Genomic DNA, 72,089 nt, shown 5'->3' with positions numbered 1-72,089 from the left:
AGAGTTCTCGTAGTTTTATTCATTAGTAAAACTAGCGTTTTATAACTTATCAACCCCCCCAACAAAAGATGCACTCCTTACTTTCAGTTCCTCACCTCCCAAATCTTGACGGGGAGTTTTTGGTTGTATTGTATATGTTCATATCCCTAAAGCTCTACGAAATAAACTTGATCCATGTGATAAACAATGCGTCTTTGTTGGCTATTCTGAGTTTTAGAAAGGATATAGGTGCTGTGACCCTCAAACCTGAAAATTACATGTGACTTTAGATGCCTCTTTTCGGGAATTAGATCCTTATTACTCCAGGGGAGTCTTTGAACCTTCTCCTAAAGGGGAGAGCTCTAGTGATGAGAATGTGCTACAAGAAGGTGGCGGAGGAGATGAGTTTATAGAGTTAGAAGAAGTGAATGAACTGGTTGGGGCGATAAATCAACAAAATGAGAGTGAGTTGTTACCCATGTCTGCACCATTAACTGAAGAATCGACCCAGAATGTTCTTCCTCAAGTTATCTCGACCCAGAATGTTATTCCTCAGGTAATCTCGACCCAGAATGTTATTCCTCAGGTAATTTTGAATCCCATGTTTGTTGTGTCTGATGAGTTGAATGAAACACATAATCCCATGTCTGATGTTCCCTAAATATTCACAAAGATCAAATAAGGGAGTCCCAAAGAAACAATATGAACCTGATCCTAAAGCAAAGATCAAATACCCAATTAGCAATCATGTGTCTTTCCATTGGTTTTCAGAATCGTATGCACTTGCTAATAATCAATTATCCACTGTATCTATTCCTAGTAGTGTGCAGGATGCATTGACAGATCATAAGTGGACAAAGGCGATGAACAAAAAAATGGAGGCACTACGAAGTAATGGTACTTGGGAACTTGTTCCATTACCTGTTGGAAATAAGACAATTGGGTGTAGATGGGTGTTCACTATGAAGCTCAAAGCAGATGGAAGTATTGATAGATATAGAGCACGATTAGTTGCAAAGGGATATACACAAAGGTATGGGGTAAATTATCAAGAGACTTTTGCATCTGTAGCAAAGATCAATACAGTTTGGATTCTCATATCAATAGCAACAAATCGAGATTGGCCGCTAAAACAAATCGAGTTTGGATGCTAAAAATGCTTTCCTCAATGGAGATTTGGAGGAAGAGGTCTACATGGAGTTGCCCCCCGGCATTGGATGTAGTTCTTCATGTAAACGAGAAGTTTGTAAACTGAAAAAGTCACTGTACGAGTTGAAACAGTCACCTAGAGCTGGGTTTGCGAGGTTCTCTTTTACAATGAAGGCATTCAGTTATAAGCAAAGTAATTCATATCATACCTTGTTTATAAAATGCAAAGAAGGAAATGTAACAGCTCTAATCGTGTATGTTGATGATATGGTCCTGACAGGAGATGACCCATGTTAAATGAAAGCATTACAGGAGTATTTGGCTACTAAATTTGAAATGAAGGATCTGGGGCAGCTTAACTATTTCTTGGGGATCGAGGTTGCAAGATCAAAACACGGGGTTTCTCTTTCACGACCGAAATATGTGATAGATCTTTTAACCAAAACTGGAATGCTTGCTTGCAAACCAGTAGAAACGCCCATAGAAATGAATCATCAGCTTGGACTTTTTCCAGGTCAAGCTTCAACAAACAAGGGTCGTTATCAGCGGTTAGTTGGGAGATTAATATATCTGTCACACACGAGGCTGGATATAGCTTATGCAATGAGTGTCGTCAGTCAGTTTATGCATGCACAAAGTGAACTGCATATGAATGTGGTATATCGTATCTTGAGATACTTGAAGAATGCTCTGGGCAAAGGGTTGTTGTTCTCAAAAAATGGTACCTCGAACATTGAAAGATACACGGACTCTGATTGGGTAGGTGATCCAACAACCAGAAAGTCCACATCTGGTTATTTTACTTTTGTAGAAGGCAATATTGTCACTTGGAGAAGCAAAAAGCAGAAGGTCATGGTGAGATCAAGTGCATAAGCTGAATTCAGAGGTATGGCTCAGGGTGTATGCGAATTGTTATGGATTAGGAGTGTCCTAAGAGATTTAGGTATTGCATATGAAAAGCCTATGAATCTTCATTGTGATAATAAGGTAGCTATTGAGATTACCCAGAATCCTGTACAACATGACCGCACCAAACATGTTGAAGTTGATCGTCATTTCATCAAGGAAAACCTCGATCAAAAGGTTATACAATTTCCATTTGTCAAGTCCGAGAACCAGTTAGCTGATGTGCTTACTAAAGCAATTTCAGGAAAGGTGTTCCATGGTATAATCGACAAGTTGGGCATGATAAACATCTATGCCTCAACTTGAGGGGGAGTGTCAGTATGAGCTGTATATGGGATGTAAATAGTAGATTGATCTTATTAGTAATCCTAGAATATAGGATGATTTAGTTTCCCATTTCATAAGAATAGATTTAGTTTCAGTCTTTATAAGATTGTTTCCTCCTGTATAGGATGTAATCCCTCTATATATTTCCTCCATCTTGGAGAAGAATACATCATCATATATGTAACCATCGAAATCATATTCTAACATTTTTACTACTCTCAACCCGTTCTTTCCAGCTGCAGAATGCTGTTTCCAGTATCCACTTCATGTTAGGGACATGCTCTGTGCCCACCTACCTACTTTACAGTCATTCCCGTGCCATCAAGTGTAATACAAGATAGCCATAGCATACAAGAATCTACTATCAATAGCAAAAACTTCATTCATAAGTTCAAAACTTGAGCAAGTTATCTGGGTTGAAATTAGACTTCTCAAGTCAATTGTTCTAACCTCAACTTCGAAACTTACTGCTATATACAATCAATGATGCTGATGCACGCCATTCAAGAAAAGATGCAAAAACTATTGTATGTATTTTAGTCTGAGTTTGAAGAACAAATCTTTACTCTATTGCTATAATGAGACTTCTAAACCATTTGCTTATCATAGAAAAAGGAAAACAAGACTTTTAGTACTAAATAGAAAAATATTTTTTGTCTTTTCGAAATTTGTTTACAGAAAGAAAGAAATATAGAAATATACTTAATATAAAAATTGCTATACAATAAATGCCTAGTTTTTGTAGAATGTTGCTATACTCAAATAGAAATATGATTTGTCCTCAAAGTATGAAGAAAAATAAAGAGATTACCATAGGAACATGAGCAAAAATGGCAGTTGATAAGCACCCAAAACTGTAATATTAAAACCCCGAGAGACATAACATTTTGGTCAATTATGTGTTTAATAATCATGAAATAATTATATTTTCTACTTTTGCAGGTTTCCGCAGTTAACGTGAATATGATGATAAAACATGCATCAAAGTACGAGAATACTGGAATATTTGAAGTCTTCCCACTCAGCCCCAGTGAAGCCCAACAAAGCCTGACTAGAGCCGAAGTTTCCAAAGGAACAAAACTAGTGCAGAACGGGTCCACATGTAAAGAAGCAGCAAACTTCCTAAGCTCACATGTTTCAAACCTGGACGCCGACTTCGGCTAGTGAACTGCCAGAGCAACCAGGGCGAAGAACTCTACGCAAAGACAGAAAATCGTAAAAACGCCAAAATCGGCGCTGCCACTGGACACACTATGTGGACCCATTCTACAGGCCCAAAAGGCATGACGAGTCAGCATAGGCAGGTGGCAAGTGATGGTCACAATTTTGTGCCACCTTACAAAAGGAAAAGACAAGTACCAATTCAAAGTTTGAATTGAATTGGGCAAAAGGACAAAACATTAATTGAAAGTTTTGTTTGGTAAACAAAACTTTGGAAGGAATACAAACAAGAAAAAGACAAAAACCAAATTAAATCATGTCAAGACAAAACTTTGTATTTCAAAGTTTTGAAGGTATCAATTTGGTAAAAGGCCAAAACTTAAAATGAAGGGGGCTTCACGAGGGAGACCAGCCTATATATATGTGAGGGGGGTCTTCAATATTTCTTCTTCAGCATTTTATGCTTAAGCTTCTACTCTCCCATTTTTAGTTAGTTTTAATTTATCGTCTGTAGCTTCATTCCAGTAGGTAGTTTACATTCCGTCATTTTCCCTTCCAGCAGCTTAAATACTGTAATTCTTCTTTCTTAATAAAAGTCATTTCTTTTCAAGTTTAATTTCTGTTATGCATTTACTTATTTATTGTATACAGCAAGTTTAATTATTCATCCAATGACTAGGAGCTAAACTTCCTCCCCCCCCCCCCTCAGGGGGAGGGTTATGCTGCTCGTGTGAGGATCCGGATTGACACTTTAATGTTCTAGAATCACTACTTAGGAATTAGGTGTAGATTATACATCCGGTCCCAAAATGATTGAGACTGTACAAATTTGGAGTGCTGATGCTCTAGAACAGTCTCGTGAGAGACCCAAAATGTCTCGCGTGCGACTCTTTGGTGTCAGACAGCTCTCTGATTTGTCTAGCTGATGTAGAATCGAACCAGGAGCAGAAATGATATTCCAGAGATGAAATATTAGTCAACTCCTTATGCTAGTGAGATGCGCTCAGAGATGCATGCATTTTGCTAGGGATCGATACTCGACGTCATCGCGGGTTTGTCTATGAACTCGAGACGGATTAGAGCTGTAGTGATGTGGTAGTATAAACTATTGAAAATGATTCTTGCATGAGTATGGTTAACCCTTTCCCTGTTTCTCTATCTTTGTTTATTTACGTTGAAAACACCGTTATTAATTTACATTACTTGCATTACTGTTAATTTACTTAAACCAATTAAATAACCTAAAATCCTACTCACCAAAAGTTGTACATCCAGTTGTAAACCTTGCCGAGCCCTAAGGTTTGGATGATCCCTTACTCGACCTATCCTACCAAACCCACGTGAGTAAGGTAACTTGACTAAATGGACGACATTTACGGACTTTAAACTTTAGACTTTTGTCTTCGGACTTCGAACTGTGGACTAAGGACTATAAGAAAACCAAATACGGAAATTAACGTTTTATCAAATGGCGCCGCTACACGCCGAAGGACTCCGGACATGAAACGTAATAACTGGAATACATCAAACATAAATCCCTCTCTTATCCCCTCATCTTTTTAATTTTCATTTCTTTTGCAATACTAACGTGTTATGTACCTGTTTGCCATAACTTTTTCTACTAACAGATATCTGTGAACCAGATCTTGTTTATTTTTATTAGCACAGTCTAAGTATTCCATAGGAACTTGAAGTACTGAACTGATAAAAGAGTATCGGACGAGACTATATTAGTAGCGCGCGAGACTAACCTGGAGTATTAACACTTCGGTTTTCAGGTACAGGCCACTTTCTTTCTCAGTACTATTTTGGACTCTCTAGTCCTGTTTATCGACCATCCTTCACGAGCTCGGGAGTTAATTCGATCGTTATACGAGGAATCGCAGGGTGCCAGGTTTCGAATTCTTAAACTCCTCAAACTTTGTCGAGGATATTATTTGATTGATTACTATAACCTGTTTTACCTCGCATAGTTATGTGTTGGCATGAGAACTCTTTGCATGTAAATGTGGTTCGTCATTACATATTCACGTTAATGCGATTAATATGATTCGAATATATTTGGATGTCTGCGTAATTTCAAACCACCTGCTTAGAATATTTTTGTATGTGTATGTTACATCAATTCACGTACACGGTATTCATTTGCATGAGTTCGTTCTCGACATTCCCCTAGTTCACATATAGTTGCACGTATCGGTAGCTATAGATTTGCATGCGTAGGACATAATTCTATTCACGTATAAGTAATATAGATTTGCATGTGTAGACTTCCTGTGAAAAACTAGCATGTGTTAATTGTATGTTTAGTCTTCTATTTTCGCATCTCTTGTCTTTAATTGCATGTTTCTTAATCACGTCTCCATAATACATTAATTACGAAAACTTAAAAAAAAAAAAAAAAAAATCCTAATAATTAAAATTTCATCATAATCATCTTAATAATACCCCGCATAATACACCATCATAAATCATCATCCTATTCCATCAGTGTCTAGGAAACTTGAAAGATTGAGGTTGCCTAATTAAGGAACGTTCTAGCACGAACAACCTCCCTCAATTCTCTCAGGTGACCTGGCTGCTGGAATATTCACACGTTATCCTAGCTTACCTGCTCGAGTTAGCAACAGCTCAGGAAGATGTTCTTTACCTCCCTCCTTCCTTAATTCTAAATTCCCTTGTCATAATTCGTTCCTTATGAGCCTAGAATTAAAAATTGTGATTGTATGAGACTACGGTCTGGTACTAATAAGGAATTAGAACTTACATATCGTCGTCGAAAATACAATAAACAACTGCTTAAGTTATCTCCTAGACATAATTCTTCCTCCATAAACCAACCTCGTCAAGTATCTCCGTTGCCATTATCTCCCCTAGTTATGGCCCAGGAAAATCCCACAGTCGAGAAACCCCTTTCGGACTTCTATACTGCCTTACAAGAAGGACCTGCTTCCTGCATTAAATTCGATGAGATTGCAGGAGATTTTCGCATTCCGCCTAACATTTTCGGTTTGTTACCTGTTTATCATGGTCTAGACCATGAAAAACCGTACAATCACCTTCGTCGGATGCAGCAAGTAGCCACCACTTTCCGCCATCCGGCCATTACCAATGAACAAGTCTTGCTTAGGTTGTTTCCCTTCACCTTAGCTGATAAAGCTTCAGTTTGGCTCACGGTGACCGCGAAATCCATTGACACATGGGCCAAACTCGTACAAGCATTCATGATAAAGTTCTATACTCAGAAGAAAACTACATAAATGCTTCAGAAGATTCAATTATTTCACCAGCACCCCCAGGAATCCTTTTCAGAAGCATGGAGCAGATTTACTGATCTGCTTCTCGAATGTCCCATCATCAACTCTACACTGCTGTCTTAGTCCATTCATTCTTTAATGGTCTCTTTGACCATCAAAAGGAAACATTAGATATCATGAACGGTGGTTGTTTCATGGATAAAGGCGCTACTGAAGCATACACTTTTCTTGAGAAACAGGCTTCACGAAGCACCCATTGGGGAAACACTGATTCTTCCAGATATTCTAAAGACACTCCTACCAAAGTTACGTCTATGTTCGAAGTCAAACCCAATCCGAAATTAAAAACTCTGATCGAGTCCCTATCTAAAAAGGCCGATGCTCTTTCGGTTCAAGTAAAATCAAAAACCTAAACAAGTCATGGCTGCCAATGCTTCCCCATGTCCTCTTTGCTTAAGTCTTGAGCATGCCGATTCTTATTATCCTTTGGCATACGAGTGTCCTCCCCAACCATCTGAAGAGGCTTGAGCTTTCAACATCCCTAATGCTCCTTGGCGACAACATCCAAATTTGGCTTGGGGCCCCCCTGCCCAACAATAAGCTCCTCCGGGTGTCAACAACGCTCCTGTACGACCACCCAAGAACTATAATTCCTACCGTCAAGGAAATCCTCCACAATTCGAGCAAGGGCAAAGTCAGTTTCCCAACAATGCCAATATAGGGTACCAAAACATCCGCAACCTTGTTCCCGCTAATCAAGGTTACGGCTACCAAAATCAACTCGTAAACAATAACCGTGATCTTGTTCTTGCTGCTCTACTGGTACAATCCACTGCCGATAAAATAGCTGAAACTTTTCTTACTTATATGAATCAACATAATCAAATCCTAGCATCTATCCAACAGTCTCTTCAGCTGTTAGCACAGGATAAAAGTCAAAAGGGCGTGTTTCCTGGCCTAGCAGTTCCAACCCCTAAACCCGTAAACACTGCCTTTGAACTCAACAATGCACCAGGATCTAGTAATCCAAGCTAGGGTGAGGTAAATGCCATCACTACTCTTTGTTCTGGCCGAACCATCGATAATCACATACGTATGCCAGACGTCGAATCGACGAAAGCCGCAACTGACGTCCTTCCAACTCATACTTTGCAACCTATAGCGGACGAAGTTGTTCCCTTCCAAATCTACATCCACGTCCCTAGGGAAAGACGTCTCTGATCCATATGCAAAATTCCGTACAAAAGCTCCGTTCCCTGCCCGTTTGGCAAAGAACAAACCTAACGAACATTTCGATGAGATCCGTGAAACCTTCAAAAATTTGACCAGTAACCTACCTTTTCTAGATGCACTTAAGCATTTGCCCAAGCATGCCAAGCTTTTGAAGGACATGTGTACCAACAAACGACGTACGAATGTTCCTCAACAAGCATTCCTCACTGAGCAGTTTCCCTCGATTACTATTACCAATGGTGTGGTTAAAAACAAAGACTCAGGTCGACCAATTGTACCATACGTTGGGCGACAAGTATACCACTACCGCACTTTTATACCTAGGCGCCAGTGTTAACCTACTTCCCTAGTACTTATTTAAACAGTTAGGTCTTCATAAATTAAAACCTACCAATATGACTCTGCAACTCGCGGATCGCTCCATCAAGTACCCAAAGGGCATAGTAGAAAACGTCATAGTCAAGGTCCAAGATTTTTACTACCCAATTGATTTTGTCATTCTAGATACCAAAGTAGCCTGTGAATCCATTCCTATCATTTTGGGACGTCCATTTCTTACAACTGCTAACGCTCTCATCAATTGTCGAGATGGTTCAATGACATTATCTTTCGGGAACCTTTCTGTCGAGGTCAACGTCTTCAAGTTAATGAAACAATTTCCCGATTCTATAATGGAGGGTGAGATTAGCTTGGTTGATAGTCTGGCACACGATTATTTCACAAACTCTTTTCCCGAAGATGAGGTACAACAATTCCTTTCTTTTGATAATCCTGAGTTTGATGATGACTTATACATTAAGGATGTCCAAGCATTATTAGAGTTAGTACCACTATTTGACCCTACTGCTGCAATACCAACCGATCCAACTGAACCTGACTCCCTCTTTTCCATTGAAGAGACGGTCGCTCATGAATCCTTGATCCCCAATCCTCCAATTGCAGATTTAAAACCTCTACCCTCTGATTTGAAGTACATGCATCTCGATCTCGATGGTAGTCACCCTATAATAATTTCTTCTCATTTGACTACCAACGAAGAAGCACGTTTGATTCGTGTCATTCGTGAACACCGCTCCGCTATCGGATGGTCCTTAGATGATATCAAAGGAATAGACCCTAGTGTATGCACACATCGCATACATTTGGATGACAACTCAAAGATATCGCGAGAACCGCAACGTCGCCTTAACCCTGCCATGAAAGAGGTGGTGAGGGAGGAAGTTTTACATTTACTTGATGCGGGTATCATTTACCCTATCTCTGATAGTGACTGGGTTAGTCCTATCCACGTTGTTCCCAAAAAGTCTGGCATTCAAGTTGTACAAAATGAAAATGGTGAATGCATCTCCACTCGCATTCCATTGAAATGGAGAATTTGCATTGACTACCGCAAACTTAATGCCAGAACACGTAAAGATCACTTCCCTCTTCCATTCATAGACCAGATGCTAGAACGTTTAGCCGGTCATGCTTACTACTGTTTTCTTGATGGCTATTCCGACCACTTCCAAATTGTGATCGATCAAGAAAAGACAACTTTCACATGTCCCTTTAGAACCTTTGCATACAAACGAATGCCTTTTGGTCTTTGCAATGCCCCAGACACTTTCCAATGATGCATGCTTCACATTTTCAGTGATATGGTGGAACGTTATATGGAAGTCTTCATGGTCGACTTTTCCATTTATGGAAATTCCTTTGACGATTGCCTATCCAACCTTTCTAAAGTGTTAACACATTGTGGAGAAAAATATCTTGTACTTAATTGGGAGAAGTGTCATTTCATGGTTACCAAAGGAATTGTTCTAGGTCATATTGTTTCGAAAGATGGGATAGAGGTTGATAAAGCTAAAATTGTTAAAATTGCTTCGCTACCTTTCCCCCGAACAGTTCGTAATATCCGTGCCTTTTTAGGCCACGCGGGGTTTTACAAGAGATTCATTCAGGATTTTTCTAAAGTTGCTCGACCCTTAACCAATCTCCTGCTTAAGGATGCGGTATTTGACTTCAATTTCAATTGCAAACAAGCTTTTGATACTCTAAAAACCGCCGTGACTACCGCTCCTATCATTCAACCCCTTGATTGGTCTCAACCATTTGAACAGATGTGTGACGCTAGCGACTTTGCTATTGGCACTGTACTAGGCCAACGATGTGATGACAAACCCATGTCATTTACTACGCTAGTAAAACGCTTAATAACGCTCAACGTAATTACATGACAACTGAGAAAGAGTTCTTAGCTGTTGTTTATGCTTTGGATAAGTTTTCCCTTTACCTGGTTGGATCATCCACCACCGTCTATACTGACCATGCCACACTTTGGTACCTACTCAAGAAAAAGGATGCGAAACAGTGATTGTTCTGCTGGATCCTTCTCTTGCAAGAATGCACCCTGGAAATCAAAGACAAGAAAGGAACAGATAATGTCGTGGCCGACCATTTATCAAGGCTGGTTGGTGACATTGATAGTGATTCTAAATACATCTATGATTCCTTCCCAGACGAATATTTGTACTCCATTTTCACCTCTCCATGGTACGTGAATATCGTTAACTACCTAGTTACTGAGGAAGTTCCTTCCTCTTGGTCACGTCTTGATCGAAAAAAGTTCTTATCCACTATAAAATTTTATTTTTGGGATGACCCCTACCTCTTTAAGTATTGTTCCGACCAACTCATTCATTGCTGCATTCCCGACTGGGAGCACACCGATGTATTATCTTTTTGCCATGAACAATCTTGCGGCGGTCATTTCAGTGGGAAGAAAACTGCGGCCAAGGTGTTACAATGTGGTTTTTACTGGCCTACCCTTGTGATATATTAAAACGATAGTCTTACCTACGAATAAAGCGATGAAACTCTATAGGCAAGTAAAACTAGAATTAATATTGTTGGGTTATCAAAGTTTCTACTCTCGAAGTCTATTGAACAGAGTTGGAATAGAAGATTCGTTCCACTCCTAGTTCTTAAGTATGCGATGTTTTCTAAGCTAATCAGTCTTGTCTAAGTCAAATGAGAGATTTACGAAGGGAATTTACTACGATGCAAATTCAAAGAACAAGATGTTGTAATTTAAACTACGAATGCTACGGAAATACTATTGTTGAATCTAGAATAAGAATTAGAGGGGAATTGAATCTACCTCGAATCCAACTTAATAAACTAGCATAGATTGTTGTAATCCAATTCTTACGTTCTTATGGTAAGAATTGCTCGTTCTAGTCCCTAATTATACATGGCATTTCTACCAATTTATAACTAGCATGTGAGGTCGTCCACCCATTCTCATGGCGAATTACGACCTTCTAGAGTGGAATAGATTCTAACAACGTTCTACACTATACAATTAAGTTTTCATCAAGGCTTCTCAACCCCCTCTAATGGAGGTTTAGCCTTGATTCATCATGTTATCATTTCCCATTGAATTAACACTAGACATAATATAAAGATTTGAACTTTACTAATCTTAATTAAATAATACTTCAACTCTGCTTAATAACTAAGAATTGAATAACAACAAGAATTGAAATTAGATCTACAAATTTAAATGACAAAATCAAAATGAACAAGAATAAACTATTTTATTTATCTAATCAATGAAGAATAATGATTCAAAGAATTAATCTAAAACAAGGAATGAAACTAAACTTAATTAAATAAATGAAGACTAGATCTATAATTATCTATAGTTTTAGGTCTAACTAGCTACCATTAACTAACTACCAAGCTTTTGTTTTTATATGCTTCAGATCCAAAAATCGTGCATGGGCTTGGAGCCATGTTTTGGGCCAGAAAATCGTTCCCAAAACCCAATTCTTTCAGTCTAAAAGGGGCTCTTCAGCTGGAGTTGGCTTTAACAGACTTTTCGTAAACTTTTGCTCCTCTGATTGGGTCAAGGCTTAGATGATTGGAAATCTCTTTCCGAGCCGGTCATTTTGACATAAGATAGGGCCAATTCCGAGGTATGAGTCCAAAGATACGGTCTTCAGAAGTTCTACTGACTTTGTGCACTGTTTCTGCCCACGTGGACTTGACTTTTCAGCTTTTAACCGGGCTTACAAAGGCTTTTTCTCGTTGACTCTCGGCCTTTACTCACACAACTTCTTAGCAACCAACCCTTGCTCATTTATCTCGCCAAAGTGACACATTTCTGCACATAATTGACTTTAATGCCTCAAATACATAAAAACACGTAATCAGTATTAACTCTTATCTATTACTCGCATAATTGGTCTAAAAGTATGATTGTTAAGGGGTTAAAACTACAGTTTTGGGCTCTTATCAACCACCCCCAAACAGCATTTTGCTTATCCTCAAGCAAATATGAGAAATTAGAAAAAGTGACCAAAAATGGAGTTCTAACTACTCTCGTTTCGTTGAGTGCAATTGCATTTACCATATGCAATAAGGCCTTAAACCACTAGGAATTCCCTAGTGGACGAGTTATAGCCTCATGAGAGTTTTCCAGTGAAGGTACTCACAAACTTCATCTATACTACAACGACTAAAAAATAAAACTATTGTTTCCATAATTATGCTCCCAATTATCTATACATCTCACTAGCAATGAATACAGAATAATCAAGTCGAAACTTAAGTTAATATATACATAATAATCAATCATCTACAATACACCTATATACAATGAGTAATACTATGAAATCCATTAGCAGGTCCGTTTCTGAAAACTCGAAATAGCGTCCTTAAGTAGGTCCTCACATAAATGTCAAGACAAAAACCACTTTGATTTTTCCGCTCAAGTTTCGCTACTCCAGTGTGTAGTAGGCACACTTTACCGTACAATCTCAATGACACACAAGGAAGTCAGAGTCGATCAAACATAACTGCCACTTACTATCACACTAACCTATTCCTAATTGAGCTAGAGGTCTTTATTAGGTGTTGCGGGGATTAGGAGATGGTTTAAGAAGGAAGGAAATGGATATTGCAAAAAGGACAAGTCTGAGATAATAGAGTCTTCATATTATGTAACTTAGAGAAAACCTTGTTATTTACTTTTGCTTCTACACTTTGTTTCCATCTTTAGCCATATTTTTCTTTTTCTTTGGCTTTTGACTCCTTTTTATTCTATTTTTGGATTTTTTATTTTATTTCTATTTTTATTTTTCTTTTCTTTGGATGGAAACTTCTTTTCTTTTTCTGAAGCAACTAACAAATTCTTGTTTTCAAAAGTCTTTCTCTTTTCTATTCTTCATCTCTATTCTCAGACTTATTCAAAGAATGGGTAGGCTGATTTTTTTATTTTATTTTGTTTGTTTTGTAATAGGTTAAAGGAATTGTGGTTTATGAAAGGCTAAAGAAAGGCTCAGAGGGGAGACTAGCGGAAAGTAATTTCATAAGGTTTGAATTTCTGGCTATATCGATCCCAAGATGGCGTAAATTCTCGCTTAGGATATGGTTTAGTGATCAAGCAAGTGGACGTGTGATTTCTCTATCCGGATTTTACTTCTCCCTTGTGTCATTTCTCAAATGTTTCACTCATATAAGGCTTTAGGCTATATTCTCCGCGAGGATTTGTAGAATAAGTACTCTAGCCTAGATTTCAGAAACTTACTGCCAAACAATCATAGATACTTATGTAATATATTTATAGATAGATGCAAAGATTATTACCTACATATTAACCTAAGTTTCTAAGAATTATTCTAATGCAAAAGCTACGTGAGACTTCTAGATTATTAAGAGCATAGAGAAAGAAAACAATACCAATATTCCTAAGTGTATAGCATAAACTTATTTATTTATATTTTTGAATTTTTGAAATTTTAACTAGAAAACAAGTGCATATTATACATATATATATCCTAACTGATGCCTTAATTACAGGTGTTTCTATGCCCCCCCCCCCCCCCAAACAAGAAGCATGCTTTGTCCTCAAAGCATTGAAAAATAAAAAGGGTAGAAAAATACCATGGAAACGCGTGAAATTCTGGAACATCTGCAAAACAAGGTTGTAACATACTAATATAGAAAAGAAAACTGACGCAACTCTATAAGAGTTCCAACCATTATGGGGTTAACAAAATTAAATTGCTTGGGACATAAGCAGACACTATTGAAACTAAAAACTTACCTTATCTCCCACTTTTACTCATCATCCTCCTTATCATCCGCTGTAAAGAGATGAGGTTCCTTCGTGTCTTGCCATGCCATGATAACTTGCCAGGCTTGACGCCATTTATCATCTACGGGTGCTAACCTGTTAAGTGTTACTATGTCTGATGGGATGTAAGGGGCAACCAAATGAGGCTGCACCTGCCATCTAGGCCAAGTCATAACTCGCAATGAGCGAACCACCCAATTGGTGGGTCTCATGACTTCAACCCTTTTCCAATCCGTGAACTGGGTACATAATACAGGTAAACAACTACGCATGATGCGGCTAACCAACACAGGCATAAGAAGATACTTACGCCTCATGCTTTGGGCTCTCTTAAGACTAGCCACTAAAACTCGGGGAATGTCATATCGGCGACGTCCCTCAGCTAAAGCGAGGAAAATGTCACCAGCGGTACTATTTGCAGAAGTAAACTGCCATTCCCCCAAAATATTCATCAGGATGAATAACATGGTGGTGCCTACGTTCAGGGACAGGCTACCAAGGGCTATGCTATATCGCCCTTGGTCCATTACACGAAACACCCCTCCCCCATAATACTCATGGAAATATGCATATTCATAGAGGTATGCATTATCGGTCATATATCCCCATGTGTGAATAGGATCAGGTTTTGGTAATCCCGAAACTAAAGCTACCACATACTTATTGAACTCTAGTGTCGTGTCATCGACTACGACGGAGAATTCTTGTTCTCCATCCTGATTACAATAGAAACTAACATGGTCGTAGAAATAAGCAGTAAGCTGTGGTGAATATGAATCGTCATCACTTACCAGTAGATGCTGCCATCCTAACTGCACTATCCTCTCGCGGAACGATGCTCCATAGGTCTCGATTCCCATCAAGTCTTCGAAAGATTGTTCAGGTATGACTATAGGAGATGACATCTCAAAACTGCTCTATGGAACAGCTGTAACGATCCTAGAACAACCCTCAGAAAACTGGAAATTTCGTGTCTATGAAGGTCAGGGCGCAGGTGCGCTCGGGTGTTTTTGGAGTTACAGTGTTTTGGGCGCAAATCGCGCTCAACTTGGGCATAGGTGCTTCGAGTAGAATTTCGGCGATGATTAGAGGCGGTGGCACTCCACTGGGGGCAGTCTTTCGGGATCTTTATGTCCCGAAGTCGAAGGAAAATTAAGAGAAAATTGGGAGTGAAAAATGAGGGATGAATGTGAGAGATGTGTGTGTGTGTGTAGAGTATGAATGAAGTTTATATAGGGTTGGGTTTTTAAAGCAATTCGGAAATTTCCGAAATGGAAAAACTATATTCTTTTTAACAACCCTAATCTTTTATATTGAAATTAGAATAGTTTCCAAAACTCTCTTAATTTCATGGAAACAAACTATATTCTTGATTATTCACGAATTATTCGCGAATTATAAGGTTTTAATGACAAAACCTAATAATATCTTTTAATGATTGGATTTTCACTTAGAATAAAATGACATTTGTATTATTTTTTCATGAATAAAATTGTAAAATAAAAATAAAAACGTTATATACTTATATATCAAAATTTTAAATGTAAAATATATAGCCAAATTTTAAAGAAATATATTAAGATATACCCGTTTAAAACACGATATCGTATTTTTACGTTAAGCGTTTTATTGGACCCGAATATTTAAAAGTATTATTGTTGAAAATTTCAATCTTAGGCTAGATTTCATGCTACCACTACATATAATCATAGATATGCCGATATCGGCCAAATTCTCAACCCTCACTCCAAAACAATTTTATAATAGATGATCATATAACGAATTATGCTCGCGTAAATACTACCACCCCCAAACAATTCGGGAAGGTGGGATTAATGATAAAAACAACGCACAATTCGAAAATAACCAAATTATATTAAAATTTAATCCAAACAACATAAAACAATCAAATTCAAATTTAACTACTGAACTAAAATCCTAACTAATAAAACAACAATAAAAAAAAACAACCAAATAACAGCGAAAAACAAAATGATGCGGAACACCTAGCCATGTGATGAAGATAGACCCGGAGATGGAGATTGGTCCTGGGATGAAGAAGGGTTTGAGCCATCCATTCTTTGGCGACGATGATCATGCCTCTCAGACTCATCTGAAACAGAACCCTCCAAGGGTGGCATACATCGTAGCATCTCTACTCGAAACAAGCGCTGTGCTTCCATCTCAACCTTTAGTACTGTATACTGGGCCTGGCGACGCTGGTGGATAGTCTCTATGTTACACAAGATATCTTCCTGACCGTTCTCGAGTATTTCATAACTCTTCTGAAGGTTCGTTTGTTTATTTTGATCTATAATCTGCCTATCTCGTATATCTTCACAAATACCATAAACGCAACGCAAGCCAGTTTGCAGCATTTGCATGCTTTCTAAATTAGAACTACACCTATCCAAAGCATTTTCATCCAAACACATCCTATCCTCCATTTCATCATCCGACTCAACCACATTATCTTTCGGCAACTGCCAAGTCTTTTGGATGCAATCCGTATAAATAGTTGCATTAGAATGCAATTTGATCATAATAGGAGCAGATTTTGTGACAGCTCTAAAAGACAGCATGATCTTAGTGATCAATATGGGAAGGGGCGCAATGCTCTTTCCCACTCCTCTAATCACATTTAAAATTAACTCGAGGATGCATAAATTATACCTATTCGTCTGCAAAATCCAGAGAACTTACAGACATTGCAGACCGATGTCGCTGACTTTTTCTTTCCCGAAGACGTTCCTACCAATCCACTGAGCTACAGTCAGTTGGTTGGTTCTCAGAGTCGATTGTCGAAAGTAATGAGAACTCGGATTGTACTCACCCTCCATGACAGTGTCTTTCATCAAAGCAGGAACTCCAGTATACTGGGATTCCTGAATGGTGGTTTCTAGGTGGCGTTCAGGCGTAATGCCTAACATCTCAGTCAGCAACTCTCTCGTTACTTCCCTTCTCGTTCCTGCCACCTTAACAAAAATTCTATCCCCCTCCAATTCTCTTTTCTTATAAAATTGTTCTACCAAATCATAGTGATAGAAATCATCGGTCGAGTACCACAGTCTATTCCAATCCTTCCTAATCATCTCCGCCTCGTAGAATGGCGTGAAGCGGTCGGGCCTAAACGCTTGTTCTAGAAAAATTCTCCGTCTTAGCGCCATTGAAGTTTGAAACAAACTATGGGTTTGTATGAGGTGGAGGAGACGAGTTTGATGCAAACTCACTAAAAACAATGGTGGTGGTGACGGTGGTTGCGGTGGCAGGTCGTAATCTTGAATTGTTGGATGTTTTCGGTGATGGAGAAGGTTTGAAATGGTGTGGGAGATGGGTTGGAGAAGATTTGGGTTGTTGTTTAACAATGGGCGTGGGTGTAGATAGGTTTTTCTTTTTCTTTTTTTTTTTTTTTTTTTTGGTTGCAAGGGTTTTTTTTTAAACTTTGTTAATGGTGGTATGAAAAAGGAAAACCACGCCTGTTTTGTTTTGGAAAGAAGGGGACGCATGTGCCGCGCACGTGCGTGCGATATTGGCCCAAGCCCAAGTCGAAATCCGAAATTTTTCAATTTTTCGCAATTTCAAATTAAATTTGCCGCTTCGTTACCGGTCTGATTTTGGCGAATGAGTCATGGAAATGATCAAGAGAGAATTTCCAATCCAATGATCCATAAAACACTCAATTCCAACCGTGGGTTACATATAAGAAGGTGGAAAAACGCCTCGAAGTGCGTGTGTGACGTAAGTTATGCGAATGAAAGAAATCTAAATTTATAGATAATGTCAACCCAAATCGAGAATACAATTAAACGGCCTAAGCAACACAAATGGAACATTGAACAATCAAGGACGGAAAAATGAACACCCCACCCCCAAACAAATTTTAGACAACAAAGTTTAGAAAATTTGTTTTTAAAAGTGGGTCTTTTAAAGTCATATTCCCGAGACTTCCTAGATTTTAATATGTTTATATTTAATATATATATATATATATATATATATATATATATATATATAAATCATATATATATATATATATATATATATATATATTTGACTTTTATAAATATGGATTAATATAAGGAAAAACAATAAGCAATAAAGACATAATTCACACCATAGAGAAACATGACTCAAAAACCGAGAAAACATGCAAGAGTGGAAAATGTGAATTATGTTAAACATGGACTTAGGATCCGGTACTTACAGCCACACACTCCATAGGGAGGGCCCGGTTACCTGAATGGTGCACTTACCAATATATGGAAGTGAAAGGAAGTACACCAAACAACAAAGGTCAGTCCTCATAGACAGGGTCCTGTAGAAGGACTTCCTCCACATACGGGGAAGATAGTTCGTGGAAATGTTTTAATCGTTGACCATTGACTTGAAAGGTACTGTTGTCTTTGGGATTTACCAAGGTGATTGCCCCGTAAGGGGTGACTTCAGTAACTAGAAAAGGACCAGACCAACGAGTTTTTAATTTCCCTAGAAAACTATATAGAAGGGAGTTGTAAAGCAAGATCTTTTGACCTACCACAAACTCTTTGCGCAAGATTTGCTTATCATGAACACGTTTCATGTTAGCTTTATAATCCTTCGCGAGATCGTAAGAATATCTACGGATTTCTTCGAGCTCATTCAATTGCAACTTGCGTTTGACACCCGCCTCATCAATATTGAAGTTAAGGTTTTTTATAGCCCACAGAGCACGGTGCTCTAATTCAACGGGCAAATGACAAGGTTTCCCAAATACAAGTCTAAAGGGAGACATACCTATAGGAGTTTTGAAAGTAGTCCTATACGCCCATAACGCATCAGATAGACGCTTCGACCAGTCTTTCCTATCAGGATTTATAGTTCTTTCTAAAATCTTTTTGATTTCTCTATTAGAAACTTCTACTTGTCCGCTAGTTTGTGGATGATAAGGAGTTGCTACCTTATGTGTAACTCCATACTTTTTTACTAGAGATGCAACAACTCTGTTGCAAAAATGTGTTCCCCCATCACTAATGATGGCTTTAGGAATGCCAAAATGACAGAAAATATACTCCTTAACAAAAAACACAACTGTCATATGGTCATTGCTACGGCAAGCCATGGCCTCTATCCGTTTAGACATGTAGTCGACGGTAACTAGAATATAAATGAAACCGTGGGAAACAGGAAAGGGACCCATGAAATCAATGCCCCAAACATCAAAAATTTCTACCACCATGATTGGATTTAATGGCATCATATTACACTTCGTGATTCGCCCAAGTTGTTGGCAACAAATACACGTCTTGCAATGCACTTAGGCATCCTTAAAAAGGGTAGGCCAATAAAATCCACATTGAAGAACTTTAGCAGCTGTTTTCATACCACTAAAATGGCCACCACATTCTTTGTCATGGAAGAATGATAGAACCTCATTATATTCCCATTGGGGAATACAACGAAGAATAATCTGTACCGCACAATACTTAAAAAGGTAGGGCTCATCCCAGTAGTATAACTTAACTCTGGCCAAGAACTTCTTACGTTCATTTCTTGGCCAATCATAAGGAATAACATCAGACGCTAAATAATTCACAATGTCAGCATACCATGGTGCGAAAAAAATAGCATACAGATGCTCATCAGGAAAAGAGTCAGGTATGGACTCATAATCACTATCATCGTCGTTTGTAAGTCTAGATAAGTGGTCTGCAACTACGTTTTTGACCCCTCTTTTGTCCTTTTATTTCTAATGTGAACTCTTGCAGGAGGAGGATCCATTGGATTAATCTCTGCTTAGCATCCTTCTTTGCGAGAAGGTACCTAAGGGCTGCATGGTCCGTGTCAACTAGAGTCTTAGAACCAACCAAATAAGGACGAAACTTATCTAAAGCATAAACGACAGCTAAGAATTCTTTTTCAGTAGTTGTATAATTCCTTTGAGCATTGTTTAATGTTTTACTAGCATAATAAATAACCGTGGACTTATTATCTAGTTTCTGTCCCAAGACAGCACCAACTGCATAATCACTAGCATCACACATGAGTTCGAAAGGTTTAGACCAATCGGGAGGCTGTATAATGGGTGCAGAGGTTAAAGCGGCTTTTAAAGTTTCAAAAGCCTGCTTACAGTTAAAATTAAAATCAAAGATGGCATCCTTTAAAAGCAGATTAGTTAAAGGCCTAGCTATTTCCGAAAAATCTTTGATAAAGCGCCTATAAAAACCTGCATGGCCTATAAAGGCTCTAATATCATGGACAGTCTGTGGTATAGGTAGAGTTGCTATCTTATTTAGTTTGGCCTTATCTACTTCGATGCCATCGCTAGATACAATGTGACCTAGTACTATGCCCTTTTTCACCATGAAATGACACTTTTCCCAATTTAAAACCAGGCTCTTTTCTTCACACCGTGTCAAAACCTTAGACAGGTTAGACAGGCAATCCATGAAAGAGTCTCCATAGATAGAAAAGTCATCCATGAATACTTCCATGAAGTGTTCTGCCATGTCACTGAATATATGAAGCATACACCGCTAGAAGGTACCAGGAGCATTACAAAGGCCAAAAGGCATTCGTTTATAGGCGTATGTTCCAAAAGGACATGTGAAGGTAGTCTTTTCTTGGTCATCAATATCAATAATAATTTAAAAATAGCCAAAGTAGCCATCCAAAAAACAGTAAAAAACATGACCAGCTAGACGTTCTAGCATCTGGTCTATAAAGGGTAAAGGAAAATGATCCTTCCTTGTCATGGCATTTAACCATCTGTAATCAATACAGATCCTCCATTTCAAGGGACCTTGTGTGAAAACATAGTCACCCTTAGCATTACGTACCATGGTAATCCCTGATTTCTTAGGAACTACATGAATGGGACTTACCCATTAGTTGTCGGAGATTGGGTATATGATACCCTCATCGAATAATCGTAAGACTTCTTCCCTAACCACCTCTTTCATGGCAGGGTTCAAGCGATGCTGAGGTTTGTGAGAAGTCTTTGCGTTATCCTCTAAAATGGATACGATGAGTGCACACATTAGGGTCAATTCCCTTAATGTTGGCTAGGGACCAACCAATCGCAAAACGATGTTCCCTAATTACCCTAATCAATCGTGCCTCTTCATCCGCAGATAACAGAGAAGATATAATTACCGGATGACTACCATCCAGATCAAGTTGAATATACTTTAACTCAGGAAGAAGAGGTTTAAGCACCGGGGTGGACGGAATATCAATAAATGCTTCTAGAGGGTCCTCATGTTGAGTAATGAATACTTGCTTAGGCAGCAGGTCTTCAAACTCTGTATATAGAGCAATCGAAGGGTTTACAATTGGTGTAGACTCAAAGATGGTGTTGACTTCCTCTAAGTAGGAGTCATCGACAAAATCTGAACTTCCAAAACAAAGGAATTTATACATATGGTTTTCGAGAAACGTGTTGTTAAAATAATCTTGAGCTAAGCTCTCGATCATGCTAACCTCCCCATCTACAGACGAATCTGGTAACTATTTCATCATTTTAAAAACATTTACCTCGACAGAAAGATGGCCAAAAGATAAGGACATCGAACCATCGCGGCAATTTATAAGTGCATTGGCAGTTGCCAAGAAGGGTCGCCCTAAGATGATCGGAACAGAGTCGTTAGCGACTTCTATATCGAGGATAACAAAATCAGTAGGATAGTAGAAATCCTGAACCTTAACAAGCACGTTTTCCACTACACCCTTAGGATACTTAGTAGATCGGTCTGCTAACTGCAACGTCATTTTAGTACGTTGTATCTCCTGTAGACCTATTTGTTTATACAAATAAAATGGGAGTAAGTTAACACTCGCCCCCAGGTCTAATAAAGCGGTCGTCGTGTGGGAATCTCCTAAGGTGCATTGTACAGTAGGACGACCAGGGTCCTTGTACTTAACAATTCCATTATTTTCAGATAGAGTTGAGAACTGTTTAGTTAAAAAGGCGTCTCTAGGTATATTGGTCTTACGCCTAGTAATACACAACTCTTTAAGAAACTTAGCATGGTGAGGTAGCTTTTTAATAGCTTCAAGAAAAGGAAGGTTTATCGTCAGATTTTTGAAAACATTCCTAATATCCTCAAAGTTTGTATCCATGGTTAACATGGCTAATTTATGGGGAAACGATGGTTTCTCTCTATATTTAGCGTATGGAGCAACTGGATGTCTAACCTTGGCTTTCTGTTTCTTAGGTTGTTGTTTAACTGGTACCTCTACAGTGGTAGGCTCTTCAGTTTTTATTTCGGTATCTAGTTCGATATCCGGTGTAGGGAGTACTGGTGGGGTAACTATAGACATAGTTACTTTGTTATCAACCACTCTGCCAGAACGGAGAGTGGTGATGGCATTTAGCGTACATACGGTTGTATTTTCCGTACTAGTATTACCATTTACCTCAAAGGCTGTGTTTGTTGTTTTAGGATTAGGTATCGCTTGACCTGGAAACACACCTTTTGGTTGTACTTTCTCTTGGGCTAACTGTTGTATGCCTAGATTAATGGATTGTCAAATCTGTTGGTTAGCTTGAATCAAGGATTGGAAAAGCTGTTGGGTAACCTGTATGAAGGCGTCGATAGGATCCGGTTGTGTAGGTGTAGTGGTCGTAGGTGGTGCGACTGGAACTATCTCGAGTAGATTATTTATGGGCGGGTTGTGATAGTTATTATTGTTAACCGAAACGATACCTCTATTAGCATTATAATTATTATAATTACCCTGACCTTGTGCTTGACCTTGTTGTGGTTGCGCTTGGTTGTTATAATTATTATAATTCCCCTGACCTTGTCCTTGTCGTGGTGGAGCATGGTTATAATTGTTTGCTTGCCTAACATTTTGATTATTAAACCCTGAAGGTGTAACTTGTTGATTGTTTCTCCAACTGAAATTGGGATTTTGTCTCCATGGGGCGTTAGGAATAGGATAGCTGTTAATAGAGCAAACATTATCTTGTTCTGATAGTTGTTGTTCATAGGCGAGAGGTCAATAGGAGTCGGGGTGCTCGGGACTCAAACAGAAATTACATATCATAGAATTTACATTCATGACGGGGATAGGCTTTTGTTGTACAGAAATAGCCTCTACCTTTTTAGTGAGAGATTCGATTAAACCTTTAAGTTCAGGATCAGATTTCATCTCAAACATACCGACAGCCTTAACTGTTGAAGACGAACTAGTGGAGCGGGGGATATCGTCACTACCCCCCAGTTGTTATTACGCTTAGTTTGATCTTCTAAAAATTTATAAGCCTCCGAGGCTCCTTTACTCAGGAAACTACCCCTATTCATTATGTCAAGGACTTCTTTATGGTGATGTAGAAGTCCCTTGAAAAAGGCACGAACTAACGTGTCTTTCGCAAGATTATGGTGTGGACACTCTATAAGGAGATCGGTGAAACGATTCCAAGCCTTTGAAAATGATTCATGAGGATTCTATCTACAGAAATGAATCTTGGAAAGCATTTCATCTATCTTCAGGGGTGGGTAAAAACGTTCCATAAATAGTTGAACAAGTTTAGCCCACGAGTCTACAGAATTAGGCTTTGGGCGCTTAACTAAGAAGGCGCCCTTATCGGGCTAAGGTGAAGGGAAATACCCTCAGTTTAATTTGTTCAGCACCAACCGTAGGATGGTGGAATGTGTTGAGGACTTGTTCAATCCTACGCATGTGCTGATAAGGTTTTTCATGGTCTAAACCATGAAAAACATGTAACAAATTAAATATATTTGGGGGGATTTGGAAATCCCCCACTGGGTCTACTAGAACGATGCAAGATTTAGGGATATCGCTCAAAGCTTTGTAGAAGTAAGAGAGAGGAGTCTCTCTTTCTTCAGCCATTATTTCAGGTGGAGTATGCGGTAAAAGTGGTAGAGGTGTAGTGGGTGGTATACTAGAAAGGCGTATTTGTTGACGTTGTCGGTTAACTACGTTAGGTGTTTTTCTTCGACCTGATCTTAATCTCATGCAAGGCTAAGACCAAACTTAACAAAACACAACAACACTCCAAACAATCCTGATATACTAGTATAAACCTCTGTGTGGAGATGCGAGGAATGGAAGAAAAGAGTACCTGAATGCCTCCTTGCTTCGCTTAAAAATAGCGTCTTGTTCACGCGTGTTCAATGTATATAACAAGTTAGAACACTGAAAAACTTGAAAAAAAATGGAAGTTTGAAACAAACCTGTGGAAATCGGGCAAAATCAGCAGAGGGCGCAGGCGCGCTCAGTTTGGGCGCAGGTGCACTTAGAGTAAACTCGAGTTACAGTGTTTTGAGCGCAGGTGGCGCTCGGTTTGGGGGCAGGTGCGCTCAGAGTAAACTCGAGTTACAGTGTTTTGAGCGCAGGTGGCGCTCATTTCGGGCGCAGGTGCGCTCTGTGTAATTTTTGAGAGGAAAATTTAATTGCTGAAATGGACAACCACAGTTAGAATCAAACAAGGGTAGGTCGGTTTAATGGGACTTTAAGAAGAGTAATTATACTATGAAAACAATGCGAAAGGGAACTAAGATGGCAGCGGTGCCATTTGATATATTAAAACGATAGTCTTACCTACGAATAAAGCGATGAAACTCTATAGGCAAGTAAAACTAGAATTAATACTGTTAGGTTATCAAAGTTTCTACTCTCGAATTCTATTGAACAGAGTTGGAATAGAAGATTCGTTCCACTCCTAGTTCTTAAGCATGCGATGTTTTCTAAGCTAATCAGTCTTGTCTAAGTCAAATGAGAGATTTACGAAGGGAATTTACTACGATGCAAATTCAAAGAACAAGATGTTGTAATTTAAACTACGAATGCTACGGAAATACTATTGTTGAATCTAGAATAAGAATTAGAGGGGAATTGAATCCACCTCGAATCCAACTTAATAAACTAACATAGATTGTTGTAATCCAATTCTTACGTTCTTATGGTAAGAATTGCTCGTTCTAGTCCCTAATTATACATGGCATTTCTACCAATTTATAACTAGCATGTGAGGTCGTCCACCCATTCTCATGGCGAATCACGACCTTCTAGAGTGGAATAGATTCTAACAACGTTCTACACTATACAACTAAGTTTTCATCAAGGCTTCTCAACCCCCTCTAATGGAGGTTTAGCCTTGATTCATCATGTTATCAATTCCCATTGAATTAATACTAGACATAATATAAAGATTTGAACTTTACTAATCTTAATTAAACAATACTTCAACTCTGCTTAATAACTAAGAATTGAATAACAACAAGAATTGAAATTAGATCTACAAATTTAAATGACAAAATCAAAATGATCAAGAATAAACTATTTTATTTATCTAATCAATGAAGAACAATGATTCAAAGAATTAATCTAAAACAAGGAATGAAACTAAACTTAATTAAATTAATGAAAACTAGATCTACAATTATCTATAGTTTTAGGTCTAACTAGCCACCATTAACTAACTACCAAGCTTTTGTTTTTATATGCTTCAGATCCAAAAATCGTGCATGGGTTTGGAGCCATGTTTTGTGTCAGAAAATTGGGCCCAAAACCCAATTCTTTCAGTCCGGAAGGGGCTCTCCAGCTAGAGTTAGCTTTGACAGACTTTTCGTCCACTTTTGTTCTTCTGATTGGGTCAAGCCTTGAACCATTAGAAAGCTCTTTCCGAGCCGGCCATTTTGACATAAGATAGGCCCAATTCTGAGGTATGAGTCCAAAGATACAATTTTCGGAAGTTTTGCTGACTTTGTGCACTATTTCTGCCCGCGTGGACTTGGCTTTTCAGCTTTTAACCGGGCTTACAAAGGCTTTTTCTCCTTGACTCTCGGCCTTTACTGAAAGAACTTCTTAGCAACCAACCCTTGCTCATTTATCTCGCCAAAGTGACACATTTCTGCACATAATTGACTTTAATGCCTGAAATACATAAAAACACGTAATTAGTATTAACTCTTATCTATTACTCGCATAATTGGTCTAAAAGTATGATTGTTAAGGGGTTAAAACTACAGTTTTGGGCTCTTATCACCTTGTTCGCGATACACATGAACAATGCATAGCTTGCATTTGTTGTCAGCACCTAGGTCGAATTACCAAACGCAATATGATGCCCCTAATTAATCCTATCTGAATTGTTGAAATTTTTGATGTTTGGGGCATTGATTTTATGGGACCCTTCCCTATTTCTCAAGGTTTCCTCTACATTCTAGTCGCTAGAGACTATGTGTCTAAATGGATTGAGGCACTCGCGTGTCGCTCAAATGACCATAAGACTGTCGTGAAATTTGTAAAAGAAAACATTTTCTCTCGTTTTGGTGTCCCCAAAGCTATCATCAATGATGGGGGTACACATTTTTGTAATAAATTTTTTGGGTTTTTAATGAAGAAATATGGAGTTACTCACAAAGTTGCTACTCCATATCACCCACAGACGAGTGGCCAAGTGGAAGTCTCCAACAGAGAGATAAAGTCCATTCTGGAGAAAACTGTCAATCCATCAAGAAAAGACTGGTCTCTCCGCTTATCGGATGCCTTGTGGGCATACTGAACGGCATTTAAGACACCTATAAAGATGTCTCCTTACTGCATTATTTTTGGAAAACCTTGTCATCTACTAGTTGAACTTGAGCATCGTGCCCTATGGGGTAAGTAAAACTAGAACTATTTGTTTATGTTTTCAAAGATTTAGTCTACTCTCGAGTCTATTGAACAGAGTTGGAATAGAAGATTCGTTCCACTCCTAGTTCTTTTGCATTCACGTTTTCAAGCTACTCAGTCTTACTAATGTCAATGAGAGATTTACGAATTATACTACGATGCAATTCAAATACTAAAATATTAACTAAAATGATTCAAACTACGGAAAAACTAAATTGATTCTATGATAAGGAATTAGGGGGAATTGATTCCACCTTAACTTGACTTAATTTACTAACGACGAATCATCGTAATCCGAATTGAACTGCTTTCGCAGAACGATTGGTTCTTCCTAATCCCTAGTTGTTCATGGTAGTTTCTACCAACTAACATCTAGCATGTGAACGATCAAACCCATTCTCATGGTGAACTAATCGTTTCTAGAGTAGAATGGAAATTACGACTATTTTACGCTAATCGAAATCAAGCTTTCATCAAGGCTTCTTAACCCCCTCTAATAGAGGTTTAACCTAGATTCATCAAACTATCATTTCTCATTGAATCTAAACAAGTTATGGAATAATGATTCTAACTTTGCTGAATTTAAACTCAAATGAAAATCTACTCATACAATAATTGATTTAAAACTAATAATGACAAATAATTGAATCTAAGAATTTAAGCTAATAAATAAATGAAAATGAAACTAGATTATGGAGAACTAATTAACTTTATTTATCTAATGAATAGCAATAACAATAATTTAATACTGAATTTAAAGCAAAAATAAAAGCTAATTAATTAATTTAAAACTAGATCTAGAACTAAGGTTGAATGGCTACTTTCTATCCGAAGCTCAATTATCTATTAGGTCTAACTATCTCCTCCCCTTTTTACAAAGAGCTAAGCTTTTGTTTTTATATCTTCAGATCCAAAAATTGTGCATGGGCTTGGAGCCATGTTTTGGGCCAGAAAATCGGGCCCAAAACCCAATTTCTTCAGTCCACATAGAGCTCTTCAGTTGGATTTGGCTTCAACAGACTTTTCATCCACTTCTGCTCTTCTGATTGGGCCAAGGCTTAGACCATTGGAAAGCTCTTTCCGAGTCGGCCATTTTGACATAAGGTAGGCCCAATTCCAAGGTCTGAGTCCAAAGATACGGTCTTCGGAAGTTCTACTAACTTTGTGCACTGTTTCTGCCCGTGTTTACTTTTCAGCTTTTGACCGGGCTTAACAAAGGCTTTGTCTTCTTGAATCTTGGCCTTTAATCATAGAACTCCTTAGCAACCAACCTTTGCTCCTTTATCTCGCCAAAGTGGCACATTTCTGCACATAATTGACTTCAAAGCCTGAAATACATAAAAGCACGTAATCAGCATTAACTCTTATTTATTACTCACATAATTGGTCTAAAGGTACGATTGTTAAGGGGTTAAAACTACAATTTTGGGCTCTTATAACCATCAAAAGCCTCAATTGCAATATCAACACGGCAGGCGAGAAGCAAAAACTACAATTAAATGAGCTTGAGGAGATTCAGAGTGATGCTTATGATCTCTCGAAATCCTACAAAGCTAATATGAAAAGATTGCACGACAAGCACATTTTGTGTAAAGATTTCAAAATTGGCCAAAAAGTTTTACTTTACAACTCCAAATTACACATTTTTCCTGGTAAATTGAAAACACGATGGTCTGGTCCTTTCATTGTGTCAGCCGTGACCCATTATGGAGCAATCTCCTTGCTTAATCCACAAGATAACAGTGAATTTCAAGTAAATGGCCAACGCCTCAAACCTTACCACGAGTTACGCTCCCCAACTGTTGAACAGACTCTTCTTCAGGATCCGGTCAACATAGACTAAATGTTTGGTTAGGCGTACTCAATCTTAGTCTGTAGAGGGTATGCCATTAAGGTAGCCGGTCCATCTTCTTTTTTATAATCTCAAAAGTTCTTTGAAGTGGGTAGTTGCAAGGGCCGGAACCGTAGTCGACAAAAACTCTATTTCAAAACTGAGTATAAATGTCTTCTGCAACACGAGCAAACGTCTTGAGAATCTGACGTTAAAAGACTCTATTCGTCTTGAGGATCTGACGTTAAAAGACTCACCTTGTAGATATGTATATATTGTTTTTTTTTTTTAAAAAAAAATGGGCACTCCTTGTAGTCACATGCCCTATTCTTCTCATCCACACTACATCCACTTTTGTGCTATAAATTAGAAGATACACGTGGTATAACTACCCTGTGACACCTCGATCCGTATCTTTCACATCTTCGGATTGGTGCCTATTTATAGTAAGGATAGACACCTCTAAAATCCAATATTCTCTCTTTCACTAAATTATCTTCACCACTCCTTTTCTTCCATGCTCTGGCCCAGCAACATACCACCTTCGACATCACAGACCTAGTAATTGAGAACCTTAAGAGGGCTCGGTATTTTAGGCAGCACTATATCACCTTGCCAATTACAACATGCAGGATAATGAGGATGTACTTCCCACAGTTTGTAGCCACTTTTCATGACTGGGTAAAGGTAGACTCTATGTGTCCAACAAACAAGATAATCCGTTCTTTGCAATTTCGGACATGGCTGATAGGGTCATATACTAAAAGCATTACTTTTGTATTAACTCTAATTCTTTATATTTTGAATGAGAATCATATGGGTAAATATTATGCATATTATATATGTTATTAGTTATATGCATGTGTCTAATACTTTATGTTGTAGATGATATGGTGTGAACACATAGAAGATCATATCATCAGTACCTTATAAAGTATAAGTAATCGTTCACAACCTAGATGGATTTGGACAAACCATTGGTACGGTTGTTGTATAATATGGTATTAGTCTATCTTGACTATAAGATTACACTAGTACACTTTGTGTGTTCTGAACAGGACCAAGTGAGGTTGTTTCTCCTTATACTGACTATATAAGAGAACAAACACCTCTGTTATTATGGATGCTTGTCCTCTTAATCCAGATATAATAATGGGCACTTACGTGCAATGTACATTGCTTTAAATCATCAATGAGTGAGATTCATTTGTGAATCAACAAACTCAATGGATTGGGTAATGACATTGTATGTAAGGTGTGCTGTTGATTATAGAAGGAATCCGCGGACCCGCAGGAAGTCGGGTTGATGATGTCCCCTTGAGGAGCTCAAAAGATTGTCATGTAAACCCTACAGGTGGATTTATTCCGACATGACAATGAGGTTGAGTGGTACTACTCAAGGACATAAGAAGTTGATTAATGTAGTTGTCAGTAACTTGACTTAATCAACGGACATTCGATATCTTAAACACGGGGAGATCAACGAGCATATAATATGGAGCCCATAAACGCTGACACGTAATTTGGGATTAGGGCGGTAGTGCAACAATGGCCTTTAGTGGAATAAGCCATTTGTTGACGGACTTGGGCCGTGTGTTTTGGGCGAACATGGGAAGCCCAAGCCCGTCGGGAGGCCCAACCCTAATTATTCCTCATGGTCCCTGTTGTAGCCTATAAAAAGAAACCTCTTTCTCTGGCCGTTTTTCTCAAGGGTTTTACTCAAGCAAAAACAGATCCAATTTTGGTTCTAAGGTTGTGAGAGAGAGAGATGCCAAGATAGAGAAAGAAAAGGTTGGAAGATCGTTGCCCACACAACGTCCACTCTGTGCATAGGAATACAACAGAAGATCAAGAGGTGGCTGTTGATTCGGATTCGTTGCTGATTCGGATTCTCAGAGATATCAAGAAGCCGATCTAAAGGTATGAATTTCTAACCAAACCGTGAAGACCCTCTATTCCGCTGCGCGTGGTTTTCGCGGTTCGTAGAAATTGTCATTCTGAAATAACGGTTCCTACAATGGTGACGCCCTGCAAGGTATCTAAAGAAAGTTCGTTGCTTCCTTGATGACGATAAAATGATAGCTGATCTGGACACTTCAAGGAAGAGGAAGTGGAGCGAAATCTGTAAGGCTATGATAGATTGGCGTGACGCAAAGGAATGGCATTTCTACAAGAACGAAGCAAGGATGGACCTACCCCCAGTTCGTAATTGGGGCAATGTGAGTTGATGTACATATTTGTTTTACGTTTTGATATGAATAATAAATAACCTAACAGTGTGCTTTCACTTTTATGATGTATAATATGTAGTGTGTTACCATAATTTTCTGTGGAAGATGTCAGCTATATTTTTGCTCAAAGCCTCTCAGGTATATTCTTTCTTCCTCTTGACACTTTGAGGACACAGCGTCCGACTGTTTGGGGGTGGTGAGAACCTTTCGCAAAAATTAAGCATTTATAGTTGTATATAGTTTATTTATGTCTAAATAAGTGTATTTAGTGACAAATTTTCGTTTCCTTTTCTGTGATGAAAAATATTTAGAAATCTCACCCTAGCAATTGAATTAGGGCGTATTCTTAGAAACTTAAGTTAATACGTATGCAATAGTTTTTACATCTTTTCATTAGCATTCATGCACTGACTATCATTAAATGTACACAGCAGTAAGTTTTTGAGACCCACGGTTAGACAACTTAATTTCCATATCCTGTAAGAATCTAACCAAAAAGCCTCAAAATGTGTGATATGTGAGTAATGACATAGAGGAGTAGTTTTTCCAAATAGAGAAGTTCACACGTCTACTTACTTGATCACTACCCGAATCCTAGGTGAGAATTTAGGCTTTCTTGGGATAGATATAGCAAAAAATTCACACCAGTAAATTTTTTTTACCGCTAGTTGCCCTACTGAACCTTTCATTAATCCTTTCTATTTCACAAAAAATTCATTAACCATCTATTAACCACAAATAAATAAGCCCACCTAGATGATGAGTATGAGAAATAGGATGAAGTGCAGAAAAATAAAGAGAAAAACTTGTCACAAATCAAAATCAATTACCTGCTTCAGAAGAAAAGAAAAAGAAAAATAGAAATATGTTTCCAAAAATCAAAAGAAATATCAAAGTTAGAATTTCCCCCAAAATAAAATCAAAAGGGAATACAAAAGCTTAAAAAAGCCAAGTATGGAAACCCATGTTAGAAGCAGGAAGGAAAAAATGGATTTCTCTAGTATAAATATCTCGAAAACCTTATTCTCTCATACTTATCATTTTTAAATTTTCCATACCATTTTCTTCTACACTACCACCTAAGCCTCATAAAACCTAATAAAGACCTCTAGCTCAATTAGGAGTAGAATGGTGTGATAATAAGTAGTAGATGTGAATTCTCGACCTCGGCTCCTCTGACTGTCATTGAGTATATGAGGAAACATGTGCCCACTGCACACTGGAGTTAGCAAAACTTGAGTGGAAAAATAAGAGAGAAATTGTGTTTCGACACATACCTGTGAGAACCTACTTAAGGATGCTATCCAAAGGATCCAGAAACGGCCCTGCTTGTACATTTCATTGTAAAGATCATTGCATGCATGCTCATAAGTAGATGTTTTGATTATTGTATGTATATTAACTTGAATTTTGAAAGAATTTATCCTTGTTTCTCCCTCTAGTGAGATGTATAGATATATGAGATTAATTAAGGAAACGGGACTTTGTTACTGAGTCGTTGTAGTATAAATGAAGTTTGTGAGTATCTTCTCTGAAAAACTCTCACGAGGCTATAACTCGTCCACTAGGGAATTCCTAGTGGTTCAAGGTCTTGTTGCATACGATCAATGCAACCACACTCTGCGAAATGAGACTTAGCTTAGGACAACACATTTTTGGCCACTTATCATTTTAATGTCTCTTATTTGCTTGAGGACAAGCAAAGTGCTATTTGGGGGTGGTGTGATAAGCACCCAAAACTGTACTATTAAAACCCCGAGAGACATAGAATTTTGGTCAATTATATGTTAAATAATCATGAAATAATTATATTTTCGTACTTTTGTAGCTTTTCGCAGTTAACGTGAATATGATGATAAAACATGCATTGAAGTACGGGAATACTGGAATATTTGAAGTATTCCCACTCAGCCCCAGTGAAGCCCAACAAAGCCTGACTAGAGCCGAAGTTTCCAAAGGAACAAAACCAGTGCAGAACGGGTCCACATGTAAAGAAGCAGCAAACTTCCGAAACTCACATCTTTCAAACCTGGACACCTACTTCGGCTAGTGAACTGCCAGAGCAACCAGGGCGACGAACTCTATGCAAAGACAGAAAGTTGTAAAAATGCCAAAATCGGCGCCGCCATTGGACATACCACGTGGACCCATTCTGCGGGCCCAAAAGGCATGACGAGTCAGCATAGGCAGGTGGCAAGTGATGGTCACAATTTTGTGCCACCTTGCAAAAGGAAAATACACATACCAATTCAAAGTTTGAATTGAATTGGGCAAAAGGACAAAACATTAATTGAAAGTTTTGTTTGGTAAACAAAACTTTGGAAGGAATACAAACAAGAAAAAGACAAAAACCAAATTAAATCATATCAAGACAAAACTTTGTATTTCAAGGTTTTGAACGTATCAATTTGGCAAAAGGCCAAAACTTAAAATGAAGGGGGCTTCACGAGGGAGACCAACCTATATATATTCGAGGGGGGTCTTCAATATTTCTTCTTCAGCATTTTATGCTTAAGCTTTTACTCTCCCATTTTTAGTCAGTTTTAATTTATCCTCTGTAGCTTCATTCTAGTAGGTAGTTTACATTCCGTCATTTTCCCCTCCAGCAGCTTAAATACTGTAAGTCTTTTTTCTTAATAAAAGTCATTTCTTTTCAAGTTTAATTTATGTTCTACATTTACTTATTTATTGTATACAGCAAGTTTAATTATTCATCCAATGACCAGGAGCTAAACTTCCCCCACCCCTCAGGGGGAGGGTTATGCTGCTCGTGTGAGGATCCAGATTGACACTTTAATGTTCCAGAATCACTACTTAGGAATTAGGTGTAGATTATACATCCGGTCTCAAAATGATTGAGACTGTACAAATTTGGAGTGCTGATGCTCCAGAACAGTCTCGCGCGCGACTCTCTCGTGTTAGATAGCTCTCTGATTTGTCCAGCTGATGTAGAATCGAACCAGGAGCTGAAATGATATTCCAGAGATGAAATATTAGTTCAACTCCTTATGCTAGTGAGATGTGCTTAGAGATGCATGCATTTCGCTAGGGATCGATACTTAACGTCGTCTCGGGTTTGTCTATGAACTCGAGACGGATTAGAGCTATAGTGATGTGGTAGTATAAACTGTTGAAAATAATTCTTGCATGAGTACGGTTAACCCTTTCCTGTTTCTCTATCTTTGTTTATTTACGTCAAAAGCACCGTTATTAATTTACATTACTTGCATTACCGTTAATTTACCTAAACCAACTAAATAACCTAAAATCCTACTCACCAAAAGTTGTAAATCCAATTGTAAACCTTGCCGAGCCCTAAGGTTTGGACGATCCCTTACTCGACCTATCCTACCAAACCCACGTGAGTAAGGTAACTTGACTAAACGGACGACATTTACGGACTTTTTGAACTTTGGACTTTGGTCTTCGGACTTTGAACTGTGGACTAAAGACTATAAGAAAACCAAATACGGAAATTAATGTTTTATCAGTAGTAACCTATACTCTGTTCTTCATGATGAGAATATACCACCCCTAAACAAGTTTGGAGAGTGGTTTGATAGATATAGAACAAGAATCTCAGGGTTTATCTAAAAAGTATATTACGTAATTATTCTAACATGAAATTTTTGGGTTTTTGGATTTATTTTAGGAAACATGCATAGTGTAGAAAATAAGAAAATTTGGGCATGATGTATTTGTATGTCCTTTTGCTCATATACCCCAAATCATTATACATTCCACAAAACACAGGCATACAAAACAGACAATACTAATAAAAACTAGAAGTGCATAAAGTAAAGACATGTACTAATACAAAAACAAATTATATCTATCTATGTAGACACTAGGGAGCTGCCTAGTCAGAATCCACCCGAGGTAACTAACTATGTCGAGACAAACTAGAACTACTCCTATCTCTTCCTTTTCATCGAGCTCTCTTAGGCATAGGAGCCTGTGGAACTATCTCATCTCTTGGTTCTTGAAGCATCTGGAGATTGCTGGCCTAAAAGTCGCGCTGCTCTTACTGAATTGTACTCAACTGCTGATGTAGTTGACGCTGACCCTCATGCATGAATCTCAAAGCATCTATGGGTCACATAAACTGAGACAGAGCTCCTAGAGCAAAGTAGTCTATTAGAGGTGGAGGTGGAGCGACGTTGTCGTCGAGACCATGCTAGATCTCTTCTACAGCCTCTGGGGACAAGTCATTTTGAATGCAATGAAGGTAGCCAGGAGTGAATGTGGTAGACTTCACTGCCACAAAGTCACTTGGAACAGCTGCTCCTCAACTAAGCCTGAGCTTAGTTACAAGGGTAGGAAGGGGAGCAGTACTCCGTGTAGACTGAGAAAGCTGGTCCTACAGGAAAGAACAAATACAGAACCCGTTGTTCTGGGTCTGTAAGATCCAAAGAATGTGAAGGACCGACTTACCTATATCCAAAGGTTTCGTCCTCCCCACTAGGTTGTGCGCAATCCAAGTTGCCACTGCCAGCTGGTTCTTCCTCAAGGAAGTCTGCCTCGTGCAGGTGGAACCAGTGATGTACTCTCCTTCTAACACAGTCGCATGCATCAAATCGAACACTGTGCCATAGAACTGCTGACTCTCGGGGACCTCGTGTCATGCTTTGATACCCAAAACCGACCCAATTGACTGCCTAGTAAACACAAACGAGCCTCTCCAAATGAAATGGTAACCAAACCTTCGTTATCGTGAGCTAAGCCGCGATAGAAAGCTGGAACAAGAGAAGGGGAGTAATGAGCAGAGGGTCCTAGCAAGAGTGGCCTCCAACCTCTTCTAAGGATCTGTCCCTTGAAGAAAACATAAAAAACCCCCGAATCAAATAGATTTGAAAAATCCATTTTGGGTATAATCTTTCGATTGGCAGCCATGGATGGATGTTTTGTTAAATTGAAAGAGGATATGAGGTAGGGTGAAGGTTTTTTAGAATCCGTAGGAAGGGTTTTGAATTTGGTGAAGAAAGAGGCGCGACGCAGGTTGATGAGGTGAGGGCGCGAGTCGAGTTGATTTTTGTGAGTTAGGGTTTTGTGTGAAAGAGAAGGTGAGTCAGGCGGTCGCGCGATTGGATTTTAAACTCACATGTGACCGTCAGTTGGTGGGCAATTAGGGTTTTAAATTTTTGGCCCAAACCTATATGAAATTCAAAAATACGTAAAAGGTCATGTTCCTTCTCGTAACTCGTAAAATGCAAATCCCCACTTCGTTACTCGTCCAATTTGGACAAACGAACTGTCAAAACGATCAACGCAAAAAATCCTATCCATCGGTATATCACATGCTTTGATCGAAGGGTGTATGACACAGAAGATGATAGATGAACACCTTGAAGTGTGAAGATGACAGAAGTTATATACACGAATGAGCTCTAAAAAGAATAGAGTGTGCAAACTTGAAGCAATGTGTAGGAATTATCAGAATGAATAAAAAAGTGTGTTATGAGAGCAAAGGAAACGGATGGAGGAAATAATATACAAACGTGAAATTAAAGACTAATTAACTTTTTTTGATTAAATTTTGAAAAACTGTAAAAATGTGGGTCGTTTTCAGTCAGATTCCCAAGACTCGAGTCAATCCCAACCAGATGGTTTGATTACTGTATGAAGTTGGGCTCTATGTTTTGGTGTAAGACACATGTAGACTGTAAATACTGAACCCTCGCTTATTGGCTGAAGTCCAGGGCAGTCTAGTGTTTGACATCTCAAACACCAGTTCTCCCTGACTGCACACCATCTGTGCGTGTAGGAACTTTTTCCTACACCAGGTTTGATGGTGTGAATTATCTTCCAGATATCAAGTTGAATATCAATAGGAAGAGATGCAAAAACTTCAGAATCCGACGGTACACGTCTCCATTGAGCATTGCTCGGTGGGGAAGAACTGTTTTTAGACATTTTGAAAGGTTTGTAGAAAGGGGGGAGAAAAGAAGTTTTAGAAATTTTTGTACAAAATGAGCCTTTTAACATCAGATTCTCGAGACAATAATAGAGAGGTGCAAGATAGAATTAAACAGATTATGGTTTCACTTTGGGTAACACCATTTGTTTAATCCTAAGATTTCGACCCCTCGTCCAGTTGTTTGTTTGTTTTTTTTTTTTTTTTTTTTTCTTGTTTTTCTTAAAAGGTATCTCTAACAAAATAGAGGGTTTTTGCAAGAACATAAAATCATATATTTATCCAGTATCATTTTGGTTACTCTGAGACATAAGATTTTAAATTTTTATATCCTCAAGTTTTTGAAAACAATGTAGATATATATACAAAGAAGTCATACAAAAGCAGTGATTAAAAATATACCATAATAGATTGTCTTAGGCAACTTTCATGTCGGTTCAGGTGAACCCTAAATACGCATGCATGCAGCTTCAATTTTATAATGAGTTGGGGGATTTACTGAGTAAGACATGATACGTCCTGACCCGTGCGAATAGTGCGGTGATATAGGCGACCTTTAATAAACAATACTGATCTAAAACCGCCCATAGATTGCGTTTTTCTAGGGGTTGGTCCATGTAGAATCCATTGCCCATTTTGAAACAAAAATCACATGACTAGTGTTGTATCGAGAATCTTCTATTATAAACACTGGAAAAACCAAGAACTTTTGTAAAAACAACAAGAAAAAGCTATTTTTAACAAAAAGAATGTAAAATAAAGAAAAATAAAAATGTACACTTGCTCCATAGAGGTACACTACTCAAACTATGAGTAAAAGTGCTAACAAGGAATATGCAATGTATACGTGGACTCAAGGCTCCGGTACATACAACCACACATTCCAAGTAAAGGGTCCAGTTACCTTTTATGATGTATTCCATAGAAGTAGATGTAAGAGAATGAATGGATTGGAAATACATCATGGAAAAGAGGATTTAATCCTCATAGATAGGATTGTGGAGAAGGCTTTCTTCTACATCCGTAGACCATAACTCATGATAGTGTTTTAGGCGCTGACCATTAACTTGGAAGGTGTTGTTATTCTTGTAATCCTTCAAAGTGATAGCCCTATATGGGGTGACTGCAGTGATCTTGTAAGGACCAGTCCATCGAGTATTTAGTTTTCTTGGAAATAGATGCAACCTTGAGTTATAAAGCAAAACATTTTGACTAATTTCAAGATGTTTTCATAAAATATGCTTGTCACGAATTCTTTTAATGTTGGTTTTGCAATCTTTTGAGAGATCATACGAATTATTTTAAATTTCTTCGAGTCCATTTATTTGTAGTTTACATTTTTAACCTATAGCATTGAGATTGTAGTTAAGGTTTTTTATTGCCCACAGGGCGCGATGCTCTAGTTCCACTGGCAAATGACAAGGTTTTCTAAAGACAAGCTTGTAGGGTGACATCCCTATAGGTGTTCTAAAAGCGGTTCGGTATGCCCATAAGGCATCATTTAGACGGAGAGACCAGTCTTTTCTATTTGGATTAACTGTTTTGTCCAAGATACACTTAATCTCTCGATTAGAGACTTCCAATTGACCACTTGTTTGGGGATGATATGGAGTTGCAACCTTGTGGGTTACTCCATATTTTTTCATGACATATTTAAAGACTCGATTACAAAAATGTGACCCGCCATCACTAATGATGGCTTTTGGAACACCAAATCTTGAAAATATATTTTCTTTTATAAAAGACATGACAGTTTTGTTATCATTGTTATGACATGGTATGGCCTCGATCCATTTTGATAAATAGTCTACGGCGACTAGGATGTAGATGAAACCATGAGATGTGGGAAATGGTCCAATGAAATCGATGCCCTAAACAATGAAAATCTCCACTATGAGAATGCAACGAACGCAAGCTTTACAATGATCAAAAGCATCATGAAAGAGTGTTGACCAATAGAATCCACATTGTAACACTTTAGATGCAGTTTTGTTTGCACTAAAATGCCTTCCACAAGATTGTTCATGACAAATAGAGAGAACGGCAGATTGTTCCCAATCTGGAATGTAACATCGGATAATCTAGTCCTGACAGTACTAGAAAAGGTAAGGATCATCCCAATGATAGTACTTTACTTGTGCTAAAAACTTCTTCTGCTGATTTCTATTCCACAAGGGTGGAGTGTCTTCAATCACTAGATAGTTAACAATATCAGCATACCAAGGTACGGATAGGATAGCATAAAGGTGCTCATCAAGAAAAGAATATGAAATAGACTCGAAATCACTGTCACTATAATTGGTAAAAATGGAGAGGTGGTCAGCCACTACTTTTTCAACTCATTTTTTATCTTTAATCTCTAATGTGAACTCTTGCAGGAGAAAGATCCATCGGATTAATCTCTGCTTAGTGATACTATGTAAAACGCTAGTTTTACTAATGAATAAAGCGATGACACTCTAAACGCTAGTAAAACTAGAATTAAAACTCGGGAAGTGATTATCAAAGTTTTCTACCCTCGCATCAATTGAGATACAGTAGAGTAGGAAGTTCGTTCCCCTCCTAGTTCTTCCGCATGCAATATTTTCTAAGTCTAATCACTCTTGTCTAAAGTCAATGAGAGATTTACGAACTATTATAGTATGATGCAACTACCCACAAGATACGACTAAATGATTCGACTATGGAATTAGGGGGAATTGATTCCACCTTAACTCGACTTAATTTATTAACGACGAATCATCATAATCCGAATTGAACTGCTTTCGCAGAACAATTCGTTCTTCCTAATCCTTAATTACACATGACATTTCTACTAATTCATAACTAGCATGTGAAGTATTCAACCCCATTCTCATGGTGGACTAATTACTTCTAGAGTTGAATGGAAAATTACGACTATTCTACGCTAATTAATAATCAAGCTTCATCAAGGCTTCTCAACCCCCTCTAATGGAGGTTTAGCCGAGAATCATTACACAATCATTTCTCAATGAAATTAAACAAGTCATGGAATAAAGATTTGAACTTTGCTTATTTAAACTCAATTGGAAATCTAATCATGCAAGAATCTATTCAATCTAATAAAGATAAATAATTGAATCTAAGAATTGAAACTAAATAATTAATTGAAACTGAAACTAGATTATCAAGAACACTATTTTATTAATCTAATGAATGATAAAACAATGATTCAAATACTAAATTGATAATCTACTTTGTTCTAAACTAATTAATTAAACATGAAACTAGATTTAAAACAAGATATGAAAAATTAATTAATTAACTAATTACAAATCTAAAACTAAGTTCTAAAACTAATTAATGGAGCCTAACTAATCTATATCTAATCTAGGTCTAACTATCTACCCTTAACAAAGAGCTAAGCTTTTGTTTTAATACTTTTAGATCCAAAAATCGTGCATGGGCTTGGAGCCATGTTTTGGGCCAGAGAATCGGGCCCAAAACCCAATTCTTTTAGTCCAAAAAGGCCTTTCCAGTCGGATTTGACTTCAATAGACTTTTCGTCTACTTTTGCTCCTTTGATTGGGTCAAGACTTAAACCATTGGAAAGCTCTTTCCGATCCGGTCGTTTTGACATAAGATAGGCCCAATTTCGAGGTCTGAGTCCAAAGATATGGTCTTTGGAAGTTCTACTGACTTTGTGCACTATTTCTGCCCGCGTGGACTTTGACTCTTCAGCTTTTGACCAGGCTTTACAAAGGATTTTTCTCTTTGAATCTTGGCCTTTAATCACAGAACTCCTTAGCAACCAACCCTTGCTCATTTATCTCGCCAAAGCGATACAATTCTGCACATAATTGACTTTCATGCCTGAATACATAAAAACACGTAATCAGCATTAACTCTTACTTATTACTCGCATAATTAGTCTAAAAGTACGACTGTTAAGGGGTTAAACTACAGTTTTGGGCTCTTATCACTTAGCATCTTTCTTCAGTGGAAGGTACCAAAGTGCTGCATGATCGGTGTATATTATGGTGTTTGAACCTACCAAATAAGGACGAGAATTTGTCTAAAGCGTAGACAATGGCTAAAAATTCTTTTTCGGTAGTTGTATAATTCCGTTGAGCATCATTTAACATTTTACTTGCATAGTAAATAATTGTCTGTGCATTATCATGTTTTTGACCTACTACGACACCAACAGCATAGTCGCTAGCGTCACACATAAGCTCGAATGGTTTCTACCAATCAGGAGGTTAAATTATAGGAGTCGTTATTAAGGCGGCTTTCAAAGTTTCAAAAGCTTGTATGCAATCTGAATTAAACTCAAAGGGTGTCTCTTTTATAAGAAAATTGGTTAAAGGTTTAGCAGTTTTTGAGAAATTTTGAATGAATCTTCTATAAAAACCAGCGTGGCCTAGAAATGCTCGTATATCACGGCTGGTCCGCAGATTCAGTAGAGTAGAAATTTTATCTATTTTAGCTTTATCGATCTCTATACCATTTTTAGACATAATGTGACCTAACACTATTCCCTTTTTTACCATGAAGTGACACTTCTCCCAATTGAGGACTAGATTCTTTTCCTGATAATGCGCCAATACTTTAGAAAGGTTGGATATGCAATCATCGAAAGAATGCCCATTGAGGGAAAAATCATCCATAAAAACTTCCATGAATCTTTCCACCATATCACTAAAAATGTATAACATGCAGCGTTGAAATGTGGCAAGTGCATTGCAGAGACCGAAGGGCATACGTGCATAAGCATAGGTTCCGAAAAGGCAAGTGAAGGTGGTCTTTTCTTGATCGGTTTCATCGATTAAAATATGAAAATATCCTAAATATCCATCCAAGAAATAGTAATAAGCATGTCCTGCTAGGCGTTCAAGCATCTAATCAATAAAGGGCAGGGGAAAATGATATTTCCTCATGACAGCATTCATTTTCCTGTAATCAATACAAATCCTCCACATGATAGGAACTCATTCTAGAATTAACTCCCCATCTGCATTATTGACCACTGCAATCCTAGATTTCATTGGTACTGCATGAATAGGACTAACCCATTCGCTGTCAGATATGGGATAAATGATTATGAAATCTAGTAATCGTAAGATCTCGTCTCGCACTACTTCTTTCATAGCTGGATTTTAACGACGCTGTGGTTATCTAGAAGTCTTAGAATTTTCTTCCAGATGAATTCTGTGAGTGCAAATCTTTGGATCAATTCCTTTTATATCATCAAGAGACCAACCAATTGCAGAGCGATGTTCTTGAATTACCCTAATCAGATGCTCCTCTTCCTTTTTTGTTAATTGGGATGAGATGATGATGGGATGGGTGCCATCAGAATCAAGATAAATATATTTTAAATCAGGAGGGAAAGTTTTTATGTTAGATGTAGGTGATTTGGGTAACAAGGTATCCACAGGGTTTTGTTCTTCCACAGTGAACACTTGGGCTGGTGAGTTCTCTTCGTTTTTAGGTAGATCATCATCTGAGTTGTATAAGGGAACAGATGCCAACACTACACCATAACAGGCTATTTGCAACGGCAAAAAACCGTTGCGAATAATTTTCGCAACGCTTTTTAAGCGTTGCAAATAGGGCGTCGGTAAAGTGTTGGAAATATTTGCAACGGTTTTTTGCCGTTGCAAACCAAATTTTCCAACGGTTATTAACCATTGCAAAGTGACAATTACTAACGGTTAAAAAGCGTTGCAAAGCAAGCGTTGCAAACCAAATTTTCCAACGGTTATTAACCGTTGCAAAGTGACAATTACTAACGGTTAGAAAGCGTTGCAAAGCAAGGGGAGCGTTGCAAACCAAATTTTCCAACGGTTATTAACCGTTGCAAAGTGACAATTACTAACGGTTACAAAGCGTTGCAAAGCAAATTTTCCAACGGTTATTAACCGTTGCAGAGTGACAATTACTAACGGTTAAAAAGCGTTGCAAACCAAATTTTCCAACGGTTATTAACCGTTGCAGAGTGACAATTAGTAACGGTTAAAAAGCGTTGCGTAGTTTGATTTGTAACGATTATTGTAATTTTTTTGCTTTGCAACGGTTTAAAACCGTTACTAATGTGTTGATATTGTAAAAAAAATTATTTTTATTTTTTTCTTGCCCTAAATTTGAACCTCCTGGTTTCATATAGAAACAAAGAAAATTACCAACGCTTTTGCAAATAGGACGAAAGGAATTAATCAAAACAGGAGCATTTGTATTATGGTTTGATGACTAAATCTCAAAAGATAGTGAAAGAGATAAAAGAAACTACCTCATCTATACAACAACCAAATAAAAAATACAATTCTATACTCCCAAGCAAAGTTTTGTACATCCTGACAACTTCAGCTCCCTATCAAAGATCACAACAATAATCCACAATCCTTAAATTGCCAAATGAAGTCATAGTGCAACATGAAGATGAACAAGAGCTGCGAGAAGAAAAACAAACCTTCTCATATACCTGTAGTCAGAAAATAAGAAACCTTTTAGGCCTCGTATAACTTTTTTAGTAAGGAAATACACAATGGAACTATATGTATATATAGGAGGGATAAAGAGTAAGACTCATAGTCACTGTATGGTCCATAATAGACCCATATGAGGAGTCATAGCCAATCATGGAGTTGCACAACATCAGCCAACACATTTCAATACATCAGAATCGACAGCACACAATCACTTCAGATCAATAGTAAAATCACGAAAGAGAACAACAACTAAGCAACATACGAAAATGCTGATTTTCACTAATACCCAATAGAAAAGCACTGTAAGGTCCTATTGCTCGTGAAATCACTTACAGCAATTTCCTGCATCAAGTCAGCAGCCTCAGCAATAAGGCCCTGAGATTCCTTGATCTTCGCCAGTTTTTTTATCAATCGTTACGCTCTCGATTCAACATAAATCTACACGAGGAGAAACAAAAAATGCCCAACACAACTCATTAGTAACCTTCCAAGAGAAATTACTTGTTAAAAGAGAAAATAGCTTTGCAATTTATTAATTCACGCTTACCTTCCCAGCAGATACACTGTTTAGCGTTTTGATTAATTCTACACGAGCTTCAATATCAGGCGTGTCATCTATATATTGCATAGCTTCTTTGGACCATAGCAAAGAACAGCCTGTTTAACACCAAATAACAACATGGAACTAGATTTGAGATTTATATTATATTAAATCAATCGAAAAAAAAAAAATGTACTGTTTAAAATTTGGCCTCTTCGTTTGGACAATATGAGGATCCGTTCATTAAGAGTTTTCCAAGCACGTGCTCCGAACAGAGTTGAATGATATCAATGACAGCTTTCTTAGTAGCGAAACATTCTCAGCAAGTCTACTTTGTTTCTCTACATTCAATAAAGATTCAATTTGTGCATCAAATTATCCCTCCTTCCTGCCTGGACAAAAAAAACAATAGTAAAAAATGAGAAATTATATATGAATACATATAGATTCTTTATTAGATTGATTGTCAGTGTCACACAAAGAAATTATATATGAATATTAAGAAAGCTAAAACAAAAGTATGTTATATTGACAAAATTATAAGATAGGAATGATGTTGACATGTCACGAACGATATTTACACCATTTTAGAAATTAAAGTACGGAGTCGATCTACGTTTCTCCAAGCAATTTCCATTATTTCTTCTGGGGACAACATACAATAGCAATCCTGATAAGTGTCATACTTGTAATAAAGTGCCTTAAGAAATCAAAATCATTCTCATAGAGTTGTTATAAACACGGGGATACGTTAATAGCAACGAATTCTATGAAAAAGGGTGTTCAACTTAAAGCAACAACTTACTTCAACGTAACTCATAAGCTGGATCGTCTTTCGCAACATAAGGCATACAACAACCTAGAAGACCAAAATAAATCCATCAAGCAAATAAACATTAGAAGTAAAATATTTGGTTTCTCCCTATGAGGTTATACCTTGCTGAAGTAGCCAGCTAGCATAGTGCTATGAGAATGTTTTGGTTCCAAGAAAGAGAAGAGCAAGTTCATTAACTGCAATTGAATGATTGAGATATAAAGTTAGTGAAATAATTATGACAAGAGATAGAAGGAAGAAAGGAAGTTGAGAGTATTACCTCATCTTCCTCTACCAAGGTTTTAAGGATAACATCAATCTCACAGGTAAATATCTCGCAGGCGATGAAGGGAAACCTAAGAAGAAGCAAATTAGTAAAAAGTTTAATTGAATTTTGATCCTGTAAAGAAAAGAGAGTTGGAGTAATGTACTTTAAAGCTCGTTTGTTATCAGCATCTTCAGGAGCTTCTTCCACAATATACCGCACTAACTGCTCAACCTTTTTAATATCACCAAGAACTTTCTTGCTTTTGATGAACAGCTAAAACTGAAAAAAGAAAAGTCGTTCACAAACAGATACGAGGGCATAACTAGGTTGAAACAATTTCACTAGCAGGCTTTGGTTTAATTTGCATGAAATGGTAGGCAAGACATTTCCCACAAAAGCAACTTTTACCTTGATAATAGTATAAAATGAAATTACAGCTAAACGGAAAAACAATGTCTACCACAAACAACAAAATATGGAGAAGGAAGAAACAAGTAGAAGGTAGAAATACGGCATATCAACTTTATAGCGAGATTTGTACAAATCAACAAAAAGACGAGGGAAAAAATGAACCTTCTGTACATAGTTGACTGAAACCAAAAACAGCTCCTGCCTATTCTAAAGTGCAAGTGACTACATTATATATATTAGGACGAAAACGGAAAATAGCATCATAACAAATATTGTGAACGAAAATCACAATATACCCAAAACTGTTAATATCAAATACCCCCATTTACTTCTTAAAGATATCTTCTATAGCTGAAAGATCCCAACAACTCGCTAACCAAGCTAGCCATGTAAGAGAAGCTTAGCGGTTCGGGACTAGTTCTGAGGGCACCGGCATTGAAATAGTTTCCTTATCACCTATTCTTTCCTCTGCAATCCACGGGATTTTCGTCAACCCTTGAGTTCAAAGCCCACAGGTTCATTTTCTGGACTTCTTCCCTTGTGTAGATGAAGATTTTGCGAACCATGCTACAGAATTCCACGTAGACAAATAATGGGAGAGATTGAACATAAATGCAACTTTTTCTTTTGCGGCAAAAAAAGAAAAAAAATGAGTACTTATCGCCAAGGGTCGCCTCCCCCACGAGCATCGTATCTCCTTCATTATCAGTGTAGATAACTTGCCAATTTTTGCCATGAGCCATCAGCTCCCCATTAAAATCAAACATTTGGTCTAATTCAGTGATCAGTTCATCATACCCATTGAACTTCGAAAGGTCCACATGTAATGTCGAAAGGCCCAACTTCGAAATGGAACTCAGATTAATGGTTTGCCCTAGAATACCACATGTAATGTTGATTTTCCCAACATATACTGGAAGATTTCTTTATTTCGTGTGACAAAGCTACAGTAAATTTTACGTCTCATGAACTGACAACCAGTTTTCCAGTTATAATACACGATTATTATTACTAAAGCCCAGGCAGGTTTCAGCATAGAATATAAACCGAATAACCATTAATAAGTTAATCAAAGAGATACTCCACAGTTTCATACCTCGGCTTGTAATAGATGTGAACATGGTTCTGTTGAGACGGCATGCCGTATTGCAAGTACACCGAGGTGCATCTTGTGACTAGATATCACGAAGAAGATGGAACATTGCTCTCACTGTCTCGAGCACGCCTTACTCCAACACGAAGTTCCCCATTTTCACCTCTCTCGAAAGCGACCAAATAGAAGTTAAGCCTGACAAAATCTTCAATGGTGAGATGCGTAAAAGAGTAATGTAGGTAACCAACCTAAGAAAAATAAAAGCATCCCCTGCAACAAGCCTTTTAGAGCTCACAAAGACGCTCCAACCACTTTGAAGAAGGTGTCTCCTTGGTTGACCTGGCAGTAAAAAATTACAAATCTAACTATATGGAAAAGCAAAAATCATACATTTTGATGAAAGCATCACCAATTTTTTCATTAACGGGTAAATAAAAAGTATTACCATTTTTTAATGCATCTTAGAGTTTTTTCACCGTGGACAAGACATTATAGCGTTCTACATAAATAGTAAAAATCCCAAATCCATAGCAGCAGCAAATCAACAGGATATATGAGTATGCAGCTTTCCTTTTAAAGAACAAGTTTGAAAGCACAAACAAAACAAAAACAGGAAATGTCCAAGAAAGCTGTTTTAACCCCCATGAAATGTAAGTTGCAAAAGCCTATGAAGTATACTTGTCATGGAATCCCAAGAGAAACACTGTAGGAGTCGCAAGCGGTATTTGCAAGAGTAAATTTATCCCCAAAACCTACTACGACATCTTTTCCACTTAATAAATAAAACTGAAAATCAAGAACAATAAGCAAGGAACATTAAACAAAAAATGAAATCACTAGGAGGCACACATTTAAGAGCATAAACAGCTTTTCTCCTGTTGCTAAACCAATAGTTGTTCAAGACACGTATAGATTGGGTGATAAAAGAAAATCACTGACCACGAAAAATGTGACGGAATCGCCACTCCATTCCATGCAAATCCTTGGCTACCAATTCCTGGGTAGGAGGTTGCCGACCCATATCCTTCCAAACATAACAGAATCAACATTAGAAACTTCAGAGAGTAACAACATAAACTAAAGAAATCGGAAAATCCCAAGGCAAAGAGACAAACCAATGGTGGTAAGCATTCATCAGCATGACGCCTCAAAACAGAGAATCCACCGTGAGTGCTAGTATCAGAGGCAGTCAAAGTCTTACAAAACGAATGCACATGAGGACGTATAGGTGGAGGAGGCGACGCCTCCTTTTCCATCGAATTTTCATCTTGCTAGAAAAAACAACACCAAGCCCCATCAATTCACTCCCAACTTAAAACTCTATATCAAATTCCACAAAACTACCAAAGTAAAAATTACACATACATTTTCTGGAAGCAAAGTCACTTGTGCAAACACCTCATCCGTATCTGGTTCGGCCTACATCAAGAAAGAGAACAACAACTAAGCAACATACGAAAATGCTGATTTTCACTAATACCCAATAGAAAAGCAATCAGAAGGTCCTATTGCTCGTGAAAATCACTTTACGGCAAATTTCTGCATCAAGTCGGCACCCTCGGCAATAAGGCCCGAGATTCCTTGATCTTCGCCAGTTTTTATCAATCGCGCACGCTCCAGTTCAACATAAATCTACACGAGGAGAAACAAAAAATGCCCAACACAACTCATTAGTAACCTTCCAAGAGAAATTACTTGTTAAAAGAGAAAATAGCTTTGCAATTTATTAATTCACGCTTACCTTCCCAGCAGATACACTGTTTAGCGTTTTGATTAATTCTACACGAGCTTCAATATCAGAGATAAGTATGAAACACGACAATGTATGAAACAAAATTTGAGTAAAATAATATAACAGAGATAAGTCAAGTCAAGGAGTTGGCCTTTTTGGTCATATATGCAACTCCATCTCGTGAAGAGAATAAAATGCAAGTATAAAATTGTAACATAAGTGAATTATTAGATAATGAGTACAATATATTAAACTAAAAAGAAAACATAGAGAAGAGTCAACAGTGTTTTGCTGGGAATTTCTTGTTTTGCTTCATTAATATTTACAAAACCGAAAAGTAAGAAACCTGTGGAAATTGAGAACAGCGAAGCCTTGAAACGTCAGCTATCCGCTTAACTGGACGACTCCCCATGTCCGATGAAAATTCCTGTAAGTTGTGAAAGAGTTTTGCAGATTTAAAATCTCAAAATGAAATCATCTAAGCATCCTTCTATCACCAATTGACGAGGAAGAAAGGAGGATGAGGGATTACCTGATCACGGAAGACAGTGAGGCCTTCCTTTAGGCTGAGCTGGAACCAGTCACAGCATGTCACTCTACAGCAAGATGGAACGAAACTATTTACCAAGATTCGACAGATCTATACTTATTAAGTGCCATGAGGAATCCGCTAATATTGTAAGAAATCCGTTTCGATTTCCATAAACGATGTCTGTAAAGTACCGATCACCTACCTACATTAGAACCACATATAAGTCATGTGGCAACAAAACATGAGAAGATTAGTAACTTATAGATATCTACCATGATAAGCAGTGAGGCTTCACAACCAAAGTATTTTTCAATGTCTTCACCGATCCACCGGCTTCTTCACCCCCTCAAGTTTTTATACATGACTAAGTTAAGTTTAAAAACGTATGATGCCAATTCTAATACAGTGGAGAAAACAAGGCGTGGCTTGCCTAACTTGACAACATTGGTGAGTTAATCACAAAGCAATCCAAATGCAGTAACTAGAAATGCTATTCAATAGTAAATCATTCAGTGCAACAAAGTGACTTACCGTGTCTAATGACATGTATTCCAATTGATTGCTCGAGCGTTCGAGCTTTGGAACCATTAGCATCATATTGGCTTAATCCTAGCATAAAAAAATCATATTGGCTTAATCCTAGCATAAAAAAATCATATTGGCTTAATCCTAGCATAAGAAAATAACGAATACGAGATTAAATTATGAAGTCAAATGGAATTCTCTTTTTACTAAACTTTCAATATGAAATTGCACTGCTATTGTTATTATTATTTTTTCCGATGAAGAGAAATTGCACTACTAATTTCTCATTGTTTTCCACGTAATAGTTGTTTACATGTGTACTTCATTTCTTGTTCCACACGCAAAGAAGACCCCCTCACTCCAAATCTCTTTCATATGATGACAACCAATATCGCCCAAGGTTATATGAAACGGGTCGGGGTGTTGGTTTGGGCCTTGGTTTCCCACCCCGCAGTTTTCTGGGGGAGAATTAATTCACCTATTTTTCCAAGAGCTGTAATTTGCAGGTTGAAATCGAACAACGCCCGCCCTCAATTGTGTGCGCAAAAAAGCCTTATCACTTGTGGTTCAAGTGTGATACTTGCTCGAGTCTTATATAGAGTGAAATATCGAGATAATATTCATTTAAGTGAGCGGACCACATTGTAATTCAAATAAAAAACAATATAATGCCAACACCGACTGATCAAATCCTTTCTTCTTGGCGATTCTAGAAAAGTGAGCGTAAAACTGCTAAGAGAGACAATAATCATCGGGAGAGAAGCCTAGCAAGTCAAAGGCATATACAGATTTCCTGCTAGTATTCTAAATAACATACTAGAATAAATGCCAACAAATCAAACCTAATCTACATATTCGAAAGCACCACGAGAGAAATTATCATATCAAAACCACAACTACATACTAAAAACTAAGCTTGCATATATGTATGAATCAAGTAGTTCTTGCTAATAGAGAGACTTCAATAAGAAACAGCGAAAGCTAGAAAGGATAAATAAAGAGAGAAAAATTCTAAACTCACGCTTCTTCTAAATCAATAACTTTAATAGCAACATCTCTCTGTTAAGCTCCTTATCAAATCTGCAACGGACGTAATGTAACAATGCATATTAAGTCATTCAGGATTTATGTGAAAATCTTACTTCTCAAATGAATTGAATAAGATATATCCTAGACAGATGTAGCGCTTTTGATATAGACTAAACAAAAACTGCTTAAGTGCAAAAGAGCGTCTAGGAGTATAGCAAATCAGTCTCCGTGAACCAAACGGTAAGTATGAGAACCTCACATTATAATAGTTTTTTCAATCCATACAAATCTTATTAATACTTTTTCTCCAGCATGTAACAAACTAGAAAGAAACTGAAAAATTATTACCTCAAACTGCAAGAAATGGATTGTGTCAAACGTTGCAAAAGAATTCACAAATTCACAAATTTACTTGCCAAAGAATTCCAGAACTTTCAGGAAAGAGTTCTGATTTCAAACGTTGGGGGGATTAACTTTCATGATCACAAATTCACAACATGCTTTCGATACGGTCATAAGATAGATAATTGTAAATTGTGATTACAGCTAATGAAGAGAAAAGTTTGAGGAGAAAAGAGTGTATGGCTTAATTAGTTTTGGCCTTCTCTCACACTGTTTATATAGGAAAAATAGTTGGTTACAGTAAGTACGCCTGAAAAATTATTACCACGAACACCAGCACGCATGAAAACAGCCCTTTTGAAAGCATACCCAAGGAGCGGGCATCCATCCAATCTTCACTTATAGACATCAAATGGCCTTATTTCCGTTCGTTAACTACTTCTAACGAGCAAGTTAGTAGCCTACCTTGGCTGGATGTTGGGACAAACAGTAATAACCGTGCTTATCCTTCTAATAAAGAAACTAAACCTTACCTAAGAAACCGATTCACCCACTACTGCTAGTATAGAAGAAGATCTATTAACACGCACGGCTACCTATATAACAAGTTGCCTCTGACCTCTGTCTCACGACCGCCAAATAGAACCTCAGTAGCTTCATGCCCCGACCTGACTGAACTACTACTGCCTTGGCTGCCTAGCTACTAATAACTTGGCACCCGTCCCCGCCAATATAGTAGAAAAGTATAAGTAGGATTCCACTCGGGGGCACACTTGTTAGCTGCAGTTCCCATCTGTCTTGTAAAGAACTTCGAATCCCTTGATTCACGGGGACTAGCTCCCCGCCATAGCAACTACTGCTTACTCTTGCTCCCGAGCTTCAAAATCCTTACTTCGGGGATTAAGGTAAAAGCGTTAACTACTTACTTGTGTTAGAGTAGGACAAGGCCTTTATCCTTCCTATTTCATATCATACTTGGGAACTACTATCTCTAAGTCCGAATATCGGCCTTGGTTCAACTCCTAGCTCAAACGCTGCCAACTCCTTACTTAGATTTCGGGGGTAAAGGTAGTTTACTTGTCGGGGCGATAAGTCGTAGCGAAGCCTAAGATTATATGACTGATTAGATTACTAGTTTGTTTAACTGAGGTTCCCCGCCTAAGTCCCATATCTTAAAGACTATAACTCAACAAACAAGCTGCCTTTACTTGGCTTCAAGTCCCATAAGAGAAGGAAGAATAGCTGGAAGTTAGAGAGTAGCTGCCTAGCTACAAACTCAAAAGCCCTCAGATTTGGCTATTAGTCCCTATTATTCTTATTTTAAAGTACCATTAGAGCTCCTTTTCCGACAACGGATCGGAGATCTTACTTTCTCAAGTCATACGCCTTTTGTTCACCAACAAGATGTTCCGCTCTACTTATCATTATTTACTAGCCCTTCACTTCAACTCATACTACTTTACTTCCAAATTATTCCCAAATCAAAGCTACTTGCTTATAAGAGCAAGGTGCATAGCGGGCTTGTTAAAGCATGGAAAGGTATCCGAGAAAAGAATGTAATGGCTATGAGATAGGCCCTCTCACCTAATCCTTACTAATACTAAGGATTGAAAGTAGCACAATCGGCTATAGGGGCGAACTCCAGATCCACAAATAGCCGCGGGCAAGCACATTTAACAAGCAAGTAGCTAGCTTCCACCTTACTTAACAAAGAAGGCGAAAGCCTTCGCCTATAGCTTCTACTTCTACTTAGCAGCCCAAATAAAGTACTCCTTTAACACACAAATACGCTCACTCTAGTACAAAAGTAAGTAAACAACCTGATCTGCTCCTTTGCCCATTCTTCGCATCTCGTTCTCCCTTTAGGTGGCATGAAAGGTTTGGAACAGCAGCTAGACCGCCTTGCTCTTAAAGGCAGCAAGTAAGTAAACCACCTTCTCATGTCTCTGGACCTTCTATGAACAGAGCTTTGAACTATAGCAAATAGCCTATTGGTTGAGCTTTGCTCTATGCTTGGCTTAATCGTTCCTATGCCCGCTTGAACAGGACCTAACGAGCAAATAAACCATTAGCCCGATCCACTTGTTGCCCGCTTGCTTTCGCACCTCGCTTATGCATCTACTTAGTTAGCATCCCAAATCAGCGTACCCATGCTTCCTTTAACAGGCTAGTACACAAGCTACTAAAGCTAGTAAGCTAGTATACTAGCATTTGCCCGATTGCTTTAACAGAGGCTTTACCTCCTGGTTCCCACCGTCCCCGTCCAAAACTATGGAACTCATCTAAAAGTTGATTTGCTAGATCAGTCGATTTGAAAGGCTGTACAGATGCTCTGTTGTAAAATCTAGATTTGCAGAAAAAATTGATTATTAGGATGAGTGGATGACTTTCTCTATGATGAGTATGCTTTTTTAAGAGCAAATATATATATATATATATATATATATATGGAACTAAAATTCTAGAACTAAAATGCTAGAATTTAAGAAGTTAGTAACTTAGTACACAAACTTGTAAGATATTAAGATGATTACCAAATTGTGATAAAGTCATTTTGAAACTTCGCCTCGATTCTATATCTCTTGAGCTACCCTCGAGAATTTTCATTTGAATAAGAGCTTCTCGGAAAAAGATAACAATAATAGCTTTCGGTAGATAACAACGGCACAAAGTTTACGTAAACTAATATAGCTTCACTACTACAGAATAACACATTTACCACGGTAAGGAAGAATTTTTATACCACTGTTCTACCAAAAATAGTGGCTAATATAGTTATACCACGGTCGAAATTTTGTTTGTTATTTGTTTATTAGTTTACACTACTGTTTCGTGTAAACCGTGTGGTCTAGTTTGCCATACGCCACGGTTCCAATTATTTATGTATTTTAAACTATATAACCCCACTGTTTCCCTCAAACAGTGATTTATAACTTTTTTTATTTTGGGCAAAATAATTAGCTACCGTGGCTTTTCAAGTTTTACACCAAAAAACCTCACTCTCTCATAACCGCCTTGCGCTATTCACTCTCCATTTCTCCAACTTCTACTATTATTTTTAGAAACCATTTTAATTTAACTGTGTTGAGCATCTTTCAATCGTCGATTGAAGTGGTTCTGGAGAGACGAAAGCAGAGGCTCGAATCCCACTAATTTAATTTACCTCTCAACTGGAGCTTCAAAGTGAATCAGAAAGGAATTGAATCGGTTAAGCCTTATATCTCGAACTCGATTTCTATCTCAAATTCTCTTCCGCCAAGGCAAGCTATTCTGGGTTTCTCGTTTCTAAATTAATGTTTGTTTTGTTTTAATTGTGATTATAAAGTCTATCTATTAAATTTCTGAATTTTACCTCAAAATTCATGCTTATTTGTTCTTTTGAGGAAACCTCATGAGTCTTCTTAGCAGTTAAATTAAATAGGGTTGGATACTTAATTAGGGTGGGTTTTCTCTCTGTTCTTCCTTGTTGTTTTCTAGTGATTTATTTTAGCTATACCAATCTGCAAGTTTGATTATATGTACTCTGAGTTGCTTGCCTTAAACTGTTTGATTGAACGAGTATGTTGGTTGGATGATGTGTCTTGAAGCAGGCAACAACGACCAAGTAGCAGCTTATATCTGTGTTTTCGATTTATTGTCAATATATAAAGTGTTTGATAAAATGTCGCAATAATGGGGATTTTATTAAGGGTTAATAAATTGTCTCCCCAGTGAAGCCAAGAGAAGAAAAAAAAAATGGCTTCACTCACACCAGGTATACTACTCAAACTCCTCCAATCCATGAATTCCGATACCAAAGTGGCAGGCGAACATCGCTCCGTCTTACTCCAAATCATTGGCATTGTTCTGCTCTGCCGGACGAGAACTCGCCCAACCATGGTTTCTATGTCCAGCTTTCGACTCTTCTAATTCCACTTACGTCTCGCTTTCCGACCGCGACAACGATCTCATTTTGACTAATAGATTGCAACTCGGTCGGTTTGGCGTATGTCGACCGTCTTGATTTCGATTCACCTGTTCCTCGTGGTATGCGGCATTCGTCCCGCTTTGTGGGTCGACATCCGTTTGTAGGAAGTCCCTCCCTCTTATTGCTCGTATTTAGCCTTCTAAGCGTGGGTTTGTGATTCAACCTGTTTCGATAATTGACCCTTCTCTTGATCCCATTGCTTTGCTTACATTCTTGGCAACAAGAAGAACCAACAACAAGTTAAGGATGACCCCAGAGTGGACAAGGAGAGGATTAGACCGGCACTTGCTTCAAAGGACAATGTTCCAGTTGAAAAGGAAACCGGACAAACCTAAAGCGTTTTCTTCTCCAGACCTCGGGGCAAGCAACCGAGGTCTATTTCAGTTGGGAGGAAGAATGTGGCTGTTGTTGAAATAGAGCCTTTGCCGACAAGCAAAGGCGAGTTCAAGGTCTTCGCCTCCGGTTCCATCTAAATGTGTGGTTCCAAGTTTGGTTCTGGCCGAAAGAAGAGAATAGGAAGACATCAAGAGAGCCTGCAATCATTGTGCCTTCAAGATATCGGCAACCTTCACCCAATGGAAGAAAGCAGGCTTCACCCAATGCTAGGAGGGTTCTATTTCTCCGGGTAGAAGGCTGTCGGGGGTTTGAGAGTTTACCGATTGTTCTTGATCTGCTAGTAAGAAGAAAATGGCTACTATAGCTGCGAGGGGATTTCAAAGGTTTCGAAGCATTAGTTGGGTCTGCTAATAAGACCATGAGGAAGAGCTGGGATGACCAACAATCGCGAGGGGATTTCAGAATCGATGAAACGAAGGAAAAGGCGGTTTCAAAAATAGAAACGGATATGCAAGCCATCTTGAGAACTCGGACATGCATTAGCCGGTGTTTGAGTGATGCCCATACAGACCGATGCTCGACGGGGCGACAACCGAGAAAATAAAGTCTACTAATTGTAAAGTCAAGGGTATTCAGCCCGAAAAGTCTAACCGTGCATCTCCAAGAATCACAGTTCATGAACGAAAATGGACCGGATGGCGGTATCCCTCTCGGATGCTTTGTTTTACGCTAACCTTGCAAGGCTTGGAAATGAAGCTCAAAAAAGGCGAGTGATTGCATCCACAGCTGCTTAGAGGCTTTGGAAGAAGCCGCTTTGCTCTTCGAAGTCTATTATAAGAAGTTTAACCATGTTTTCCGATCTATGCTCTTCATCCAAGGCTGGAAATCCTTTAGTAACCATTGGCGACAGATATCTTTAAGCTATACCTAACCGCCATGAAATCAGTAGTCAGTAGTCGAGTCTCTTGCTTCCATCCGCAATTCGACAGAGTGACAATGTCCCAACCGGCGTTCAAAAATCCATTTCTCTATGCTGTTTTGGCTACAGATCTTGATATTATCTCTCTCTAAATTGTCAAGATATCAACTCTCCTAAGATTCAGAGTGTTGAAAAGCATGCAAATGAAGCATTGGAGCAAGATATTATCCTTCCATCGCCGCCGCGAACGAGTGTTTCCAAAGCGACAAGCTATTGGCACAAACCATTCTAAAGTTCGGTATCTGCATCTAATCATGTTCTTTGGGTCATTGACAAGTGTTAGTGCTATCAATGAAGCATTGGAGCTCGCTAGATATTTACAATCGAGATGCAATTGTGGTTTCTACGATTTGTCGAGGAGATATCGGTTTTGCGGGGTTTAGCATCTTTGATATTAACTCAATCGATGGTGATGGGATAGTCCATCATCAAGAACATGGCCCTATCGCAGCAGTTCACAAACTTGAAGGCGGATTAATACCGGTTGGATCGTGTTGGAGAAAAAAGGGAGGAAATGTTGACTGAAAAAATTGAAAATGTTAAACGGAAAATTTACGGGTTTGTGATTCAACGTGTGGCCACTGTCTCATGACAAACCAACTATGCTTGCGAGCTGTAGACAAAAGTATTTGTCAAACTTTTATCCTTTTTCCCTCCAAAACAAGAGAATTTGTTTTGTAATAATATGGTCATTTTTGTTGTTTCAAAAAAAAAAATAAATTGTCTCCCCAAGGTCTTTGATTAATCATTTCAGCACAAATTTAGAAGCAAGATTTAATCAATGGTTTAATTATCTTTGATACTAGTATTGTTTTGCATAAAGCTTTCGCTTTGCATCGTAAATTTTTATATGGATATAGTAGCTCAGTGAAATAAAATCTACTGGCATATCAACTTTGCCTAGGATGATAACCGGCCTATTACTTGTCGGTTTCGTCTTTATACCTTTTGCGCCTCTATTACATTTGACTAGAAATGGCCCCACTTATAATTGATTTTGGCATGTAGAAGCCCACCTGTGCTCATTGTTAGCCAATATTGTAATTGCTTAGGATTAGACTATATAAAGTATTTTCTTTGGACTTAAGGTTATGTAGTTTAAAATCTAAGTTGGTAGATTTGTGTCTTAGCATGTGGTATTAGTGTTTTTGTTAATCATTGGTATTAACATAAAGGCTTTTGGCCGTAAAAGTAAATCACTTCACCTGTTTAGTTTAACTGAAACTAATTAGGGAACTTCACTATTTTTTTAAGCAATTTCACAATTCACAAATACCTTTAACTGGTTATCTTATTGTTACTTTAGATTGTTCCTCTTGTTACCTCGATTTGTCCTTGTGTATCTTGTACTTAAGCATAGTATAAATTGCTTTGGGAATGTCTAAGCGACTTCCTTGCAGTATGCATTTGGCTATGTGGCTTGCATTTTGCGGATAGAGGTACGTGAAGTGTTATTGGATTTCCTTTCCCTTTCATCAGTATCTTTACTGTTTTCTGGTTTTTATTTTTTGTGGTACCTGTATAAGCTCGACCTTTGTGATACTTGTATCTATGTAGAACTTGAAGGTTCACGAAAACAGAAGGCAATTGTTTTCCTCTTCTGCTTCAAAAGATTCCGCAAGTCCTTTTGTTCGACAACGTCCACTGGCGGCCAAGACAGTTGCAAATGCCTTAAACCCCCCTCCTCCCCCATGGGCCTATGGGTCAATGGCATCATCCAATTAATTATTTCTCAAGTAAGTGCATGTTCTTTCCTTTTAAATATTTTAGTAGATATTAGCAACTAATGAGAAAGTATCTTATGTTCTTAGTTTTAATTGAGCCATTTGAGGGTTGTAGAGGACTAGGACCACTTTATCAGTAAGTAATCTTGATACATATGACTTTGGTTAGTTGCGACTTTGGTTAATCTATATTACAAGTACATATGGCTGTAGGCTGCTGGTAATTGGTATGTGTGTTGTGTTGTGTAGTGCTGGTGCAGGTGCAAGTGCAGGTGTGTTGTGCTTGCGAAGGAAGAATTTGTCCACATTCTTCATCGCCATGCATAGCACTGGATTCGCAAGGGGGAGCTCCAAATACAGAGGTGCCACGCTTCACAAATGTGGTCGTTGGGAAGCTCGTATGGGACTGTTCCTCGGCAAGAAGTAAGAAATCTCCAACTCGACTCCATACATTTACAGAATGTCTGTATGTAGCTATTAGGCCTAGCTATTGGGCCAGTTAGCAATAAAAGAGGGGTTTTGTTGTTGGTGTTGTTCTTGGTGGGATAAAAAATAAGAAGGAAATGGAGTTCTTGCAAAATACTAGAATTTCATTTGTGGGTATTGTTGTATGGAGCTGTTGTTGCAATTGTTGCTGGTGCTTATTATATTTCTTTTCCAATTCAAAGGTATATAAAACCACTATTCTTGAGCTTAATGTTTTTATTTCCTTATTTTTGTTTGTTGAAATGTTGTGTACGGTAGCTAGAATTCTGAATGTGTTTTTGATTCAATTAATTAATTGCATTTGCAGCATTACCTTTCGTTTGGGGGAATTTTTTTTTTTTTTTTTTAAAAGAAATCGATAGACCATAGGCTATGGACAGTTTGTTTTGAAGTCTCATTGTGAAATTATGCAAACTCATTCTAAACTTTTACAAAACTTTCCAAGCATTAAACTACAAATAACTTAGTTTTCCCCACCATGCGCTACTTTTAAGTGAGATTTTATACTAAGAAATGACCACGCACTTAACCCCCTGGAAATAATCTATTACTTTATACTAAGCCTATAGGAATTGAATTTATAGGCTCTCGAAAGACGGGATACTAAGCCTATAGGAATTGAATCTCAAGAGTACACGTAGGTATTACATAACTCTTTTCGTTGTCGGTTTTTTTTTTCTTGGTTATATGTTGTGACTTGCCTTGTTATAAATCATTAAGGCCTTTCTTGTATTTAATTTTGTGGTGCAGATGGCAACTTGGATAGAGATGAAGGATACTTGAAGTAATTAGTAGTCGGTTAGGGTATACGTAATCCCCCTGGTTAGTGTTTTCTCTTAGCTATTTGAATAGGAACTTTTGGTGTATTTGCGTGATGCATGTGAGGTTCGCATAATTGGAATTTATTACTATTATCGCCACTCATGACTATGAGAATACTCTGGTACATATTTTTTTCTCTTGCAATTCCTTATTTATAAGATTGTACCATGGATCACTCTCTTTTATGATTTTCATATATAATTGGTTAAGTTAAAGAGGAGGTCGGTGGCTATACTAGTCTTCTGTGTGGGCTATTTCTATTAGTGACTTGCTAATGCCTACCACAGAGGCAGAGCATCTGATTCATGCCTGGATGGAGGACAAGGTAAAAAAAAAAAAAAATTAGCTGATCACGGTAGTGTACGCGAGCCCTTGTTTGCTATGTAAGTTTTTTGCAGTCTTATGTTTTTTCAGTGGCATTTTTCTGGTCAAGTATGTTGTGATGAGCTCGGCAGCATCAATTTTTTATAGTGCTGGCCTGGTTGTGCTTTCTTTTTAAGATATATTGTTGCTAATAGAGCAGGTTTGTTTTAGGCTTCTATCTGCAAATTAAACTACTTAACTGAACTTAGGGGGGGGTGCTTAATATATTTTCTTAACCCATGCAGACATTGCATACAGTTGCGATAGCAAATCTTGTGAGTGCAACTTCTTGTATACAATATCTTGTTCTTGCTTCTTTGGACCACAACTTCTCTTCATATTATTTAATTCTGTCCTTTCTTTTATATTCAGCAGAAGAGACTACCATATGCATCCAAGAGCTTCGTATGTTGTTTTTAAATTTATGAGAATCTGGCGTACTAAGTCTTAGTGTTGTAGTGATCTCATTTGCAAACCGGTTACTTAACTGCTCTGGCATTGGTCGAGACGGTTAAGTAGCTGGGTTAATCAATGAGAAGTATATTGCTTAAATTTTCAGGTTATGACATGATTTTTATTTATGAAATGTTGAAAATACAGAGGAGATTCTGCTAAAAATTTTCTAGAAAAAGTCATATATCTTAGGTATATATAGTTGTTTGAGATTTGGGGCGTGACACTTTCCTAGCTCGATAGATCATTTTGTTGTCGTTGAGTGTGTTGTGTAGGGTATCAATTCGATGAAGGGGGAAAAGCAAGAAGACCAAAAGAAAAAAAAAAAAGAATTGCATGCTCTCCAATCTGACGATCATCATTGCTATTTGAGTAAGGTATTATCTAGGTTCTTTATGCTTATATTATCCGAGCTCTATGTACTTGTAGCATATTTATTTATATCATGCATTCAATTACCTTCGTCTGTTAGAAAGGTGCCAAATGCTGCATTTTTTTTGTAAGCTTGCTTGTTAAAGAGTCCACATGGGGGTAAATTCCTTGAATGAATATATGCCACCGATTTTAATTGTTTTGATCCTTGAATGAGTACTTTTTTATTTTATTTTTTAATCACGACTATTTCTTTTGTAGGGTGACCAAATTTTGTTTAATCTTGGTTGAATGTTCTTGGGACGAGAATGCCAACATAGAGGAGGATGTTCTTGGTGAAGTTATTTCGAATACAAAACAAAATAGAATAAGTTGGTTTGGAGGTTTTTTATAATATATTTGTATTGATTATAATTTGGATTTTCGATTGGGAATGGATTGTTTTCAGATTGTGTTAGCAATTCAATGTCTTTGTGTTGGATGTGTAAATTTATTTCCTTTGTTTGTGTTGCACTATGAATTGTTTATTTGAGCAATGTGTTTTTAAATCCAGTGTGGATATATATGGTGAAAATGGGCAGGTTGCAGGTTGAATAAATATGATTATAATCAAATAATTAGGGGTTTTTATAAAAAAAAAAAAAAAAAAAAATACTATAAACCACGGTTTGATAAGAACCGAGGTATAAGCAATTTATATAACCCACGGTTTGTAATGACTATACACCACGGTTTGATAAGAACCGAGGTATAATCAGTTTATATAACCTACGGTTTGTATCCAACCGTCGTATATATTATCACTATTTCCTACGGTTTGTAAATATAAGACCAAACTTTTCGGACTATTAACCACGGTTTGTAAATCCTAATACCACTGTTTTACTTAAAACCGTGGTATATAAGAGGTATTTTTCCCCATGGTTTTGTTAGAAGTATTTGTCACGGTGGTTGTTACCACGGTATGGAAACAGTGGCTAAAGGCTTTTTACCACTATAAATAACAGTGATATATGAGCTTTTCTGTAGTAGTGCTTGGAACAAAATTAAGGGCTCATACTTATTGACTGAAAAACAAACCTAAAAATCCAAAATGCAAAACGTATATGATGTACACAGTGACTAAACGAAACAGTAGTAAATGTCCAAATGCTGATGAGAGGGTACAAAACACGCATCCCTAATTCAAAATAAATTTCAAAAAAATAAAAAAATAAAAAAAAATAAAATGGAAACTATGCGAGAATGTTGGCGAGGAAAAGCATATAGTATGAAAAAGGAAAAAAATGAACAAAAATAGACGAAATAACGCATATAGTATCAATTTTGAAAAATAGACCTTTTCAAAATTGATGGATGAGACTAGGGCAAGTCAAGGGATGTTGAAAAGCTCAAAATTGTATACTGGTGTGGAACCCTAAGACCTAGATCTTTGGTACAGGCTGGCTTACCAAAATGTTCTTCGAGATAAGAATCAAATTCCTGCCGGAATCAACAAACCCCAAAACAGAATTCAAATCTAGAGACCCACCAAATTTCTGAACAGTTGGAGAGAATAAAATTAAGCCGTCGTATAAATACTCTCCGTGTTGAGATAATTTGAGATTAGAATCAGTGGCGAGATGGAAATCGAGGTGGTAGTTACGGTTTTTGAGGGAGGTGAAGTATAGGGAGTGGGAGGATTTTAGAGAGCGAGGAGAGAAAGAAATTTTCGTTTTTAACTCAATGATATTTCGTTTTTTTTTTTTTTCTCTTTTCGCAATTTTTCAAAATTTTAATTTGTAACACTTCTCCAACGCTTTTTAAGCGTTGGCAATTAATTCCGGAAATTCAACCAAATAAAGTAACGCTTTACAATATTGCCAACGCTTATTTAGCGTTGGAAATTTACTAACGGTAAATAACCGTTGCAAATCAAAAAAGGTGCGTGTTGCAAATATCCTATTATGGTGTAGTGCAAGTTGTTACTGGTCTCTTCCATATAATGATCTGTGTCAAAATTAGAGTCTGCAAAGGATAAGAATTGATGCACATCAGTTTTAGGGAAAGTCTTGTCGCAATATTCTTGGATAACATTTTCTATCATACTTACTTCTCTTTCTAATTCCTCTTCCATTTGATGCTTCAACATCTTAAAAACATTAACTTCCACAGAAAGATTTTCGAAAGACATGGTCATAGATCCATTGCGACAATTGATAAGGGCATTGGCTATTGCCAAAAAATGATGCCCTAGAATAATAGGAATGGAATCATGAGCTACTTCAATGTCAAAGATGACAAAATCCACAGGGTCGTAAATTTTTTTTACATTGACTAAAACATTTTCAACTATGCCTTTTGGGTATTTAATGGAGTGATCGACTAATTGTAATGTCATAGTTGTAGGTGTAAGCTCATGAAAATTGAGTTGTTTGAATAGGTAGTGATAAGAGCCCAAAAACTGTAGTTTTAACCCCTTAACAATCATACTCTTAAACCAATTATGCGAGTAATAAATAAGAGTTAATGCTGATTACGTGCTTTTATGTATTACAGGCATTGAAGTCAATTATTTGCCGAAAGGAGCAAGGGTTGGTTGCTAAGGAGTTCTGTGAATAAAGGCTACGATTCAAGGAGAAAAAACCTTTTCAAAGCCCGGTCAAAGCTGAAAAGTCAAAGTCAACGCGGGCAGAAACAGCACACAAAAGTCAGCAGAACTTCCGAAGGCCGTATCTTTTGACTCAGACCTCGGAATTGGGTATACCTTATGTCAAAACGACCGTCTCGGAAAGAGATTTCCAATGGTACTAGTCTTGACCCAATCAGAGGAACAAAAGTGGACGAAAAGTCTATCGAAGCCAAATCTAACTGAAGAGCTCTTTTTGGACTGAAGAAATTGGGTTTTGGGCCCGATTTTCCGACCCGAAACATGGCCCCAAGCCCATGCACGATTTTTGGATCTGATTTGGGCTGCATATAAAAACAAAAAAAAGCTTAGCTCTTGTAAATGGTAGCTAGAGTTAGAATAAGATAGTTTTAGATCTAGATTTTTAGACTCCATTAATTAATTAATTTTTTATTCTTTTTTTAAATTCAGTATTGAATTATTGTTTATTGATTTTTCATTTAGTAGCTAGGACTAGAGAATTAGGTTAGCCTCCATTAATTGTTTTGAATAACTTGTTTTAGATCTAGTTTTTACTTTTAATTAATTAGTGTTAGAACAAAGTAGATTTTTATTTAGAATCAATATTAATGTATTAATAAAGTATTAGTTTTCATTTCTATTTAGTTGTTAGTTAAATTCTTAGTTAGTTTAGTTGTTTTTAGATTCATAAATTAGATTGTCTTCATTTGATAATTAGTTAAATCATAATCATAGTTCCAAATTAGTTTTAAATCTTGTTTTAGTTTATTTAGAATCATTAGATTATTATTCATTAGATCTAATTTCGATCATTTAGTTATTAATCATTTCGTAGTGATTAATTTAGTTTTGAATTCCTGATTAGATAAATATCGTAAATTTATAATCTTTATATCATGCCTTGTTTAATTTCATTGAGAAATGATAGCATAATGATTCTAGGCTAAACCTCCATTAGAGGGGGTTAAGGAAGCCTTGATGAAGGCTTGATTGTTGTTAGCGTAGAATAGTCGTAATTTTCCATTCTACTCTAGAAACAATTAGTCCACCATGAGAATGGGGTTGGTTGTTTCACATGCTAGATGTTAGTTGGTAGAGATTACCATGAACAACTAGGGATTAGGATGAACCGATTGTTATGCTAAAGCAGTTCAATTCGGATTACGACAAATCTTCGCTAGTTAATTAAGTCGAGTTAAGGTGGAATCAATCCCCCCTAATTCTTTATCTCGTATCAATTTAGTATTCCATAGTCGTATAAAGTCGTTTCTTGTTAGCATAATTTGCATCGTAGTATAATTCTTCGTAAAACTCTCATTAACTTTAGTAGGATTGATAAGCTAAGAAAACGCGAATTCTAAAGAACTAGGAGTGGAACGAATCTTCTATTCCAACTCTATTTCAATAGTACGCGAGAGTAGAAATCTTTGATAAATAGAACCACGAGCAACAATTAGTTTTAGTTTTACTTGCGTTTGAATTTCATCGTTTATTCGTAGGTAAAACTATAAGTTTTACGTTTATCCGGCTGTATGGAAGGAGGCTAACACTTGCTCCAAGATCGAGCAGAGCAGTAGCTATGTACTTATCTCCTATAGTGCAAGGAACGGTCGAACGACCAAGATCTTTATACTTGATGATTCCATTAGTTTCTGTGATGGATGGAAATTGTTTTGTAAGGTAGGCATCTTTTGGAATGTTAGTTCTTCTTTTGTTGGTGCATATATCCTTGAGAAATTTGGCATGTTTGGGTAAATGTTTGATGGCATCTAGAAATGGTAGATTTATGGTTAGATTCTTGAATGTCTCTTTGATTTCATCAAAATTTTTATCATCCTTGGGTGTCATCAAGCGTGCTGGAAACGGTGCCTTTGGTTTATATTTCATAACTGGGTCAGGTTTGTGAGATGATGGTTGAAGAACTGGAATTGCTATAAGGACATTAGGAGGTATCTGTTTTTCAGATTCTTGTTCTGGTAATATTGGTACTGCAACGGGTATCTCTATAGGTGCAGGGTCTTTAGGCAAGACTACTCTATTGTCAACTATTTTGCCAGAACGCAAGGTTGTGACCGCTTTAATCTCTCGTGTTTTAAGAGTTTCATTGTGATCATTGGTAGCTTGTTTTTATCTTTGATGTAACAGATGGATTGTTTGTTTTATGGTTGCCATGATATACGTTTGTTGTTGCATCAAAGATAGCATGAACACCAAAGTGACACTAGTAGGTTGGGCAACTGGAACTAGGTCTCTTTGGTTGTTGATTTGTGGATTTTGGTAGTTCTGGTTAAAATTGGATGGAACCATCGCTCTATTCTGAAGGTTGTAGGTACCTTGTCCATGTCTGAACTGATTGAATGTATTTTGTGGTTTGACATGATTTGTGAATCCTGGAGGTGGTTGGGGTTGTGGATTAGTATTCCATTGAAAATTTGGGTGTTGCCTCCATGGTTCATTTGGTACATTGAAAGCACAAACTTCTTCTGGTTGAAGTGATGCGATGTTGTTGAGCAAGGGACAATGGGTAGATACATAATTTAAATCGAAACAGAAAGTACATGATGCTATATATATGTTCATGACTGGTTGGGGAGTATGTTTTTTTTGTTTGGTTGCGAGGGCATCTATCTTTCTTATGAGGGTTTCGATTAGTGTTTTAATCTCTGGATCGGATTTTACCTCAAAGATACCATTGGCTTTAGAGGTACTAAGCCGGGATGTTCTTGAATTGTTTGTGTCTCCCCAATGAGTACTCTTTTATGCTTGGTCTTCAAGAAAGGTTATAGCTTCTGTAGCACCTTTATCTAAAAAGTTTCCATTACTCATGATATCCAGTGTTACTTTGTGTTCATGGAGAAGACCTTTGAAAAAACATTGGACAAGAGTGGATTTTTCTAGTTTATGGTGAGACCATGAATGGAGCAGGTCAGAGAATCTATCCCATACTTTGGAGAATGTCTCACTTGGACTCTATCTGAAGAACTGTATCTTGCTTACTATCTCCTCTATTTGCTTTGGTGGAAAGTACTTCTTCATGAAGGAGAACACTACTGATAAGAGCCCAAAACTGTAGTTTTAACCCCTTAACAATCATACTGTTAGACCAATTATGTGAGTAATAAGTAAGAGTTAATATTGATTTCGTGTTTTTATGCATTTCAGGCTTCAAAGTCCATTATGTGCAGAAATGTGCCACTTAAGCGAGATAAAGGAGCAAGGGTCGGTTGCTAAGGAGTTCTGTGATTAAAGGCTAAGATTCAATAGGACAAAGCCTTTCTAAAGCCTCGTCAAAAGCTGAAAAGTCGACATGGGCAGAAACAACACACAAGTCAGCAGAACTTCCGGAAACCGTATCTTTGGACTCAAACCTCAGAATTGGGCTTACCTTATGTCAAAACGACCGGCATCGGAAAGAGCTTTCCAATGGTCCAAGCCTTGATCCAATCAGAGGAACAGAAGTGGACGAAACATCTGTTGAAGCCAACTGCAGCTGAAGAGCCCATTCTGGACTAAAGAAACTGGGTTTTGGGCCCGATTTTCCGGCCCAAAACATGGCTCCAAGCCCATGCACGATTTTTGGATCTGAACATATAAAAACCAAAGCTTAACTCTTTGTTGAGGGGTAGATAGGGTAGATAGTTAGACCTAGATTAGAAATTAGGTTAGTAGCCTCCATTAATCAGTTTAGATCTAGTTTTTGAATTCAATTAGTTTAATTTAATTAGTTACATCCTTGTTTTAGATAAACCTTGAATCTTTGTTCTTCATTTAAGTAGATAAATAAATTAGTAGTTATTATTCAATTTCGATTTGTCAATTACAATTCTTAGATCTAATTTCATTATTTACTTGTTATTCAATGCTTAGTTATTAATTAGATTTTGTTATTGTTTAATTTAGATTAGTTAAATTTCATAAAATTAGAATCTTTATATTATGTTTAGTTTAGATTCATATGGAAATGATTATGAATGATTCTCGCTAAACCTCCATTAGAGGGGGTGAGAAGCCTTGATGACAAACTTGATTCCGATTATCGTAGAGTCGCCGTAATTTCTATTCCACTCTAGAAACGATTAATTCGCCATGAGAATGGGTTTAATCGTTCACATGCTAGTTATGAATTGGTAGAAATGCCATGTGTAATTAGGGATTAGGAAGAACCAATTGTCTGCTTGAAGCGATTCAATTCGATTACTGACGATTAAATGGATTAGTGGATTAAGTAGAGTTAAGGTGGAATCAATCCCCCTCTAACTCCTTATCATAGAATCAACGTAACATTCCCCTAGTTATTTAAATAGTCGACTAGTTGCATCTTGTGGGTAGTTGCATCGTAGTATAATTCCCCTCGTAAATCTCTCATTAGACTTTAAGAAGAGTAATTAGACTTAGAAAACACAACATGCGGAGGGACTAGGAGTAGAACGAATCACTCTACTCCACTCTATTTCGATAGATTTGAGAGAATAGAAAACTTTGATAAAACACGTAGTAAAGAGATAGTTGTAGTTTACTTACGTTTTGAATTCATCGTTCATTTCGTAGGTAAACTACTCTTTTCACGTTTATCAAATGGCGCCGCTGCCATCTTAGTTTCACTTTCGCATTGTTTTCATAGTATAAATACCTTTCTTAAAGTCCCATTTCACCCACCCACCCTTGTTTGATTCATACTGTGGATGTCCGTTTGATCATTGAAAAATTCCTCGAGAAAATACACGGAGCGCACCCGCGCCCAAAGAGAGCGCGACCCGCGCCCAAACACTGGAATTTCATCTACCACTGAGCACGCCCGCGCCCATACCAAAGCGACCCGCCATTCAAACAAACATAACTTCGAATTTATCTTTGGCGACTTCATTCAGAGGGCGCGCAGCTTAGCTGATTTTTTCGGATTTCGACAGTTTTGATTCGAACTTTGATCTTTCATATTTTTCAGTGTTCTAACTTCTTATATACACTGAACACGCGTAAACAAGACGCTATTCATAAGCGAAGCAAGGACGCAATCAGGTAATCCTTTCTTCCTCACCTCGCATCTCCAGTTAGAGGTTTATACTAGTATATCAGGATTGTTTGAAGTATTGTCGTGTTTAGTTAAGTTTGGTCTTAGCCTTGTATGAGATTAAGGTCTGGACGAACAAAAACACCTAACATAATTACACGGCAAAGTCAACAAGCACGCCTATCTAGTATACCACCAACTACACCTCTAGCTACTATTTCACACACACCACCTGACATAATGCCTGAAGATGGAGAGACTCCTCTCTTGGACTTCTACAAAGCCTTGAGCGATAGCCCTAAATCTTGCATCGTTCTAGCAGACCCAGTGGGGGATTTTCAAATCCCCCCAAATATTTTTAATTTGTTACCCGTTTTTCATGGTTTAGACCATGAAAAACTCTATCAGCACATGCGTAGGATTGAACAATTCCTAACAACATTCCACCATCCTACGGTTGGTGGGGAACAAATTAAACTAAGGGTTTTCCCTTTCACCTTAGCCGATAAGGCGGCGTCTTGGTTAACTGCCCAAGCGCCTAATTCTGTGGACTCGTGGGCTAAACTTGTTCAGTTGTTTATGGAACATTTTTACCCACCCCTAAAGACGGATGAGATGCTTTCCAAGATTCACTTCTTTCGAGAAAATCCTCATGAATCATTTTCAGAGGCTTGGAATCGTTTCACCGATCTCCTTATAGAGTGTCCACATCATAACTTAGCGAAAGACACGTTAGTTCGTGCCTTTTTCAAAGGACTTCTACACCACCATAAAGAAGTCCTTGACATAATGAATGGGGGTAGTTTCTTAATCATAGGAGCCTCGGAGGCTTATAAATTTTTAGAGGACCAAACTAAGCGAAATAACAACTGGGGGGGTAGTGACGATATCCACCGCTCCGCTAGTTCTTCTAATACAGTTAAGGCTACCAGTATGTTTGAGGTTAAATCTGATCCCGAACTTAAAACAATCGAATCTCTCACTAAAAAGGTAGACGCCATCACTAAAATCGAATCTCTCCCCGTCATGAATGTAAATTCAAATCCATGTAGTTTCTGTTGGAGTCCTGAGCATCCCGACTCCCACTGTCCTATAGCCTATGAACAGGCTTGTTCCATTAATAGTGAACCTAACGCCCCTTGGAGACAAAATCCCAACTTCGGTTGGAGAAATAACCAACACGTCACACCTCAAGGGTACAATAATCAATATGTTAGGCCTACACACAGCTTTAACCAAGCCCCACTACGACAAGGACAGGGTCAGGGAAATTTTAATAATTATAACAACCAAGTGCAACCTCGACAAGGACAAGCACAAGGTCCAGGTAGTTATAATAATTATAATGCTAATAGAGGTATCGTTCCGGTAAATAATAACTATCAAAATCCACCCATAAATAATTCACGTGAAATAGTTCCAGTCACACCACCCGTGACTACTACACCCACACAACCGGATCGTCTTGACACCTTCATACAAGTGAGCCAAAAACTTTTCCAAACCATGGCTCAATCTAACCAACAGCTTCTACAATCCGTTAATAATTTAACCCAACAGTTGACTCAAGATAAAGCACAAACCAAAGGTGTGTTGCCAGGTCCCGAAATACCTAACCCTAAAACAACAAACACAGCCTTTAAGGTAACCAATAATACTAGTAATGAATATAAAAATGTAGGTGAGCTAAATGCCATCACCACTCTCCGTTCTGGCAGAGTGGTTGATAACAAGGTAACTATGCCTATAGTTACCCCACCAGTAGCCCCTACACCTGCTATTTTACTAGATACCGAAATTGAAACTGAAGAGCCTACCACTGTAGAGGTACCAGTTCGTTACAACACAACCTAAGAAACAAAAAACCAAGCTTAAACATCCAGGTGAAACAATTTCTACATATAGAGTGAAACCACCGTTTCCACAAAAATTAGCCATGTTAACTAGGGATACAAATTATGAAGAGATTAGGGATGTTTTCAAGAATCTAACTATAAACCTTCCCTTCCTTGAAGCTATTAAAAAGCTACCACACCATGCTAAGTTTCTTAAGGAGTTGTGTACTAATAGGCGTAAGACCAATATACCAAAAGACGCCTTTTTAACAAAACAATTCCCAACATTATCTGAACATAATGGAATTGTTAAGTACAAGGACCTTGGTCGTCCTACTGTACAATGCACCTTAGGAGATTCCTATACGACGACCGCGTTATTAGACCTGGGGGCTAGTGTTAACTTACTCCCATTCTATTTGTATAGACAAATAGGTCTAGACGAGATGCAACCCACTAAAATGACGTTGCAATTAGCTGATAGGTCTATTAAGTATCCTAAGGGTGTGGTCGAAAATGTGCTCGTAAAAGTTCGGGATTTCTACTATCCGGCTGATTTTGTAATCCTTGATACAGAAGTCGCTAATGACTCTGTCCCGATCATCTTAGGGCGTCCTTTCCTGGCAACTGCCAATGCACTCATTAATTGCCGCGATGGTTCGATGTCCATGTCTTTTGGCCATCTTGCTGTTGAAGTAAATGTTTTTCAAAAAAAGAAGACACATGTACCCAATTCGTCTATGGAGGGAGAGGTAAGCATGATCGAGAGCTTCGCTCGAGATTATTTCAACAACACGTTCCTTGATAATCATATGCCCAAATTTCTGTCCTTTGGCAGTTCAGACTCCAACATTTTCATCCCTATACCAGTCGATACACATATTACGGATGAGGATGACATAGATGACTTTCTCAAAGATATAGAGGACTATCATAGTAACGTAGATATGACCAATCTAGATGAGGAATTAGATGAGTTTCTTAGAGCAGGTGATGAGTCACCCCACCAAGAACTACCTTGCACAACATCCACCTCGACTCCCCACCTTCCACCCTTTCAAATGAACCTCGAGTTTGCACTCGATCCTTTGGTTTCTCCTATGCTTCATAAATTTTTAAATCCTCCTAGTAAACAGATACTTCAGAAGGACAAACCACTTGACACCTTCATTTTCAGACTTGAGACAGTCCCTAACTACACCATGAATGAGTTTTGTGCTAAACCCACATCCTCATTTTTTCCATTCCTTCCTTCAACAACTTATCCATATCCACAATATCTTCCACAACCATTCACTTTTCCACACTTATTCACTAGGACACCCTCTCGTTCAAAAATGAAAAAGAAGGTGCATGCTAGGTTACGTTTTAGGTCTATCCGACTTTGCCTTCATTTCACTAGGTTGCGTCATAGGAAATCTTGGTGCTTGATTGTGTTTGGATATGTTTTCTGTGATATTTATTTATGGAATGATCCTCAACTATTTCGGTTGTTGATATATGATAAACTGCATGTTCATACATATGTTTAGATAAAGTCTCGAGTATCTGACTATAAACGACTCAACTTTTGTGTTTGGTTCATTTCCTTTCATTTTCATATATTGGTAAGTGCACCATTAAGGTAACCGGGCCCTCCCTATGGAGTGTGTGGCTATAAGTACCGGATCCTAAGTCCACGTTTAAACATAATTCACGTTTTCCACTCTTGCATGTTTTCTCGGATTTTTGAGTCATGTTTCTCTATGGGGTGAATTATGTCTTTCTTGTTTATTGTTTTTCTTTTTAAAAGTAAAAATATATATATATATATATTAAAGAATAAACATAGTAACCTAGGAAGTCTCGGGAATCTGACTTTAAAAGACCCACTGCTAAAAACAAATTTTCTAAGCTTCATTGTAAAAATTTGTTTGGGGGTGGGGTGTTCGTGTTCTCGTACTAGAATGTTTTATGTCCCATTAGAGTTGCTTAGGCCGTTTTATTGTATTCCGATTCGGGTTGACATAATCTATTAATAAGAGTTCATGCGTTCGCATAACTTACGTCATGCACGCACTTCGAGGCGTTATCCACTATCTCGTATGTCATCCGAAGTTGGAATAGAGTGTTTTATGGATCATTGGATAGGAAATTCTCTCCTGATCATTTCCATATCTCATTCGCAAAAATCGGACCGGTAACGAAGCGGCAATTTTGTTTTGAAGTTTCGCGAAAAATAGAAAAATTCGAAAATTTCGAATTGGGCTTGGGCCCAACCCGCGCCCACCGACAGCGCGACCGCGCCCTTACCTTAGCCAACAGTCGCGATCTTCTTCTCCATCCGCCATTAACGCCCAAGCTCCAAAAACCTAAAAAACAAAATCAAAATAAAAAGAAAATGAAAATTAACCCACGCCCAAAATCAAAACCCAACCCAAATCAACTCCAAACACCACCGACCACAACCACCACCGATTTCCATCACTAAAAACCTCCGAAAATTCAAAATTTTGGTGCTGCCGCGACGACCACTCCACCACCACCACAGTTGTTTCAACCGGTCTATTAAAATCCCACCACCACATCACATTTAAACCCCCATTATATTCCAAACTTCCAATGGCTCAACAACGCCGAATTTTGCCGGAGCAAGTCTTT

At 37.8% G+C, this 72,089-nt stretch overlaps 1 protein-coding gene and 4 long non-coding RNA genes across 11 annotated transcripts; 1 reads left to right on the top strand and 4 right to left on the bottom strand.

The window, feature by feature from the left end:
- Positions 1-42,911: 42,911 nt before the first annotated feature.
- Positions 42,912-43,603, bottom strand: LOC147480225 (uncharacterized). Its single transcript, XR_015205704.1, has 2 exons — positions 43,522-43,603; positions 42,912-43,181 (listed from the first exon to the last, which is right to left on the bottom strand). It is a non-coding gene; the product is annotated as an uncharacterized LOC147480225 (long non-coding RNA).
- An 848-nt stretch (positions 43,604-44,451) lies between these two features.
- On the bottom strand, positions 44,452-45,078 carry LOC147480224 (uncharacterized). Its single transcript, XR_015203661.1, has 4 exons — positions 44,975-45,078; positions 44,824-44,899; positions 44,666-44,740; positions 44,452-44,588 (listed from the first exon to the last, which is right to left on the bottom strand). It is a non-coding gene; the product is annotated as an uncharacterized LOC147480224 (long non-coding RNA).
- A 1,234-nt stretch (positions 45,079-46,312) lies between these two features.
- LOC147480223 (auxin response factor 2-like) lies at positions 46,313-47,747 on the bottom strand. Its single transcript, XM_086578589.1, is given in 6 exon segments — positions 46,313-46,408; positions 46,411-46,480; positions 46,564-46,654; positions 47,255-47,339; positions 47,431-47,586; positions 47,681-47,747. Coding segments are annotated over 5 exon segments (483 nt in total). The 5' UTR covers positions 47,572-47,586; positions 47,681-47,747.
- Positions 47,748-47,930: 183 nt separating this feature from the next.
- On the bottom strand, positions 47,931-48,900 carry LOC147480222 (uncharacterized). Its single transcript, XR_015206987.1, has 3 exons — positions 48,852-48,900; positions 48,580-48,781; positions 47,931-48,474 (listed from the first exon to the last, which is right to left on the bottom strand). It is a non-coding gene; the product is annotated as an uncharacterized LOC147480222 (long non-coding RNA).
- A 4,483-nt stretch (positions 48,901-53,383) lies between these two features.
- LOC147480221 (uncharacterized) lies at positions 53,384-60,490 on the top strand. 7 transcript variants are annotated; one of them, XR_015206104.1, is made up of 9 exons: positions 53,384-53,735; positions 57,158-57,196; positions 57,315-57,493; positions 57,569-57,617; positions 57,731-57,904; positions 58,552-58,604; positions 58,718-58,789; positions 59,881-59,982; positions 60,239-60,490. It is a non-coding gene; the product is annotated as an uncharacterized LOC147480221 (long non-coding RNA). The 7 variants fall into 7 exon arrangements; XR_015206103.1 differs by having other exon boundaries at positions 58,552-58,608; XR_015206106.1 differs by lacking the exon at positions 58,552-58,604.
- Positions 60,491-72,089: the final 11,599 nt, after the last annotated feature.

This window comes from Coptis chinensis, chromosome 8 (genome assembly GCF_015680905.1).
Source record: "Coptis chinensis isolate HL-2020 chromosome 8, ASM1568090v1, whole genome shotgun sequence".
Lineage (NCBI taxonomy): Eukaryota > Viridiplantae > Streptophyta > Magnoliopsida > Ranunculales > Ranunculaceae > Coptis > Coptis chinensis.
This window is presented reverse-complemented; position numbering and strand designations above follow the sequence as displayed.